Here is a 72,089-nt window from a genome sequence, read left to right on the forward strand (position 1 = left end):
ATATAGCCAAGAATATTAGAAATTTTTTAGATATTTTAGAAAGCCTTATGTATAAACTTTCTTAAATATAAAAGAATTTATTAGTATAATATCTTTTTGATATTGTTGTATTTATTTATCTTTTACTTTTAAGATTAAATAACTTATTGGAGCTTGGCCAATAAGTTAAAACTAAACTCTCTACAACTAAGTACCTAATGTATTCTTAGATATAAAATCATGCAATACAACAACGGTCTCTACTATGGCTAGACAACTTTGTTTTCGTGCAAAGCTTTTAATAATATGGCCGCACTCCTCATTCAATATATATGCTGTTATTTCTCTAAACAATTATTAACCTTGTGGCTAGATTTTTCTTAATAAGAGCATAAGCCAAGTTTCCTTTGATACTTTTTTCTTCTTCAAAAATAAATTTGAAGTAAATTATATCAATTTGCATATCTTTTGCTTTCAAATACTCATTAGAATTTGATGGTGAAGAAGTTACAAAATAATTGGTGTATATATGTAGCATAATTGAAGAACTTTTATCTTATTGTCATTGAAATAAATGGTTATTGCACTTCAAAGCTTGACTAATGGCTTCATTTAGTGTTTGAGGATCTGACATAGATAACAATAAGTCCTTAACATCATCTCTTAATTTCGAATGAAATTGGCTTATCAATGCATCTTCTCCTTAATTTATAACATATATTAATTGTCAAAAATCTGAGGCATACATTGATGTAAAATTCATTCTTGGTCAAAAGCTTTGAATTTTAGTTGTTGAAGAATGAATATATAGAAATCATTTTTTTAAATCTTTTCTTTTTCAAGTTCTTTCAAGAATTCACTCATTTTAATTTTTAGCTTGAACAATGTCTCCTCCATGAAATTATGTCTAATCTTTCTTATCTCCTCCAATCCAGACTCTATTTCAATCTTCTTGATATGATCTTCAAAGTTTGATGGCACTTGTGTTGCAACTAGCCTCACCTTCTTTGCCACAATCTTATATTTGATATTCACTATTGTCTCAATCTCTAAGCTATAAATCTTAATGAAATTTGTATCAATAGCTATCTTCAATATCTCCACATATAGTCCTCTTGAATGAATCTCCACAATCATATCAATAAATGAAATATCTTCTTCTTGTAAAGTTTCTAAAATTTATAAAATATCATTTGAAAATCTTTCTTTTTCAATAATTTTAAAAATAGACTCATCAATCAAAATCACACCAACTCTTTTTAATCTTTTTTCTATCTTTTTAATTGATTCTCTATATTTGGAATCCAAATTTTTAACCTTTTAAAAATTCACACATCCATCCTCTGTCAAACTCCAAACCTTACAACTATTTCTTTATACATTAGAGCATGCTATAGTAGATGATTTCTTTGCACCCGTGGCATCCCATGCTCCATATGTATAATTTACAAATCCAAAAAATTATCATACTCATGGTGCATAGAAGTTTCTCTAAGTTGATCTCTATACTTCTCATAATCTAGCCTTATTGTGAAAAACATGACTAACATCTTGCAATCATGGCTAAAAATCCTAGCATAGTGTAAGCCATCATTCAGTACCTTGGTCTCCATCTTTCTTGCAATGATATATAGCTACTTTAAAATTATTAAATAACTTCCTTGATTTTCTACAAAGAAGTTTTGCTCTACTTCTATGTCACCAATTTTAATGCCTATTGCTAAACATGCTCCATAAAGGCTATTTCTTTCATCATTGGTAGCTCTCAATATCCATCCATGGTTGGTGTCAATTGACTACTTATCTTTCTTATAAATCTTTCTAGATAAGATGTTTGATCTCAAAGCCATGATCCATCAATGATAGGATTGATTCTTCAAGGCCTCCAATCTTTATATGTATCTCTATATATGTCAAAGCTTCACCATTATTCCTCTATAGCTTATTAACCTCACACTCAGACACCTTGGCCTCCATTGTGGCTCCTTCTTCATGGTTCTTGTTAGTATTTGCTTCCACCTTCATATTAGTTACTCTATCATTTACAAACATTTGTAGTACTTTGTCTCTGATTTCATCACATAAATCTTCTTTTATAATTTGAACTTTTGTTATCACAACCTTATTATAAATAACTCCATACCTTTTTCTTTGATCACTATTACCTACATTATTACATTTCAAGGTAAAAACTTGTCCAATCTCTCTCTCTTCTTTCTTCATCATCAGAGTATCTAATGCACTTGCTATCACTGTTTTAGTTGTCATTTGCTTCTTTTGCTTGATAATATTAATGATGAATTTATAAAAACCTTTCTTGGCAAAAATAAATACTTTCTTCAAAGTAAAATCAATTTTGGCATTCAAAATTGTTTCTTTTAAGATACCTTTCATATCTATTGAAGATTCAATATCAGATTGAAGTTAATAGGCTGGTGTCTTATCTTTTTTCTTAGTATTGTCTTCCTTCTTCTTGTCCTTACTCCTATCCATTCTTTCCTTCCACTTCTCTTTTGAGAGTAGAACATCAGCCTTTAGATGTGAAGCAAAAGGTCTAGCCTCTTTTTTTTGCATTGTATTGCTTGCTGGTCTTTCTTTTGGAATAAAGTTTCTACCACTTGGAGCCTTTTTCTTCTTAGCTCGCTCTCTGTAGAATGGTGTAAGTGTAAATTTCACCCCTCTATCCAAATTACAAGATGGCCTCAATTAAGAGTTGCTTGTAATGGTTAGTATGAAGTAGAAGATGCAATGAATAGGAATAAAAGAAGAAACAATACAAACAAGTGAAAGGAATGTATACAAGCAAATACACACTCTAAAACTTAGTCATAATCTGTTAACGGAGTTTTCATCCAATAAAAAATATAAAATAAAAGTAAAAATTATATTTTTAGAAATTTAATTTTTTAAGCTTTCCAATAATGTAAGAAACATGTAAATCCGAATAACTATGAGTAAGTTATGAAGGTTTAAAAATAACAAGTAAATAAATAAAGTTAAGTGAAAATGTTTTATCTCAAGGGTAACTTGCTTATAGGTCAAGGGTCCGAGCCTCACCAAGGCTTACATGTAGTGTATATCGGGAGTCTAAAGAGGCCTTGAGACCTTAGTCTTATCTTCCTACCTATACTCAAGGTGCTACAACCCATATGGGACTTGTACACCTTCCTTCCTACAAGGACTAGACTAGCTGCTGGTCCTCCTATTTTCTACTAGTAAAACTCATTTTTTTGTATTTTTGACTTCACCATAGTGTTTCAAAACACCCAATTAACTTGGGAACATATTAAGGCCTTCAAATCTTACTCCCTTTCTTCATAATGGCTTCCGAAGTGGTAAAACTCATTTTTACCAAGATCTTAAATATTATTCTAAAAATTCCTAAAAAATTCTAAGTAAATTATAAATAAATTCTGAAAAATCCTATAATATTTCTATAATGCTAATATCCATGTAAGGCTACATTTTTCTATCTTGGTGATTTTTGATAATAATAAAAATCAATTTAAATCTACTCTAAATCCTATTTTTTTATACCAATAATTAAAATGACATGAGGTTCTTTCTCATGCTTCTTCTAACTACTAACTTTTATATTTTTTATAATTAGTAAATATAGATAGAATAAAAATATAAATATTGGTTTTAATAAATAATTCTTACTATTCAACAAAGAATAAAAGTACTAAATCAACGTAGATAATTGCCTCCAATACTTACTAAGATTCCATTTCTACCACTAATATTTTAATTTTCTATTTTTTTAAGGATTTCTACACTACTTACTATATATTATGATTTAAATCATTCTAAATTCATATTTTTATCCTAAAACAATAAGTGAGTCAATTTGATGACTCACAATTGGAAAAAAAAAAATCATTATTGGAACATTTGTATCAACTTTCAAGTTTGTAGCTAAGTGACATTAGTGTGGTATTTTGGATTTTTTTCATAATCTATAATTTGGATTGTATTGAAGATTTTTTTGAATATATAAAATGCTTATGGTGGCATTTGTTTACAAAATTTTTTATCAAATAGTTGGCCAAATTAAGAGTTACAACTCGCCAAAGATCATTGAGTAGGTTTAAGGCTTTAAAGAGAAATCAAAATTATCTTATTATAAATGTAATAAAGCAATTGGAATTTATATATGATTGAGATTACTGAGAAGAGTGATTTTGAGTACTTTTTATTGGCTTTAGAAACTTTTGAATTAAAATTTGAATTGCATTCTCCTTATAACAATGAAACCTATTAAGACTTCTTAGATATTTGTAAAATATAATTTCATCTTCCATAACCAGGTACCTAGCATCATGATATAATACAACTAATAGGTCAAAAGGATAAAGAAATTATTATATTATAGAAGATCTTACTTCAAATATTATAAAAAATTACCTTAGAAAATAAACAATAGTCAAAAGAAAGTAATACTAAAGATATAAATGCTATCTTTTTTAAAGTAAGCTTCTACTTACTTTGTAAGGCCATAAATAAGACAAAATAAGATAGATTAGAAAAATAAAGAATATAAGCATATGTAAGAAGAAGTTAAGAATTGATTTTAGCAAAAATTAATTCATAAAGCTAAAATTTGATACTCAAAGAGGACCAATTATCAACATGAATCGAAATTAGAACCAAGGCACAAAACCAGGCATCTATAAAGACTTTGAGATTCTTTTGCAAATTAAAAAGTAAAATTTGAGAGAAAACTTGATAAGATTTTTTAAACATTATTTTTGAGTGATTTGAGTGTATGATGACTTTGTAAGAGCTTTACAAAGTTATAATTGTTTTGGATGATTATGGAATTTATAAAATAAAAAGAATATTATGTTTTGGAGAATTTCATAAGTTTGATAGTAGATCTATGATTCAAATTTTAAAGACTTATAAGAATAGTTTTTTGAAATGTGTGTTATAATTTTGAGCTTAATCGAATGGTTGAAATGAAGGTTATTGAATTTTAAGTAGATTAAGGTCTTAGAAATTAGACTTTGAGAGGCAGTTAGAGTTTATAAGATCTTTAGTAATTCATTAGTTGGATTGGAAAGAAATTTATATATAAAAATAATAGACTTGATTTTCTACACATTTGTGAAATTTAAAAACAATTAAATAGTTTGAAAAAGAAATATTAGTGCTAGAAGTTCAACATTCAGATTGGAGTAAGATACCAACCAATACCTAAGTAGATTTTAGGATTTTTTTTCATTTGGGTAAGTGCAATTATCTTCAAATTTATTATATAGTTTTTTAATTAAGAGATTGAGAGGTATTTAAATTTTTAATCAAGATCAATGATTTAATCAATAGATATTAGGATTCTAATCTGTCTTATGATTTGATTTAAGATTTAGGATTTTTTTAGGATTTGGTTTAAGGTTTAGGATTTTTGTAGGATTTGTTTTAGGATTTAAGATTTTTTTAAGATTTGATTTAGGATTTAGGATTTGATTTAGGATTTAAGATTTTTTTAGGATTTTTTTAGGATTTGATATATGATTTAGGATTTAGGATTTGATTTAGAATTTAAGATTTTTTTAGGATTTATTTAGGATTTGATTTAAGATTTAGAATATACGTAGGATTTAAGGATTATTGATTAAAGATTATTGATGAAGGATTATTTGGATGCACATAGAGTTATAGCAATAAAAGCTGAAAGTTATGGCATTAGGATGGATGATGATGAAAAATAAGAATTTTTTAGAAATATTATACCGAATTGAATTTTATTTTCTATTATTTCTATAATACAAAAAATAAAAAATAAAAAATAAAAAAAATGACAAGGGAAGCATTGTTGAGGACTACTACTATGATTTGTGGAGCTACAAATTGGAAGGATCTTGTAGAAGCTTTGTTAGTGCATACTTATATTGTTAAAAACCAACATAAAACTTTTATAGAAGAGAGGAAGAGGGAAGATTCCAAAGATAGAATACAAGGAAGTACTTTCAAGAGACAAACTTGATGAGACAAGGTTTTTGAAATGGCTTCACAAGAATTATCAATGAAGGATTCTTTGACAACATTGAATGAAAAATCAAAAGATATAAGAAATAAAAGTAAGTTTTCAACATACAAACTGATCTATGATATTGAAGCAACAATGGATTTAAAGGAGGTGCTTGAGAAATGTGTATTTAACATTGTTGAATTCACATTGAAGGAAATTTTAAAAAATTCCAAGTAAAAATTCTATGATATTATTATTGATGACATTAAACAAAAGAGGCAACTAATGGGAGGAGTAAGATTGAATTATACTATTGATACTTACATATATAAAGATAAAGAAGATGAATTTGGTAATTGTTGTAAACAAATAGTAAGTGAAGGAAAGAATATGATTTTAGGATCAAAGTAATAAAAATAAAGAGGTTTTAAGTCATTATACTCAAAAGTATTGAGCTCAAGCAACTACAGAGGCATTGGTAAAGATTGGAAATATGGATAAGCTAGTTGTTGTTTTGATTGATCAAAATTTGGAAATAAATCTTATGTCCAAGAATCTTTACATAAATCAAAAGTGGGAAATTAATATAGAATATAAATGGATAATATAGGCAACTAATAATACATAAGGTGATTTATATGGGGCTTATTCAAATATAAAAATTTGAATTGGTGATGTTGGAATGGAATTAAAAAAAATTATTCAAGATGCAACATCTTATTTTTTTATTTTAGAACGACCATATATTATTGTGATTTAGATGGAAAAAATGGTATTTGATGATGGTTCAACTTATACGTGAATTTGAAGTGAGGATGAAAGAAAGACAATACAATTTTTGACTATGCCTCGAAATCATAAACAGAATTGAAACAAATTGAGAGAAAGTCCATTGCCAAGAGTTATTAAAAAATTCAAGTATTTTTGGAGAATACCATTGTAGAGTAAGATTAAAAAGGTATAGAAGAGAAGATACTCTCATAAAGTGTAAGAATCTTTAATGCAAGATTTATTGATATTTTTAAAAATAAAAGTATTATATATAAGAGGATTGAAGATTTAAAAAGAGAAATAAAATAAAATAAAATAATTTCTATTGAAAAAGAATTATCTGAATTAAGAATATTAAAAAATAATAAAAAGATTATTGATATTTATAAAAAAAAATAGATTGAAAGGTCTTTTGGAATAAATTGCATCTATTGCATTAAGTGATTGTGATAAAGTTATATAAATTTATTTTAGAGAAATTTATGATATGATTGAATTTTTTCAAGCACCAGAGGTTATGATTGAAATAAAATATAAGACAATGGATAAGAAGATAAAACTCATTGCTCGACCTTTGCTAAAAGATTTTAAAGAATAGATAGAAGAATTATCAAGAAAAACGAGCTTAAAGAATGTAAAGAATATTGGGCACAAGTTCACTAAAGAAACTTTTGAAACATTGAAGATTGGTTTTGATGGTTCCTTCTTACCAAAAGAAATTATATACTTCAAATAGATGTTGGTAAAATAAGATAAATCATTTGCTTTTGAATCTCATAAAATTGGATGTATAGATCTAAATATTGTAATGTATATGGTTATTTTTATTGTACCACATATACCTTGGAATTTGAAACCAATTCTAATACCAAGGATACATATACCAAGCTTAGTAGAATTATTGAAATAGAAGATGAAGATGAAGATTTTGGAGCCTTTTTTTGCATCACATTTTAGTCAATGATTTATAATGCTTAAGAAAAATAGATCATTACAATTTATTTAAGATATATAGCTAATAAATGTAGTGTCTATCAAAAATACAAGAATTGGACCAATAATAGATGAATTTGCTTAAGCATTTACATAAAAGATAATCTATTTAATAAGTGATTTGTATTCAAGCTATGACCAATTTTAACTTCCAAAAGAGAATAGAGACATGAAAACAATGAAAATACTACTTGATTGATTAGAATGTATACTTTTTCTTAAGGTGCTACTAATTCAATTACACATATGATGAATGGAATGAACAAGGTATTAAAGAATTTTATTCTTGAAAAAACTATGCCTTTTTTGGATGATGTTCCTGTTAAGGGGTACAAAAAAGAAGACAATGAGAAGACTTTAGTTAAGAGGAGGTGTTGCAAGTATGTTGTTGATTATATACAAGATTGTAGAAAATTATTGACTCAGATTGAAGAAGTTCATCTTATGTTATCGGATGTAAAACCTACATTTAAAGTAAAAGAAATTATAATTGTTGGATATTTATGTAGATTTTATGAAAAAAAAACCAGATCTAAGCAAGGTTTATGCAATTAGAAGAATAAAAGATGATTCCAATTCTTTAATAAAGATGCATAAGTTTATAGATGTATGTATCTTTTATCATATTTGGATTCTTTACTATGGTCATATAGTGGATCCATTGTATGAGCTATTATACAAAGGTTTTTAATTTAAATGGAAAAAAAAAAAAAAAAAAAAAAAACATATTAAAGTAGTACAAAGATTAAAGAAATTATTAATATCACCTCTAATGTTAAAAAAATTGATTATAAATGTAATAAACTAGTGATTCTTATAGTGGATATTAATTTGATTGCCATTTGATGGATTGTAGGTTATAATGATTCAAATAGATACAAATTTGTAGTCTAATTTAGAACTAAGGCTTTAAATACTTTCCAAAGTGCATATTCACAAGTAAAAAGAGAATTATGGAAGGTTATTTTAGCTATGAAAGCTAAAAAAGATTATTTGATAAGAGAAATGGTGGTAATTGAAACAAATTATTTGCCTTTACTTAGAATGATTACTAATTCTATAATATCAAAAATTACAACATTGAAATAAATTACTTACATTTAGTCATTAAATTTGGAATATAGGTTTGTTGTGGGAAAAGATAATCTAGTAGTAGATGTATTATCTTGAGCAAAATATAATGGAGAAGATGAGATGATTAAAGATATTGATGATGTGAGTACAAAAATTTATTCAATTTTAAAATTGAATAAGGAAGATAATCCATTTTATGAAGAAAATTATAAAGAAGAGTTATTAGATATTGGACATTATTTGAGCACATTAACCAAGCATGCTAATTGGTTAATTGAAAAATTTAAACAAATCAAGAAAAAGACATATAAATTTGTATTACAAATGAGATTTCTTTGGAAGAGGCCAAAATCAAATATTAGAATGCCACAACAAGTAGTAGGTACCAAAGAAGATTAAAAAAAAAAAAAAAAAAAAAAAAAAAAAAACTACTTAAGGAGTTTTATGATAGTCTATGGACAAAGCATAAAGAAATTTGGGCTAATTTTGCTAAATTAAAGAAAAAATATTAGAGGAAGAATCTATATATATATATATATATATATAGATATTTATCAAAATATATCTTTGTTTATAGAATCTTGTGTAACTGATCAAATATATTCAAATATATAACATTGAGATGATCTATATCCAACATATTCTTTGGCTATTCATTTTAAATGAATTCTTTATTTGGTTATTATATCAATGTAACTATAGCAAATGAGATATTTAGTATTGGCTTGTGAAGATTTATCAAACTAAGTAGAAAGTAAGGTACTAAGAACAAAGTCTACATAGAGAATTTGCAGGTTTTTTCTTGAAGATGTTTTTTGTTGCTATGGATGTGTAAGAAAGATTACTATAGATTGTGGAAAATTGGATGCACTTGAAGCTTGTGAATTCTTTAAGAGATGTCAAATTAAATTATTATTGACTATTGTTTATAATCTAGAATAAAATATAAAGAGTGAATGTAGATATTTACTAATTTTAGTAAACATAATTTTATTATTATGCTCCTATGAAGTAAATAGAAATCTTTTATATTATATAATAAATAGAAATATTTTATTCTTATATTCCTATAAAGTAAATAAAAATTCTTTCTATAAAAAAAATATTAAGACTAAATTTTTTATTACCTTTCTATCATTTATCTTTGTTTTTTTAATACATCTTTTTACTAGGTTCTTCTATAATAACATCCATATTTTTATTTTTTACCATATAATTGTATCACCATACAACAGTGTATTATGCAAAGGCTTCCTAGAATTTTACATATTTATCTCAATATAGATATAGAAATTATGGAAGATGGTGCCAATAATGATAATTATTATCCAATCAAATATTTGAATATTTTAAAATCATAAGAATTGCCACTATTTAGTTTAAAACTTAAGATTGTATGTTTTATTATATTATTGTAAAATATTACTCTGCATCAAAGACTTTACAATAGTTTATGCTATTGTGTAGTAACAAGATTAAATAGTGAAAGAAGAAAAAAAATATTACATTATAAAGAAACTTAAATGAAAATACTTTAATAAATTATTTTTAAAATATAAATAATAGATAAGGAAGTAGTAAAAATTAATAAATGCTAATACTATCTTCTTGAAGAAGAAGCTTCTATTTATTTTGTAGAAGCATAAATGAGCCAAATAAAAATAAATAAAATAAATAATTAATATAAATATTATTAGAAAAAAATTAAGAATAGATTTTAGCAAAAATTACCTTAAAATATGAAGAATTGATACTTGGAGAGAATTGGTTATAAATTAAGTTTGAAATCAGATCCAAAGATACAAAACTATGCACCAATGATGACTTTGGAGTTTTTTGGTTGATTGAAAAGTAGGGTTTGAAAGCAGACTTATAAAAAATAAAAATAAAAATAAAAATGAGAATTTCTTTCATATAATTTAAAGATATATTAAGATTTAGAAGACTCTTCAAAGTCAGAGATATATTTAGTTGATTTGAATTTTGAGAAATAAAAAGAATTTATAAATTTTTGAATTTTGTGACTATTGTAGCATTTTTATGGGTAAAATTTTGTCAGTGTATCATTATATTCATCTTGAATGTGTTTAATAAATTTTATATTAATTTAATGATTAGATTGATAGTCATGACAATTTTTGTGGATTATAGTCTTCGAGAATTGAAATTTAGAATTAGTAAGGATTTTTACAATTTTGTAACATCTACATATTTTGAGGTAATTTTTACTTCAAGAAATTTAAGATTAGTGAAGATTTTTGTAATTTTGTAACAATTTTTAATTGAAGTAAAAATTGATGAAAGTAATTAAGACTTAGAAATCTATACATTAGTTAATTTTTGAAGTAATTTATAGATTCAACAAGGAAAATTCTATTGGAAGATCAGTATTCAAGTTAGAAAAGGACAACTGCCAACATCTTAGAGATTTTGAGGAATTTTCTTTTAATTAGTAAATTTGAATTTTTTAAAATTTAATATGCTTGTTAATTATTTTTAGATTGAAATATAAATAAAATTTAAGTTAAGATCAATAATTTGACTAATATTAATTGAGATTTTAAAATAGCTTTAGAAAGTGATTAAGATTTATTCATGATTTTTTTTTAATTATTTAGGATTTGTTTTGAATTTGATTTAGGATTTAAGATTTGGTTAGGATTTTATCAAAATTTGGTTTAGGATTTAGGATTTGATTAGGATTTGGTCTATGAGATTATTATTACTTGTAAATGTCTTTTATTAAATTAGAAAAATAAGAAAAAAAAATTATTAAATAGAATAACTAAAACTATTAAAGTGACTTCAAAATAATTTAAAACTTTATTAGCAAGGTTTTTTAAAAAAATAAAAAAGATAGTAGATTTATCAGAAGAATTACCACTAATTATCTTATGAGATGTTGGTCCATTTTAAAATTCAACTCAAAGACAATAATATTGACTAATATACAAGCCAATAACTTCTTTGTATATGAAAAATATTTAATAAAAGTAAAAAATATAAAATATTTTACAATAAAATTATATTAGAACAAATAAAAAAATACAGTTGGTTAAGAAGTTTGATTTAAGTATAGGAAATTTAAGTTTTAGAAATATTCTATAGTTTACGGTATTAATAGAATTAAGAGAAAATAAATTTATATAAATTTAGAATTATTATATATTTCTTGTAAAAGAATCCAAAGAAAGTTTGTGTTATTTATATGAAAATAGAAGTAGAAACAATACAAAACCAAAATTTAAAGAATCTCATTACAATAAACAATTGGAAGGCCCTAAAAATTCAAAATAATGCAAGCTTCTTTTACATGTCTTATAGAAAACTATAAAAGTTTTGTAAGATTTTTTTTAAAAAAGAATCTTTATATAGAAAGATACTTATCTAATCTTTGAACAAATAAAAAAGTTGACAAGATTGGATGAGTATTATAAAAACGTTTTTAAAACTTAAAAAATATATCTAAGTTTGGTCTAGAATCTTTAAATTCTAAAATGTGAAAAAATAAAAACCTTCTAAAACAAAACAATAAAAGTTGTTTTGAATTATTATTTTTTTTTTGTAAAGAATTATAATATAATTTAAGATTATAAATAAAATTACGATCAGTTGATTTGTCTAAAATATAAGAAAAAATTTATGTAAACTAGACTATTGTCTAAGGACTTAAAATTATTACCTTTAGAAGAGATTTATCAAAATAATTAACAATAGTATTTCTTTTAAGTGCTTTTTTTCTAAAATACAGGAATCTTATGTAAAATTACATTGATATTTTTTTATATTTTCTAATAAAAGAATTATTAATTTATAAATATGAAAGAATAAATATTATTTCAAATAGAATATAAAGAATAATAAATATTTAAAAAAATGCATAAAAAAAATAAAGGATAATCAACACATATAAACAAAGTTATATAAATCTTTATTTTTAAGGATAATATCATGTAGTGATGATTTATTCTGTATAAAGAGGATTATGAATATATATATTCAAAAAATACTTGAAGTATACAAGAGTGAACATAAAGAAAACTAAAAAGAAAAAACCATGAGGTTTCTAGTTCCTTGATAGAAGTATCTTCTATTAAAAAGATATATTTTAGATTATTTATTTTTTAAATAAAAAATTAATCTATAAAATACTTAAAAGAAAAAGAAGAAATAAAATATTTTAAAGTAATATGATATGCTAGTAGTAAGATAGAGATGACTTAAGATGATTCTAAGAAATTTATGAAAGTTTTTTAATTGAAAAAATGTAAATTATAACATAATAATTCTAAATAAAAATATATTCAAATGTAACTTAGGAAAATTTGAGATATTTTTTTTAATCTCAAGTAATTATTTTAGATATATAATACCTGCTTTTATGATATAACATTAAATTATAGACAAAATAATGTAATTATTTAGGTAGTGGATTAATTTAGCAAGATAACTATATTTATTTTTATCAAGATTGTAACTACAACATGTAATATAATATACTTATTCTTGAACAAGTGAATGTTGCTTGTAGATTTTGGAAGAATTAAAGAAGTATTTAATTTGTATAATTTTATAAAATATTTTTACAACATATTATAAAAAATTAAGACTTAAGGTCTTTATAACTATAGCTTAGTAATTAGAAGAAAACAACCAAACTAAGATAATAAATGGAATATTCAATACATGTCTTTGTTATTATAAAGCAATGGAAAATATTAATTGGATAGAATAGTGATATATAGTAGAATTTAATTACAACACAACTTTAATAATATTGATAAGATTTTCATCATTTGAAATAGTCCATGTCTTTGGTGCACTATAATTAATTGGTTTGATCGATATAAGATTTATAGAGAGAGAGAGAGAGAGAGAGAGAGTATTTCTTGAAGATATATTAAAGTTGTATTGAAAAATATTATTATAAGATACATCAAGAAAACAAAAAATTATAGATACTTGATCTTTTGAAGTAGAAGAAAGTGTAGTAATTCATATACTAAAGTTGCCACATAGTCAAAGATCCACTCTTGAACTAAGAGCCATAACAAATTAAGACAATTCAACTCTCTTATATACACCTATACAATAAAAAAACTTAAATATAAAATAAAGACATAAAAAATCTTTTTCATTGACCAAAATCAAAAAAATTGCTAACGAGCAAAAAAACCTTGCAAAAAACTCTTTAATTTATTATCAATACATCAAATCTTTTTATAGCTTTTCAATACCTAATGACAAGGATATCTGCTAATATATATGTGTGAAAGAAGAATAATTAGTACAAGGATAAAATTCACCTTTCATCCCAAATTACAAGATAATTTTAATTAAGAGTTTCTTCTAATTGGTGGTATGATGTAAAAGAAGCAATAAACAAGAAATAAATAAGAACAATATGAAACAAGTAAAATAAGCACAATCAAACAATTGCATACTACAAAACGTAGTCATTATCTATTCATTGGATTTTTGTCTAATAAGAAATAAAATGAAAAGTTATATTTTTAGAAGGATAATTTTATTACTTTTTTAATGATATAAAAATATATAAATTTAAATTACTATGTTTAAAAGTTATGAAATAAGTTATGAAGGTTTAAAGATAAAAAATAAATATTTTCAATTTTCAATAAATAAATTTTACCTCAAAGATAATCATCTTAATTGATCAAAGGTTTGAGCCTCTTCAAGGCTCACAATTAGTATATAAGGATGTCTTAAAGAGGCCACAAGACCTTAGTCTTATCTTCCTACTGACATCCAACGTACTATAATCCATATGAGACTTCTATACATTCCTTCTTATCAGAACTAGACTTGCTATTAGTCATCATATTTTCTATTATTAAGAATAATATTTTTATATTTTTTTTACTTTATTATGGTTTTTTAAAAAAATTAATTAGCCAAAAAACTATATATATAATCTTAAAATCTTACTCCATTTCTTCATAATAGCTCCTAAGGTAGCAAAACTCATTTTTATTAAAGTCTTAAAATTTTTTCTAAAAATTCCTAAATAGTTCTAAATAAATTTTAAATAGTTCTTAAAATTCTTAAAATATTTATATAATACTAATATCAATTCAAGGCTATATTTTTTTTATCTTGATAAATTTTTATAGCAAAAAAATCAATTTAAATCAACTATAAAGCATATTTTTTATATAAATAATTGAAAAGACATGAGGGTCTTTGTCATACTTCTTTTAATTATTAATCAATATTTATGGTTTTCTTTTTATAAATAATACATGTAGATAAAAAGCCAATGTAGACATTGGTCTCAACAATTAAATATTAATACTTAATAAGCAAAAATACTAAACTAACTAAGATAATTGCCTCCAAAACTTACTAAGATTCTATTTTAACAACTTTTTTTCTAATAAGACTCTTGTATCCGATAAACATTTCTAAATTCTAATAAATACCTAAATATTCAAAATGACTCTCTAATCCTATTATTTTTGTAACTAAATAACTTAAAACTATACTTTTAACAGTTCCACAAATTAAGATCCATTGGCAAGACTCACAATTGGGTAGCAACACAAAACCCTCAATTAAAGAACTACTACACACTTCAAAAAAACCTTTTTGAAAAAAATCTCAACATCACATGTCGAAAAGCCAAGCACATGAAAGTAAAAGAGAGAAATACACATTCAAAACTACTTGGATGATCTCACTCTCTCCCAGGAAGGAACCATATAAGAAATGGGCTACACACATTCCAGCCAATGACTGGACAAAGAACCAAGCACAAGTCAAACTAGCAGCAAGGAAGTGAATAGTAGTAGTAGGGAAGGAAGGGAAGTAGGAAGGAATGATAGAGAGAGGCAGCTTGGCTGGTTGGTTAGTTGCTTGCTTGCTTGCTTAACGAAGGGAAGGGAAAGGAAGGGCAGGGTGGTGGTGGTGGTTTCAGAGAGAGAGAGAGAGAGAGAGGGAGGGAGTTGCTTTCCTTAAGACTGAGCAACGTGCAGCCCAGCGAAGAGAGTAGAATTGCTTTCCACCTTCGCCATTTTGACTCTCTCATGCGTACGTTAGAGAGTCCGTGGGTTCGCCATCGGAGCTCTTACACAGAGTGTGTGGTTAAGGATTTTGGACTCTGCTCTGCTGCGAGACTGACTCAGTGCGTGCTGCTGTTGTTGATGATGATGGTTTGGTGAGTTTGAGTTGAGGAGAGCGTGTTCTTGGAAGGTTTTTGTTCTTGTTGTTGACAGGTACGAGAGAGAGAGAGAGAAGGAAGGAAAGAGGGAGGGACAGTTGGGGTTGATTGAATAGTGCAATTGGAGATTTCTGTTTCTGTAGTTTTTTGGGGTCGAACCGGTTGTTGTTCGTTGTTATGGGTTGATCTGTGGCGTGTACTTGGTGGGTTTATGTGCGTGTGCCAGTGTTTGTTGTTGTTGTTGTTGTTATATATTTTTTGTGATTTTTTTGTTATGTTTTAGTAGTTTTGCTTATAGAACAGGTTCTGTTGTATTGTAGAATTGTTTTATTTTTGGTGTAGAAGTTTCTGAATTGGCGTTTTGGGAGCTCTTAACTGAATTGGTCGTTACACAATCTCATGTTGTGATTTTCGTGATCGAGAGCTTGTATTTTATACGTGCACTACTTCGTCTCTCCCTCTATTTCTGAACAATTGAGTTTTTTGATTCAATATACTTTTTTCAAGTTGCAGATTTCATGCGACCGCCAATTGTTGAGCGGTTTTCAGGGATCTTTCATTGCCTGCGTTCTTTGAATGTTATGTCTGGTACAACAGGTACGATTCAATCTTCTCTCTTATTCTGTTGCCTTTGTTCAGTTGTCTTTTGATTCAAGCTTTTACGTTTGGTTAGATCGGCGTGTTTTCATCCGGACATGATTTTGTTGGTCTGTCTGGCGGAAGCTGAAAGTGAGACCTCTGTCCCCGTGTTCGATTGAGGATTACACTTCCGTGTTGTACATCGAAACTTTCTGCAGCTGTTCCGGTGGCCGACTCCCACCTCCTGTTTTCGGTTTTCAAGTCTTTGATACTCCCACCGACGTCGTGTTTCTAAACATGTTCGGCACGAAGAAAAATTGTACCCAGCGAATGTAGCCCTGGTATCAAACCGTGGCTGATCTAACTGGGTTTCAAAATAGACTTATATGTTGGAAGACTTTAACTTTGAATGAAATTCAATCCAAGAGGGAAATTTTAGGTCCTCCATTCCCTTACTGGTAATTTCCTTGCGTTCTCTGCTTCAAAATTGCATGTGTAAGACACAGCTTTCTTCAATTCCTCAGATTATGTATTTATTCTTTCTGACGACTTCAAGGTTTTGTGTAGCTGCTGTTGGGTTGAAGAAATTGTATAACACGTGTTCGCTATATGACCACATCTCATAGTTTTTCCAGGTTCGCTTGCATTTTCAAGTCTTTCCACTCGATTTCATTCTAGCATCACTTCTTCTTTCAGTTGTGCTCACCAAAAATGCTCTCTTAACTTCAAACTCACAGTTCCTTTTTCTTTTTTGTCAAACAGAACCTTTGTGACAGGGATGTAAGGGGAGCCTGGTGATTACGAGTCCACGCATTGCGACGAGATCATGTATTTGCGAGTGTTGGGCACAGACGACAAGGCTGATGTCAAGAAAGATTGCAGAAATCCTCCTTTGAGAGGCATCATTGTAAGGGCACCTGGGTGAGGAAACCGGATAAGACTACGATGCAATAGGAGGTGAATATTTCGTCGTATTCGATCGACTGGAAAACCGTTGATTGATGGCAAGAAAGTTTATATTTACAGCAGGTATCAAATTTGACCAGATTCGCACACGAATAATGGCGCACGGCAAATGATAATTCATGTAAACGAATCCAATTCAGCAGTGCTAAACCTGTGAGGTTGTATACTGAATTGGACCTCGAAATTGAACATCGATGAGGGAGTGAGAAGCCATTAGATTGACCGTACATATTCCATCACAAGTAAAGACAGTTTCAAACATCTGCAATCGCTAAATTTCACCTTTTCGTCGTCTCGGGAAAGATGAAGTCGGAGGGTTTTGCCTATGCCGCCATGGCGGCAGCAGGACACAGCTGCATTGATGCCAGCCGGAAGTTAGCAGCACAAAAGTTTACGTCAACAGAGTTAGTTGGATTGGTGGGTCTTCTCGATGCGGCTTTCCTTTCATCTGTAATGTTTGGGACTGGCATGTTCGATTCGAATACCATTTCGCAGTTAGCTGATGTCAACATGTTCTTAGAGGTGCTTGTTGGGAGTTCGTGTATAAAGGTTGTGGTAGGATATATGTATCAACGGGCCTTGCACGTTTCTCCTCTTTCGGTGACTGTGCCTTACTTAGCATTCACTCCTGTTCTTTTGGTATTTACTAGTTATTTAGTTATGCGGGAGTCACCTAGCACGCAAGGTATGCTGGGAGTGGCGATTGTCACTCTGGGAGGTTATTTGCTGGCTATTGACCAGTCTGGGGATGCGGAGGGGAAGAAACCTAAGGGGGCAAAAACATTTACTCCGTCTGAGAGTTACTTAGTTTCAGTTTTACCAAATTCAGCAGTTCCGGGAATGAAGCTTGAGAAGAAAGAAGACAAAGAGAGTGATCAGGTGCTCATCACTGTGAACGATAATGATAACGCCACGAAGGATGTGCCAACTCCAGCTCGCACGAGAACCTACAAAAAGGCCATTGAATGGTACATTGCTTGGCATGCTGCTCTCATGTGTCGGATTCTTATGCACATTTTTAGCGTCTTTGAGTGGCAATAGAAAGGGATTGTTGTCCATGTCTTAAGTGAAGCGTACATGATATCAATAGAGAGCTACAACGTGACTCTGTGTACTTGCTTGGAGTTGCAGGATATCCAAAGGTAGAAGTCCCTTGTTGGATCCAATTTTGGCTTTGAAAAAAGAGGAAGGTAGTTTACTTATGCTCGGAGTTGCTGCTTTGCTTAGCCTCAGCAACAGGTACGTTCGTTTGAAATCGGCACATCTGTCTCAAACCTCGGATTTGTGGCCTTAGCTGCTTACCAGAGCACATTATCCCTACACTGGTGACACTAACACTTCTGAACACATTTAGAACAAACAATCAATGGACTTAAGAATACAGAAATCACACTCTTCTTCTAAATTGGGGCGATTCTAATCAGCTTCGTGTTGGAGAATACGCGCAGTTTTGACAAACTAGGAGCTCACATGGCACCATCTTTTGTTGTTTTTGCTGCTCTTCAGCGAATTCTAATGGCTATACCAGTTGTCCTTTACTTAGCATTCACGAGGTAAATTCCTGTAGTCTCTGATATAACTCCATGAATCTGAAACCATCCAGGGGAGTTTGCTTTCTCATGTGCAATCTCCTAGTGATCGCAAAAAAATGTGTATTTTATTTTGCTCGTGGATGAAATCTTTGTGTTACTTGATTGCACTAACTTTAGCTTTCGTTGGCTGGTTGAGTGTCAAAATAGCCCATCTTCATTCAAGCATTTGTTTCGCCACTTCCCACTCATGGCAGGAATTTCTATATTTGAGTGCGGAGCAATCTTATGCTACTTGAAAAGTTTAGAGACTTTACTGGTTGCTTATTCCATTGCTGTAAGTCTTTTTTTCTGGGAAAGGTTTTTTGTTGTGCTGATTCATGAACTGGGGCATTGAATACTGTGTGCAAACTGTTGACTGAAGTCGTTCCAAAGGATTAGCCATATGTTGTATAAGATCAATGAACTAAGACATTATTGATATTTATTGCAGGCCAAACGCAGCAATGTATTGCTCTCCGTAATCGTGGGGCACCTCATATTCAAGGTAAATTATATTTTCCTGGCTACACGTTTTGTACAGTCTTTAAGGACCTATTCATTCTAGAGCTATACGAGAACTCCAGCCACAATTTTGCTGCTAACTGACTCGCTTGTTTTAATGCTGCAGGAACGTATCTGCAGGAGATTGCCATATGTGTTTTTGATGGTGGGAGGGATGATTCTTATTCTTCTAGCTTAGATTTTAAGATTTGAAGATCCCCACCACTAAGTTAACACAATTGTATGCTCAAAGGTATCACTTATTCATTTATTTTATTCTTCACTGTTCAAGACAATCATCTTACATCCCCTGGTTACAAGAGTAAATTCCTTATCTTTGAACTTTATCCACAGTGCATTGTAGGCATTTCGGGTTTAGTAATTCCACTTGCTTTTGGGTTTGGGAAGAAACTCTCCCTTGAATGCGTGCAATCATTTTAATCTACGTCACGATGAACTCAATTCTCTTAGCAAGTTCCAGTAAGAATTAAACAACCGTGTTCCGTTTTGAGTTTTGTTAAGGGGAGATCTAAGTCTGTCTGGCATTCGCACTCTGAAAAGTTACAAGGAACATTGACGAATGAAGTAAATAGTATACAAGAAATTCTAGACGAAAAAATCAAATGAGCCAACAACTTGCCCGAAAGCCCTCCACTACCGCCAGAGGTACAAGTCTAAACTCGCGAGTACTGCAAATCTAACATGGTAATGCGGTCGGACTTCACCTTTTTGCGTCCAGCTGCAGTAAGCTTGTCTGCATCAACGGCAGAAGTACCAAAACATTTGGATGAATCAATCCACACTGTATTAACTACTACACCGACAGAGCCTCTATTTCGCTTGATCTTCGAACAAAATGGTGGGTCCAGGATTTTCCCACCGGCACTCCAGCTTGGATGAGAAGTTAAGCATTCTTAGTTAGGGTATACAGACCACTGAAGACGGTACCATCGAAGTATTCGGTTTGTTTCCTATCCTGCTTACTGGCAGGACGGTGACAGGAATGTAATGGAAATGTGGACAATGATCGGATTTCTTTGGCCTTTATCCGCCCAGGAAGGTTCATGAAAGATTCTATTGATGACCAACAAAAGACCAGCTCAAAACAGCAGCACACAACTTTTAAACAGGGAGAAAAAAATACGCAATGCGTGTGGTGCAAAAGAAACAAACTTGTACAGAAAATTCGATTTTTACGCTGTACAATAACCCTGCATTGCATGTTCAAGCCCTGTGGGACGCTGAGTACAACCCGGTTAACCCTGGTGCGTATTAATATTCACGTATAACTAAACGATGATCGCTGCTGCTAGTAATAGCGGCAGTTGATTGGGCTACTAGTCAGAGCTGTACTGCACATCGTTGGTGATAACCAACTAAACGGCCTGCCAATCCAACACCACTTGGATCTTTCCATGACCATCGACCAAAGTATATGTTTCGTTGATTCTCTTGCTCATGCCCCTCAAGTCCCGGAGAGAAATATCCGCATGACCCAAAGATTCCTTCACATGATACAACATGTAAGTCAGTGTCACTCCGAGAAACAAGCAGAACCCACAAACATAAACCATTGAGAGTGGAAGATAAAATTGAAAACATGACTCACAACATGCACCCAAGACTCTCATACTGGATTCAACATGTCCTTGAAATATGCATCAAACTAATGAGGAATCTACCTGACGATGAACCATGTTCATGCTTGAGCCTCTGCTGTGAACCTCAAGTAACAAATGCTCATTTTCAGGTGCCTCCTCCAAATTCCAAGTGAATTCAGCATCCCATCTTGGTTCCCTGTTCTTCTTCACAACCTGAGGAGCCAGACAAAGCATTAGTGATTTACAAGATGAATGGTACAGCTACTTGACAAATTGAAATCCAACAAAAGACATCTAGTTTCCCGTGGACGGCACCCAAGGCATGGAACTTACATGGGTTTTCCTCTTATCTCCTTTGAAATGCAATTCGACAAACGGATTATTATGATGTTTGCCTTCTAAACCCTCAGCCTGCACTATGGTGACTGTAAGCAAGCCTCCTCCGGTACCCTCGGGTGTCATTTGTGAACCATCCGCTGCTGCTTCCCCTTGATCATCTGAATCATCATCCTGAAAGCCAGGTGCATGCTTAGTCACGACGTTTGAACATAGGAAACTTCGATCCATTTGTACTAGCATGAATACGGTACCCATTTCGTAAGGACACTAGAAAAATAACGTACATCTTTGAAAGGCTTGAATAAAATTTCGAAGGTAATCTCGCCACGGGATTTCAGGTTCTTCTCGTCGTTAGGGTCCACGTTCTTCAACAGTTTGAGACCATTATATAATTTCGGTACATTCTCCACCAATTCGCTCAATGGCACTATTACCATACCCATCTTCTCATGCGATCCAACCTGAAGGGTACATGTTCCCAAGTGTAGTACCACAGTTTAAATCCAAGACGAACCAACTAGATTAAAGGTAATGGTAAAATTCCACTACAGCAGTTGCATCAGTATTCTCTTCTGTGACAAAACTGTGGAACTGGACGCAAAAAGGTTGTCTGACGAGGGTTGCACACGCAATTTTCAAGTTCCATTTTTTGTGTTGATTTGAACGACATAACACAAATAAACTTCACCAGCATTCATCAGGCACAGGTTACAAACACAAGTGCAAATAAACCATCAGAGTATAGAAACGGGCGCTACACGACCTTGCAGAAGGACTCTGCGCCCACCTTACTATGGGTAGAAAAGACTACCTATACTGACAACACAAAGATAAACCCAATGTCGCATTGAAAAATCACTGATGAGCTTGATAGATGTACCTTATCCCAGTCAAAAACCTGTAATTCAAGAGACTGCGTCTTGGGATCTTGGATCGTCAGCTTGACAACCTCATTCCATACGGGGTTCAATGTGCTCAGCTTATGAGTGGTCTTCTTGGAATGTATAGTGTTGACCAATTGGACTTTCACGTAAGGGTCAGATTTCCCAAAAGTGTCTTTCCTCACCAGGTTCGTAGCTTTAACAATCGTTACCTCAATTATGCCTACGGGTTTCTTTGAAGCACTGCCATTTTATTCACAACAAATGTTAAAAATGCCCAAATCCTCATACTCTACACAAGAGGACAAATGTAGAAAAGAGCTTACCAATAGAACGGAGAACAAAAAGAGAACACCGTCAGGTATGGTACCTGGGATCATCATTAACAGGAATATCCATTTTCTTGGGCCACATATACATTTTGGCAACTTGACTACTAATATTGTCCTGCAATGATAAATCAATGGTTCATTACTCAAAACATGCAGAACATGCTGTAGAACATTCATTACACATAATTGTTCAAAACAACAGACGAAACCTGAACTCTTCTTACAATTGATATATTGGAACAAGTTATCCACATACCTGAACATAACGGTACAATCCAGGAATTGCCATGATGTCTCCACCCAGCAACTTCAAACCAAAATCTACCTGAGGCTGCAACACGAAGGAATCTCTGTGTTAGAAGCTACCGTAACAAGGCACCACCCAGTTATAAGCTTGTTTCTTGGGGCGCAGTCCCTAAAAATATATGCGTGTTATAAACCAGTCAATTAAAATGTTGATTATGGTCAAAGCACCATGCTGCATGCGCAGGCATTCACAACATGGGAGTTCTAAAAGACCACATAATACATACCTTGCTCATCAAAGAAACAATTATCTTCGAGAAGCAGGGGAAAACGGGAATCAGCGGCTTCAGAGTAACTCGCGCGGTGGCAGAAACTTGAACATCTACTAGCTGCAATTAAAATACGCTCTTGGTTAAGTTCAGAGCAGTGACCAAATCCCAAGATTACTCGATATAATACATCAAGAAACAAGAACAGCTACTGACGCATTTCCTAAAACATTAGACTGTAGACACAAGAATTCAACAGCAGAACATATCTACTTGAGCATGAAACTGCTTCTGTCTTCGACGGTAAAAATAATTATCTGACCTGTACTGTTGCTTTCATACCAAAAGCCCTCACAGCGACAATTATGTTCGGATTTCCAGCAAACTTGAACGAGGGCTCAAGAATCATCTCCTTCTCCTTAGTTTCGTATACTTTCATACCTGAAATCCCAAAGTACAGCCAGCTCATCATGGGGAGTGCTCTGAAACAGAACATTCAAATACATCAAACCAGCAAGTGCAACTAGTTCAACTTGGACAAATACACTCTCAAAGAAATTGATATGTGGGGAGGATGGTGTACCAACAAAAGTAGGAGGAAGTGATCCCAAAGTGAGTGACTCAAACTCGATAGCGTCCAGCTTAAACTTTGGACCATACAGATCGATATGTGGTTGGGCCTGCTCTCGAATCATCTTGCAAATGGCCTGACACACACATTTTACCAACCTAGTTTAGGGTTGCAAGTATCTCAACAGTCCAACTTGTAAGGACTGTCTGGGGTTTCTTCACCTAGAATGTCGTGCTCACATGCTTTTTGCAACACTATGTATTACTGTGCAAACTTGCCTAGGACGGGAGTACATCATTGAAGAAAACATTACAACTCAAGACAACTTTTTTCATGTTCGCTGAGGTGGAAAGAGCAGTCATTCTGTTCTACTCTTCGCTGCCTCAGTTGCGTGGGAATACCTTGTCGAGATAAGGCCACATATCTTTCAAGAATCTGTTCAACCAATCCACCTGAAATCAAAAAAATTCAAATCAGGAATTCAGAAATAAAAACGAGAGAGAGAGAGTCGTCAGCAAACGAAATAAAATATGCAGCTTAACGGCAAGAAAGAATGGAAACCTTACCCGCTCGTAGTCTGGGTTCTTCACCCACAAAGGTATATCATCAAGAAGGTCATCTAGGGACTTTTCATCCATCTCCCCCAGCTGCGCGATAAATGGATCCTGAAACCAATACAACAAACAGTCAACCATAAAATCCCGTGTTGATAAATTCAAATCTTACCAAGAATGCCTTTCATACTACACCACTACCGACCGTACCTCGAAACCCCTTCATGATCCAACACCCAAAAACTAGCCTACGACACTCAACACAAGCATTCGCAAAATGAGGCCCCTGACATTCTGAAACTAGCATCAGCAAACCCAGTGCCCAACTCATGGTGATAAAACTGGACTACTGATCCGCTTCAGACCCATCAATCCACAAACCTAAAGGATAAACACCCCCTTTAAAAACCACGTAAATTCCTACGAAATCTACCCAGCGAAAAATCGTATTGACCGATCACCTTCACTTCGGTGGGCTGCAGGTAGATGAAGAGGAAGTATCCAGTGACGAGACCAAATCCGAGTCCCCATCCGAACCCCACCAAGCCGAGGACCGTGTTCACGACCCCCATTGCAACAATCCCCGCTCTCCCTCACACTCCCTCTCTCTCTCTCTCTCTCTCTCTCAGTCTCTCAGTCTCCGCCTCTCCCTCCAAACTGGGTCCGAAGCGAGCGAGATCTGAGACAAACCCAAGAGCAGGCAGAGTTGAAGAGGAGGACTGGATTGCTGCTGGTGCAGGCTCTCGCAATGGCGCGGACGACGACGACGACGACGACAACGAGGGGATTGGACAAGGGTAGGCCATGGCTATGGCGAGTTCGGGGATGGGGGCGCCATGGCCGATGCGAAGCCTTTGGGGTGGGGGCCATGGCCAGCTAGGCAAATTGACGTGGACCCCAGCAACGGAGGATGGGGGTGTTGGTTGAGGGTCCTTCGTTTAAATGCCAGTTACGCGGTCCCACCGTGGTCGGCTTTGCGCGGACGCGGGCATGGGTCCACTAGTCTACAACCGAACCGTGGAGAAATCCAATCGGATTCCGGAGCATTACATTGATTCCTTTGAACTCCAGCATCGAGATAAAGTGCTACTTTTTTAATATATATATATATATATATATAGATATAGAGGACCATCCAATATTATGGATATGTTTGGTGATGGTGATACGATTCCCATTACATGTATTTCCTTTTATAAAATATATCGAATGCATAGATATTTTTGCAGATAGAGGTGAAGAAACATTCAAAATTTGAATTCAAAATTAGCTTTTTTTTTTTTTTGAAAATGTCACAGTTCACTATTCATAAAATATAGTGTACCAACTATATTTGTTCTTACGTGTCTCTAATTCTTCGTCTTTTCTTTTTCTTTTTCTTTTTTGTTTTTTAAATGAACAATCAAAATGCCATATTTTTGGTTTGAGAAAATTCTAGTGAACTTAAGGGTGATTACAATCTTTACAAAAATTTCATACAACATCAAATTTAAGGAGCTATATTTTGATATGAAATTAAAATTTTAAAATAAAATAAAATCTCTTGTATTACATTACTTCATCTCTAATAAGACTATCTTCAAATTATATTTTTCTATGAATTATGATTTTTTGCTGCATTTAATCAAAAAAATTTAAAAGTAATTATCTTTCAGCTGAACTGAGTATAAGTATATAATATGGATCATGTAGTGTAATTACTATATTCCAATAAATAACTTTAAAATTTTATTTATTTATTTATTTTACATATCAATTTTGTGACAAGAAAATAAAATATTGGTATAGCTTTGTAGATTTAATAAACAAATTACATGCACAGTTTAAACATATTTAAATTAGGGACTTGTTAAAACCACACCCTAATTTTGTTAAAGCCACACCTCCTAAACCATGTGATAATTAATTTAGCCCAATATCACTCCATCCCATGCAATGTGATCATGACTATGGCTCAATGCTAATGAACTGGATCATCACTGTATGAGTGCAAAAGATAGCCTGTCCTTTGTCCACAAGACATTGTCTTTGCATTGGGAGGCAGTTTTTTTCTTCCTTGGTGATGAAGTGGATTAATGATGTGAATTTCTCACTTTTTTTCGGATCACCTTAGGGGATTAGGATTTAACGAAACTCGTATCAAAGGCAATTCCGAAAACCCTTATGTTGTTTCATGTAATTTAGTGTGCCATATGTTGCCTTGTCTTGATCTCTAGTGTGTGTTTAGGGAGACGATGCAAAAAGTTGTGGTGTTGACAGGAGCAGGGATATCAGCGGAATCAGGCACTCCAAATTTCCGTGGAGAAGGTGGTCTGTGGAGCAACTTCGATGCTACAGTAAGTGAATTTTCTTTCTCCTTCATGATGTTTATTAATTTGTTTTTAGTGCTTCAGATTCACTTGGTTACATCGCAACTTAGGCGGAATCATGTGTTAGTGGATCCTGCCTAAGTCTTCCGAAGCAGCTTCCAACTTATTGATTCGACTTTTGCATTTTGAAAGGAACTTGCTACCCCGGGTGCTTTTGCAGAAAATCCCTCCCTAGTATGGGAGTTTTATCATTATCGTAGGTATGCCTCAATATTGGCCATTCTTATCCCATCATTGCTCGCGTCTGCTTCCTATTAATATTGCTTTCGACATTTGGAAAACTCTAGTTAAAGTTCAACTAGAATTAATGCTGGTTTGCTGGTCGTTTATGAACATTCGCCTCACTGTTGCATTCCTTTTATATGACAAATGTATTCTTCTGAGAAGAATGTTCGAATTGAAATTGGTTGCTCGCAGGACTATCGTTGCTGTAGCTGCACGTAATGCAGGCCACTACGCTGTAGCTGCATTGCAGAGGAGATGCAGACGCCAAGGGAAAGACTTCATTCTCCTCACTCAGGTGCTTCGTTTTACCTCAAGATGAACTCTTTTGGTGTGTTTCATAAAGATTTGTCAACCTGCCTATTTGGTTGCCGCAATTGTGTTTTTCAGTATCAGTATGGTTTCATTTTCACATTGGCGCATTAAGACCATCGTTCTGTATCTAGCTGTTGTAATGCTGCAACCCTACAACGTATCATTTGCCTCTTGCTTTAAGCTACAACCTGTTTTTCCAATCTCATGCACAATGGATTTATATTGCTTTTACTTTGATATTCAGGACACTATGGCTCTCCCTCCTCACTACACTTCCACAGGATTCAAAGCTACGGGACACAGATTAACAACTGCTCTCGCAAACCCACAACTCTGCAACAAGTTCGGCAATCTGGAGGCACCACTGAATTGGGGTCGAGGTTCGTTAGCACAATTGTCGCAATGCACTTTCAGAAATTAGTCTCCATTTGGTCTTGGTCGTGCCGTCAGTTTGAATACAAGGGAGGAAAGAACGACATCAAAAAGTCATTGGTTGTGTTGTTATATTATGCTGATGAAGTAAACTTTGTCGTTACACTGAACTCTTCCAATAGTTTGTGTTAGCAGAAACATGTAGCAAGGAAACTGATACTCGAGGTGCTGCGGATTCGTTCAATGACAAAAGGAAGAAGTCGTAGACACTAGGAAGCAAACAGTGAGAGAGGGAGGGACCTAGAAGGTTGTTGGGAAGTCCATGGTAAGGTGAAGAAGCTTGCTTGCTGATATATGTAATTTTCTCTCACAAATTCAGAGTTCTTATGACATATGCACACGATCATATCCAGCCTGCTGCTCATGGTATGCCATCTCTCACAGTCTACTTCTGGCTGTGTCCTGAAAAGGCAAGCCAAATTGGATGGTTTTGGTAATTCTGGGTTACCGTAATTGATTATCGTTTCAACTTTTGATATCTAATTGTAACCTAGTGATCCTGAAATCCCCTCATAATCTGAATTTCTTCCAAGTAATGGTAACTCAAGTGGTGTTGTTGAGTTGTTGCCTAGGTCCAATTCTAGGATTTGAAATGGTTGATACGTTTGCAATGGACCTTGTGCCCCCTCCTCCGTTACTGGCTGGTCTTGTGGAAGTGGGAATTCATTGGCTGCTATCATCCCTACCTATGTTTCATCACTGTTATTATCTAGCATATTTGTATTATTTTGCTCTAAATCTACTGTGTATTTGTTTCATCACTGTTATTATCTAGCATCTTTGTATTATTTTGCTCTAAATCTACTGTGTATTTGTTTCATCACTGTTATTATCTAGCATCTTTGTATTATTTTGCTCTAAATCTACTGTGTATTTGTTTCATCACTGTTATTATCTAGCATATTTGTATTATTTTGCTCTAAATCTACTGTGTATTTGTAAAGTATTTTCTTTCTATTAGATTGCAATAATTCTATGAAGGAGTTGGTAATTTTTTTGTTCATGGTGTTATAGAGTCCTAATGGTCGTGTTATGATTGTGGATCCATGTGTCTGTTATATAATTAGTACTATCATGTTTGATTCAATAGGTGTAATTATTTCGTATGGTACATTGGTTCTTGCTATATAGACATCAAATAGTTAAATAATATAAATCACGAGTTGTTCGAGTTAAAGCAAGTTATTTTCAAAACACTTATAATGCATTGATTCTTCTAAAGAATGTTGAATGCATAAAGTTGCTACTATTTATGATAAATCTTCTAGCTAATCAAAATTGACATTCTATCCTAATTAGTTAGCACCCCTTTGTTGCTTGCTCTTGCTCTACCATTTTAGCTACCACTCTACCAACTGAGCTATGGTCGGATTGCTTTAAAACAAGTTGCTTGTTTCAATGGCAAGAGGTATTACATTTATAACCAAGACATGATCACTTTCTCATACAAATATTGAACACCTAGAAATACTTAGACATAATTAAAGATGATATATTCTATTAATAAGTTTTTTGTGAAATACTTTAAATCACAAATGTCAAAGTTATAGATGATGTACGGAAAGGACTTTAAATTTGGTGATAGTTATGAAAAGAAAGTATCTTATGGCTTTGGCCAACTAAGCTATAAATGCTATAAAAAAGCAAGATATCAATTTCTATGCCTCTCACATGTTAATCAAGCACTCTAATATCTAAGCTACATTTCCAAGTCCACTACCATCATCAAATGGCCTACCTTCACTTATGTCTCACAAGTGACTTCATCTCATTTTAAGTTCTAAAAATTCCATTATTACCTTAATAAGTCCTCAAATTCCTTCAAAAATATATGATAGTCTTATGTCACTGGTATACATAGATACTCTAATAAATACCTATGTAATAAGATAGAAGTAGCTAAAAGTAGATTAATTTCACAATATCTTTTAGAGAAGCTTTTTAGAAGCTCTATAGATGTTGATTTGAGTTAATATGTGTTTATACTTTATTGATAGGTTAGAAACTTGGTTAATAAGTTAACCACATGTTGATAGCTTGCGGAACAAGCTAACTTTGTGGCATACATATGAAAAACTTACCTTGCAAATTAAGATACATGGCTTGTAAAGTCAATACATTTTGGAGGTCTTAGGGGACATTGCCATGTAACTCGTAGTTAAAAGTATATATGGAGGCAAGAGTGAAGCCTTCTTCACTCTTGTCAATTCCTTTCTAGTCCTTAGTCTTCTTTCAAGAATTTTTAGTCTTGTTGTCTTTGGTAATAGCCATTCTAGTTCAAAAAAATATAATCTTTGCGTGACTTTTCAATTCTTTTTAGTATCACAAGAGTGTACTGAGGATTTTTTTTTTTTTTTTTTTTTTTGAGATTCATGTCCTTCACAATTTGACAAGAGTGCTAACTTATTGTTTCTATTTAGTTTTAGAAGTGAAAAAATAATCCTATTTCTATTATTGTATCTTTAAGGTTACCGACTATCTACCTTCAAACAAAAAATCTTATTTTCTAACACTAATCTTTTCTTTAAAGAGAGTGGATTATTCCTCTTTGTAGAAATTTTCAATTGGTATTAGAGGTTGTGGATTACCTTCCTCTTATTTAACATTTTGAATTTGTTTGAGTTGTCTATGGAAGGAAAGATTGTGGATGCTATTCTCAATGGAAGTGAGAATAGAATTGCAACTATTGTAGATCTTTGTGAGCTTGTCAACATTCTAAAAGTAGACATCTCATGTATTTTCAACCTGAATCATGGAAGTATTATGCCTACACCTTTGGAAGAAGTTCAGAGTTTGTAGCAAAAAATTGTGCAATTGAAAGAAGTAAATTGATTGATCTTATAATAAAATCAAAGGAGTTTTTTTTTTTTACAAGTATGATGGGGACAAGGATTATTATGCCTGAGAAATTTCAAGGATTTTTGCAACAATTGAAACTCTATCTAAGATTGTATCTTTTCCAATAGTCAGATGGATTTACTCAATTCGGATTTATATGTGTACTTCACTTAGAAAGTGCTCTCTCTTGTATTACACCTTTAATAGAAAAAGATTTGTAACTCCTTTATGATTTAAATTCATTCCTAAAAGTGTTTATCGCTACATTTGGAGAAAGTGATCAAAAAAGAATAGCAGAAACTAAACTCTTATCTATACAGCAAGGATCACAATCAGCCACTATATATTTTGTTCAATTCCAAAAATTTGCTTGTGATGTGGACTTGAATGATAAAGCCCTTATCAATCAATTTTGATATAGATTGAAGGATAATGTGAAAGATTTATTATTGACAATGCCAAAGGTAGAATCTTTGAAATAATTTATCATTCAAGTTATTTCATGCAACAATTAATTATTTGAAAGAAGCCTAGAATAAAGGTTTGGTTGGAGAAGAATAAATCAAATAATGATGGCAGCTTGCAAGTTTTCAGAAACATATTCATTGATGCTAGAATCAATATAAATTCATATGGTACATTTTAAACCCTTCATAGAGCAGAAAAAGACTTAACGACATCAAGAGGGCTTATGTTTATATTATGGAGAAACTAAACATATTTCTCAATATTATTCAAAGAAACAATACAACCACAAAATGAGAAGCATGGTTGCCAAAGAAGACAATCTACCAGAAAATAAGTTTCTCTAGCTATAATAGGGACCATGTAACCAAAATCTTTTGTAACTCTTAGTAAAGATCTTATTCTCTCTTCAAATATCTCACCTTATTTTATAATAAAAGTTTATTTAGGACTAATAAATCACAAAGTCTTAGCTTTGTTAGATTCAAGAGCCTTAGCTTGTTTTATAGATGAAGATTATATCAAAAAATAAGAGATAACATTAGTCAAAAAAATTAAACTTATACATGTAGAAGTCATAGATGGTCATTTGCTATCTTCTAGAGATGATACACATGAGACTATTCCTTTAGATGTAGTAATTAAAGATTATAATAGTATAGTAATATTTAACATAGTAAGATCTCCATCCAATCCAATTATTTTAGAATTATCTTGGTTAGAAAAGTATAATCTTTAGATCGATTTGATTTCTCATAATCTTAATTTTTTTGAAAGTTTAACTCAAAATCTTGTTAATCAAGTAGAAATATATAAATTTAGTACATCGAAATCCTTATTAGTAGGTGCAAAAGCTTTTATGCATGCCACAAAGGAAGGATTATCTTTTGCTTTATATGCCACGCCTATTTTTGATGGTAAGAGAATATCAAGTGATATTTCTAACTAGTATAAAGATTTCTAGGAATTTTTTGGAAAAAAAAAAAAAAAAAAAAAAAAAAACGCAAGTATTCTTCGAGAGTATTAACCTTATGATTATTCCATTGATCTTTATGAAAGAGCTCAACCACCATTTGGACCAATCTATAACTTATCACAAAATGAATTGGTTGCACTTAAGGAGTACATTGATGAGAATTTGGCTAAAAATTTCATATGTCATTTTAAATCTCTAATCGGGGCTCCTATCTTATTTGTGAAGAAAAAATATGGATCTTTGTAGATATGTGTGGACTATCAAGGACTCAACAAGATCACCATCAAGAATAGGTATCCTCTACCTTTGATTTTAGGACTTCTTAATCAACTCAATTAAGTAAAGATCTATACAAAAATAGATCTACTAGGAGTATATAATCTGGTATACATTAAATTAAAAGATAATCTATTCTAAGAATATAGAAGAATATGACATTCATGTTTATTGTATGTTATAAAAACTTAGAGATGTAAGATTATATGCAAAATTAAAAAAGTATATATTCCACACTATTCAAGTTGACTTCCTAGGATACATCATTTCTAATGTATGATTAATGATGGATTCAAAGAACGTCTAGACTATCATGGATTGGAAGATTTCAAGAACAATAAGGGACGTGCAATATTTTTTGGGCTTTACCAATTACTATAAAATCTTCATCAAGAATTTTTTTCAAGTTGCAACTCCATTTACATATTTGACTTGTATAAACAAGCTTAAATAGAGTAAAAAAGCCAAAGCATTCTTACATATTTTAAAAAAAGAGTTTACTTCTCCACCAATCTTATATCATGTTGACTTCTCTAAGACATTTTTATGAAAATTGATGCATCAAACTTTGCCTTAGTTATAATATTATCACAAATAGAAGTAGATAAAAAACTCCATCTAGTAGCTTTCTATTCCAAAAAATTTTTAGCAACCAAGATTAATTATGAAATCCATGATAAAGAACTCCTTGCAATTGAGGATTTATTTTAAGAATGACATTATTATTTAAAAGTCGTGTTGAGTCTAGTTACTATGTATACATATCACAAGAACCTCAAGCATTTCATATCAACACATATTTTATATCGTCACCAAACTTATTGAAGTATGTCCTTATTAAGATTTATTTTTAAAATGACTTATTGATCAAAAAAACAACGACATTTGTTAGATGCCATTTTTAAACATTCTTATCTTGTACCAAAAGAAGGAAATGCATCTTTTGATCAATAAAGAATGATTCTCTTAAAATTAAAATATTTTCACCTTTGAGCATCTAAATCATCATTAATTATTGAATCAATGTTTGTCAAGTAAATTCAATCAAGTATGTCTTCTAATCCTCTTGTCTATGATATTAAGAATAACTCTTATAAGTCTCATGATACTTCCATATTTGAGTTCAAAAACAAACTACTCTATTGTAAGGGATGATTATACATTCTATAAGGTAGAGTACAATTACATATTTTTCAAACTCATCACGACTTTCTAACAATTGGACATTTTAGATACAAAAAGACTTTAGAACTAATATTAAGAGATTTTTGGTGGCTTCAAATGTAGAAGGTAGTCAAAGACTTTATACAATCATGTGATATTTGTCAAGATTCAAAAGTCCTTGCCATCGATCTTATAGACTTTTTTAGCCTTTACTTATTCCGGAACAACTACGGCCTTCTATTTCTATAGATTTTATTATAAATCTTCTAGTCTTAAGATTATATGATTCTATATTTGTGATAGTAGATCATTTTATCAAAATGTTATATTTTATATCATATACAAAATCTATCATATGTGAAGAAAGGGCTAAGTTTTTTTGTTAACAAAATATATTGCTATCACAGATTGTCTAAGGATATTATATCAGATAAAAAGACTCAATTTATATTAAGATTTTGGAGAATCCTTTTCAAGATTTTAAAGGTGGATAGAAAGCTTTCTTTGGCTTTTCATCTATAAATTGATGGACAAACAGAATGGGTGAATCAAGTTTTGGAGTAGTACTTGAGATGTACTATCAACTATCATTAAGATGATTGGACAACTCTTTTACCATTGAGAGAGTTTGCATATAATAATTTGGCACATTCTTTTATTCAACAAACACCTTTCTTTGCCAACTATGGTTATCATCTATGTCTTGATACTTTTAACTTTTCAAAAGTTGATAATCTTATAATGAAAGATTTGATAAATTATTTATTAGAGCTACATGTAATAATGAAGGTACAATTAAAGAGAGTTCAAGAATAACAAAAAATTAATGTAGATGCCTATTGCAAAGAACAACCACAATTCAATGTACGTGACAAGATATGGTTACTTTGTTGTAATATCAAGACTGCTCATTTTTGTGACAAATTAGACTATTGTGAGTTTGGATCTTTTTATATTAATAAACAAGTCAATCAGATTGCTTAAGAATTATAACTACAAAAGTCTATAAAGATTCATCCCTTATTTCACGTTGTTGTGTTGTGTTTTGGCTACCATATGAAAATAATGTGTTTATATATTTAATATATAATTTACTAGATAACATGGTAAATGACATGTTAATAGATTTTTGTTGCTTATAGGATGTGGATAGATTGTTATCTCAAAAAGAAGTTGTTTAAAAGGACTTTTTATTAAAATTTATATAACTCTATTTTCTTTTGATAGTGACTTTTGAAATTGATCTTATAAGTAGTAACTTTTAAACATTTAGACTCACTCTTATTAGACATTGGTGATCCTTGAAGTTTTATTTTGGTTCTTTTATTTAGTATTTATAGCATATATTATATAAATCTTATAAGAAAAAAATTAGAGAGGGATATTGGTAGCAAAAAGAGAAGTTGGGGCATCTACATGAATGAATGGAGATAGATGATGAAAATCTCCATTCCTATTGACTAAAAATCATGCCCAATGGGCTTCAAGGAGGTTGTTTGAGGTCCTATTAGGAATTAGGGTTATTCTTTTGGAGCCATTTGAGTTTTGGAAGCTAAAATCAGAAAATTTAGGTTTTCGGCTATAGTTTTGGTGTAAATTTTGTGTGTTTTGGAGTCTATATGAAGGAGATATGGGCACTCAAAGTTAAGGTATTGATTTTGTATATATTGTCACTCTTTTGGACATAAAGCATGTGTACAAAAAGCAATAAAGGATCGGCGACTGGAATTGAAGAGAAATTTTTTTGGCTATACATTTGGCATACTGTTTGATAGATTTTAAGTTTAAAATGAAGGAGATATTGGAAGTTGAAGTTAGTGCTTCAAATCTAAGGGTAGTAAGTGACCCAATTTACTAGTTGTTGTGTTTTGAGCTATATCTTGAGCAATTTGACAAGATTTTGGCTCAAAATTTTCTAAAGTGTGTGTAAACATGTTAATTAAATTTATATACAAATTTTGTGGTATTTAGATTTTGGATTTTTGAAATGTAAAGAAAATAGTTTTTAGATGCTTGTAGATTAGAATTTAGAGTATCTGTTAGGATTTGTAAGTTTTCAAAAGAGCGATAATAGATTTATGGTTCATTTTTTTTTATAAAGCTTAAGAATAGAATCTATATTATATAGAAATTTGAAAAAAAATAAATAATTAGATCAAGGGATATGAATTTCCAAAGTTTAGGATAAAAATATGTTTTACGAAAAGAAAATGTTTTGAAGGATTTTGTTGTAATTTGAGCTTTTGTGCAAAATAAAGGAATTTTGAGAGATAAGACATCATAATTAAGTCAAAGATAAACTTTCTACAATTAGATATTTAATGTGTTCTCAAATTGCAAATCATACCAAATGACAACATATTTCTTCTTGAGTTATATAAGATAGTAAATAACTTGAGAAGAAGACAAATGCCACCTCCTCCTATAGAAGTAGATAATAATCAAGAGTTCAAGGTGGAAGAATTCTTAGATTCAAGGTGGCACCAAAATAAGTTAAAATATCTTATTCATTGGTGTGGATATGATATTAGTGAACACACATGAAAGCCAACAAAAAATCTTACAAATGTAGCAAAGAGAGTTGAAGCTTTTCATTAACAACATCTATCAAAACCAAGATGAAGAATAGAAAAACTTTGTTATAAAGGAAACAAGATTAAAAGAAGATAACAATCTCTCTTGTATTTTTCTTTCTAGCTTTTGTATATTGGAGATGCTAAGGAGATAGAAAACAACAATCAATAGATTCAATTCAAGAGCTTTCATTTGCAAACTTACCAGATGAGATATTAGAATTGTCACAACTTTTAAGATGACAAAATCAAGATGAAGATCCTCGAGAATGACATACCTTTTTTCAAATAGATGGCAAGATATAATGTGTTTGGTATCACAACCTTAGAAGAGACTCCCAATATTTGAAGCTTTTATTAGAGATAGAAACAACTCCTGATCGTGTTCCAAATATTTTATTTGAAAAAAGTTATGAAGGCCTCAACAACAACCAAATAAAAGGGTGTTCTTCTTGCCTTGATATGGAACACTATCAATGGCTGAGAGGACCTATCAACCAGCTTTGAAGGGAACAAAGATCAGAATATGAGGCAAATACAATTTGTTGCATCTTAGATTTCTTTAATATATGAAGACTGCTCCCTATGGAACTTGTGTCTAAAAAGAAAAGTAATATCATAGATTTACATAAATATTCTAATTAATACCTATACGATTAGATAGAAGTAAGTAAAAATAGGCTAATTTCATAATATCTTCTAGAGAAGCTTTGTAAAAGCTTTATAAACACTACTTTGATTTTATATGTAGTTTTTAGTTGATTGATAGATTAGAAACTTGGTCAACAAGTTAACCATGTATTGATAGCTTGCAAGACAAGCTAACTTTGTGGCGCACATATAGAAAATTTGTCTTGCAAGTTAAGATATATATGTCTTGCAAAGTCAACATGTTTTGGAAGTCCTATAGGACATTGTCACATAGCTCCTCATTAAAAGTATATATGGAGGCAAGAGTGAACTCTTCTTCACACTTGTCAATGCCTTTTTAGTCCTCAGATTTATTTTAAGACTTTTTAGTCTTTTATTTTATTTTATTTTATTTTATTTTTATAATAGCCATTTTAGTTCAATGATATTTCATTTTTGAGTGACTTTTTAGTTCTTTTTAGTGTGACAAGAGTGTATTGAGGATTTCTTTCTTCGAGATTCATGTCCTTGACATCTTATCATATGTTGCTAAAAATATTATTTATAGTATTTTTATTATTATTTTTTATTTTCATGTACTTCAATAGTAACATGCAGTTAATAACATTATAAAAAAGTTGTAGATATCATGTATATCAAAAGTACATATTAATATGTTTTTTATTTTATTTTATTTAAGTATATTAGCTAAGCTTTATTGATATTCAGTTTTCTCTAGAAATGTATCATACTGTTATGTTATGCTATTTTTTATATTATTTTATTTGTATGTATGTACCTGCCTTTGATTTTCTTAAAGTTTACTACAAGGTTTCAAAGATTTTATAATCAAATTTTATTAATGTTAGATGATTGCATTGACCAATGTATAATTTTTTTTTTCATTGATATAAATATACATCACAATATTTATAAACTTTGTTGACAGAGTCAAATAAATTCAATGACATGATTCGGCATTTGATTCAGTAGAATATACAAAAACTTTATATATTTAAGTGTTTATGTTTGAAAGAAGCTGTAAATTATTTTTTACTCTTTACATAGTAAAATACCTCTTTATAATTTATGTCAAGATTGAACTATATTTCTAAATTAAACCTTTCAAAAGTCAAATATGTTTAAAAAACATTAAATATTCAAAAGTCTGTTGTGAATAAACACACATGTTGCACACATTTTATTCTGATAAAAAAAAGTTAGTTGTTTTCATTTATTGTTTTTGTTTGTACATGAGGTAAATATGATTTATAAACTTAAAATGATTTTTGGGAAAGTTATTAAAATTAAGAAATCAAATTAAAACTTAATAAGAAATTACAAAATGAATTAACACATCAGATTTATTCAAATAATATATATTTTTACAACAAATAGAAATGACTTTGTACTGATTTCTATTTTTGGTGTATCAAATTTGAGGAAGCATACAAACTTACTTCATGGATATAAATATGTAATACTTTTAAAATCATAATTACAACTTATAATTTTTAGAATTAAATTTATGATTTTTTTATTTTTTGATTTCTTTATTCTTATCTTAGATTTGTTAACTAGCTCAAGAGCAATACCAGTCCTTTTTAAGTATGTTTATTAAAAAAGAAGTAAAAAGAAAAAAAGAAAAAGATGAGTTGTAATAACTTATCCAATCCATCAACATTGTTATCCTACTCTTTGTCTATGGGCTAAAATATCTTTTCTTTCAGTTCTTCATATTTATTTATTTATTTATTTATAGGCATAAAATGATTTTCTAATACAGGACAAATTTTCAAAAGTATACAAAAATTTACAAAAAAGTTATATACTCCTTTTTTCTAAGAATAATAACAGCTTTCTTGTGGCCCCAACGTAAGAAGCCTTGGGAACGGTGCCCGCATGGGGAACGGACCGTGAGAACTCCACATTAGCCAAGTTCCCTCGAACTTGAACATTAGGGGAACACACACTTTAGTTCCACCACGCCAATGGAACGACTCGCAACGGACTCTGCCCGGACTGAATTTTTAGTTTTTTCCACACCAACCGCTGCCCGCGGACCGACATGATTTCCAAACCAGGTTTTATCCAACTAAAGGTTCATCCACTAAGGGAGTCAGCGGATGAACATAGGGAGGATCCGAATAGCACCCGACGGATATGCCTCCGCGTGCTCAAGGCGCCGAAGCCTGTTAGGCGCGAATGTTCGAAAGTTCCAAGTAGAGCATTTAAAAAGTGGAACAGGGGCATTGGGTGCCCGTGGCATGGCCCTGTCGGCGAGCGCGGGGATCGGTATATCCTCCTCAAGGATATGCTCGATGCTTGCGCTCCATTACTACGGCATTCACCTATTCTTCAATGGTGGTTTCCGCGCTGCTTTAAATCGGGGCGACGACGCATGTGGTGAGCTTGATTGCGTGGAGTGTCGCAGATCGAGCTGGGAACGCCCTTCTCTAATCACTTCATAAGGTGCTTGCGCTGCCTATTCTGGCTTAGGAGTCCTCCAAGTTCGTTGAAGCTGTAGTTTTACAAGTGCTTGTGGCCTGGACGACGTTGTTTTTCATCAAGTGTCGGCTGCGTTGTTTTTGAGTTGTAACCGGATTTCACAGGAGTGGTCCGTGTCCGACTATTCTGTGAGTTGAATTGGAGGTTATGGAGGCGGGTACAAGGCGTAGTGAATTATAGATATGAGGCACGTTCCGGGATGAGCTGATCTGTGGAAGTTTTCGTGCACGCGGTTGTTGTATTAGTGGTCTTGACGAGGAAGGAGCAGGGAGATTGGATTGGAGCATGTGCTGCAGTGGAAAAGAGACGCTTAATTGAGGAGGTCTTGCTGCAGTTTACGGTTATCAAACGGAGTCTTTTGTGTGGAGCCGTAGCGGGGTCGAGGGAAGAGATTGTTGGGCTCTATCGAGCCGTCGTCTCACAGTGAGGAACCGTCAGAGTTTCTCTTAGAATTTCAGGCGATAGATTCCAAGTGGATGATTCAAGTGGATAATTTCAAGTGGATGATTCCCGTGTGGAGATTGTGTGAATGAGACTGGGTTTGATCTGCACACAGAGAGGACGTCAATTGCAGGAACACTCTGACGGATTTCAAGAATTTGGGCGAGAAGAGTAGCCAGTTCGCGGGATTCAAGTTTTGATAATTTCATAGATCAAGTGCATTATTCGTTTTAATTGAGGAGCCGAGTCTCGAGTTGCAATATGGCAGATACCAATGTTATTAGTTTCGAAGCTTCTTCTCACGAAGTAATTTATGTCGAGAAAACTTAACAGTCGATTTATGTCCATGCCGGAGTGCTTCAACAACTACATCAAGCTGCGAACGATAGTCACCTGTTACACGAACGTGAGGATTCTGAGGATATGTACTTGTCTTGTCAAAGCCCTGTAATCGTGTCCAGAACTGACTCATTGAGGAGCACGAGTAGTTTCCGTAGGGATTCCTCTTTTAATGCTTCCGAATGTAGCTCGAGTGGGATGAAACAGATCATTAGAAAGGCATCTCAGAGGACATCGATTGCCGGTCACGACTCAAATTCTATGGAAAGCCGGGTACTTGAAGAGGTTGAGCACGGATTCAAAAACAAATTCCAAGAGGAAGGAAGGGAGTGCGCTAGAGAATTCCATGAGGTATAATTCCTTCTTTTCGAATCTCTCGCAATCTATGAAGTGGTATACTTGCACTCCTGTGTCGGATTCGATGCTTACAAATGTATTCTGCAAATGCAGTTTCAAGACTTAGCCAATTGTTTGCACGGAGGGAGAGCTCTCAGAAAGAACAAATTGCAGAAGTTATTGTGCATAACCGGAGTGGCTAGCGCTTGTGACTTTATTGCAAACCCACGTAGGATCTTTCAGTCTAAAAATGGCTGTCCTGGTCATCCCTGTGCTCGAGAGGTGGCGGCAGTTTCGAAGAAAGGCTTGTTCAGTGGATGTTTCGCCCCTTTTGTAGATGGTGCTCTGCCTCAGTTGGGCTCACCATCACAACAGCAAACGAGACCCATCTTCCAATTTACGAAGGTCGAATCCACCGTAAGTATTTATGCTTTCCCACTATGTCACGATGTAGTGTTGCATCTCTACTTTCAGAAGTCTATGATAAGATTGCAGTTTCTGAATTGATATTCTGAGACTCAATACCGATTATGTGCAGCAACGCGACTTTCCAGCATGGACAATGGAGGAGTACATGACGAAGAATGGAAGGATCCAGGAGTGGATGTATAGGGTACGTAAACAATCTTTGCTCTTCTTACAGAGTCTGGGATTGAATTGCCGGGTGGTGTCAAGACTCAGGAGTTCGATGTGTCATTCGTCATTTGATTACATTACTTTCGTCCTTGTTGAACACTTGAGATTTGGTTGCTTACAACTACTCGCATTTGCTATTTATCTTTACAGAAGGATGACGGAGAGTTCGGAGGAATCGAGGGAAACAATTTAATGAGTCATTACTTGGACGATGATATCGTAAACTCTGACGACACAGATAGCGACTGAGAGACTGAGGGACTAGACGAAACAATTTTATCACCACCCAACTATCAATATTCACGTAGGCATCGGCTGAGGTTGAAGCTGTACATCTATAAATGCAAATCGACAGACCGGCTCTTTGATATTAACAAATGAGGACACCTACACGATCAAGCGCTAATTCTCAAACAAATCTGACCGACAGGAATTTTCATTTTAAAGATGCTTCGCTGAGGATCGAATCAGGGTCACTGCTTACACATGTAAGCAGATCTGAGAAAATGCCCTGTAAATGGCTAAATGGTGAGAATTGCAACGGGAACCTCTCACCACGTGTTGAACGCTAGCTGCCACTCCGCACCCATTGGGGAGAAAGCCCTTTTTGCGAAATATCACCGATGGAAAGTTTGCGGAACCTTAAGTATCCCGTACCTGCGCTCGTCTATACTCGTATAGTTATAGCAACGTCACCTGATTTAACCAGGCTTGAGTACTTTCATCACCTTATGGAAATCTGTCTGTCATCTCTTAGATCAAACAGATGGCCAACGTCATGGTGGCATTAAAGTTGAAGCAGGACTAGGACCGAAGAATTTTATCCATTACAATCAAATACTCGGTCCTGTAACATAGGCGCTTAGATCACAACGGAACAGTCCTCAGCACAATGTGTGATCTATCAGTTCTGTACAATACTATGATCTCCGCGTCTGTGTGGGGAAACATACAGTAGTCTTCACCGGGGTTCTACAATATGGACTCGAGGAGTTGGCATCGATACCCCTGTTCAGCCTGTCTTGGAGATGACTGTCTTATTTCCGGAGCTGATGAAGCTCCACGAGCTCCCCTGCTGTTGAGATTGCGATCAGCGTGGGAAGAGAGTTGATTAGCTCATCCATTCGGGAGGAGCGAATAACTTGCCGAAGCTTTGTGAGACAGGAATTGACTGAGTGTAATTGTTTTAAAATTTGAAACAGATAAAATAGACGGACAGAAGTTTCTGCCAATAATGAAGTATCACTTCCACTTCGAAGAGTTGATGCCAATTTTGATCCACATGATTTATCTGTAGAATACACTTGTGGATTAATGAGTGATCATGTCGCGCTGAATTACGTAATTTCTTTTATAGACTTTAAATACACCTAACTGTGAATTTTCATGAGTATAAACTGTACACGCAAACCCTATAAATGTATTTATAGACACACAAATAAGTAACTTGATTTCTAAAAATATGAATCTCGGAAAATCTGTCGGATCCAACCAGAACGCATCAGATCATATTTATACAGACAATTGATACTGCAGGAACAAGACGAGTAGTTCTTGTATTTTGCACATAATCCTTTTTCTAAGACAACTATTATAGTACCATTTCATCACCTGTGTTACAGATTCATGCAAATGCACTGGTTACAATCACTGATTCCTCGAGATTTACATTAAATATTTCTGAATTTTTGTACATGTCACCCAAAAAACATATTAATATTTATTTCTGTTATTGATTTGTTTTGTGAGTTCCCCATGAATAATATTGATAAATCAATAGCATAGTAGGGTATTTCAATTTGTTGGATACAAATTTGATATACCCAGAATCTTAATTGAAGCTGGCAGGTCATGTACAGAGGATTTCAAGCGCTTTCTATGGGTGGTCTCCAGGTAAACTAACAAGTGGTATCAACTAAGGAAGGAAGTGCTAAACTTGAGCTTCAGGAAACAGTGTATTTCATCCATGCGGAGTATTTCATGTTATGCTCACTTTATTCCTTGAGGTGATGATGAACCATTGTAACTGCAAGTTTGCCAAAGCTATTTAAGATGTTCTTTATATACTTTTGTTCTCATCATCCATCTTTTGTACTGTAATTCAATCTTTCATTCTTCCTAGAGCTGGCTGATTCCTTTGTCACATACGTCTTGCAGTTTCAGTCTTAAAGCAGCTAAATTGGGAAAAAATACAACATTCTGGAGCTTGAGTTTACTGAGGACAAACAAACTATTCTTAAATTCATATTGTACTGTCAAAGTGAAGATCAAAGTATTTGGCCAGGACAGTACTAAACCTGTGTATGTCTCTCATCTGAGATGCTGGGTGAAATTTTGACAGCAGAAGATGGCTCTTATAATATCAGGAGCCAACTTCTAACCTAGATGCCGGATGAAATGCACAATCAACAACCAGCCAAGTTCTGGCCACGAGTTTAGGGTTTGATATTCATTAATAAACACAGATTGCTGAATCTGTTGTACGTCATGTGCTGGTACTATTTTTGGTTTTACCTTTAGAGCAAAAATATTGGTGGACCCTTTCACTACTTTGTGAGGGGTGACTCTTGATTGGCCAAAATATACTATTTACTTCATTTGTATTCACATGCATGGCTGCAAAAGTAGCTAACCCCCACTCATTGTCGAAAGTGGTTCTTGCGAAGGGTGGCGAACGCAATGAAGCTGCGGAGGCCGAGGCTCGCTGGAGCTGTTCGATCTCCTGTAGGGGACTGAATGTCACTTGAGTTGCGTACGAAATAGGTTCAATTTGTTGCCACGGGTGCTTGCAAAGTGCACACTTTATCACTGAACTTCCGAAATTGGGGTTGTGATCCAGCAAAGGGTGGAACAATAAAATTGGTTATTTTTAGGTTTAGGGTTAGGGTTACTAATATTTGATTTTCACTCTGACTTTGAACCATGGCGGGTTCTCACTCGTACGCAGAGTTTGTGCGAGCAAAGCTTGCTCATGCCTCAGTCCTCTCAACCCTGTCCAACCCTGTCGGAGGACAACCAAGAGTTCCTGCATACTGCTCGCAATACGGATTTTGTCGAACCCGAGTTGGTCGTGGCTGTAACCAGCATAGGTAAATTCGACAAAATCCATCCTACGATCCCGACCGCAGGAGAATCTCCATCGTCGAGCTACACGTGCAGTAGTAGTGGGTTTCTTCTCCACACCGAAGTTCTTCCTGTCAAGGTGGATCAAGAAATCGTCAAACGGGAGAGCGCCCATCTCCAAAAACATGCTGTGGTTTCATACTTTGTAGGAGGTAAGCAGAACTCCTATGTGCTGAATAAGTGGCTTGAAGCAGTCAAAGAGCAAGTTGGAAATTCAATTGTGTTAGGTCGGGGTTTAGGTAGGGGGGTTTTTTCAGCTACTCAGCATGTAGGCAGTCACAACGCAACAACTGCTTATACACATGTTGATAACCTCGATACCGAAGGAGGAATGAAGAGTCCCCGGTAGTACTCGACACCCAAGAAGAGGTCGCTCATTCAAAAGCCTATTACGTAGCACTTACTCCCAACAGACTGGAGGAACACCGTTCTCTTGTGGCATCAATAACTCCCCTTCACCCTGTTACTGGTCCACAAGGTCCCAACCGTGAAATCTCCTTTACAGGGACACCATTCCGCGAAACGATAGGGACTCAGCGGGATCCAGACAGTACAGGCAGTTCAAAAGATACAGCTGACCCAATGTGGGGTGCCCAAGCTACTAGACAAGTGGCCTTGTCGAATATAACACCCGCAATAAGCGAACACAACCAGGAGGGCAACGAACCCAGTGCCATCCCGCCTAGTGGAATCGACAGCCTGAGCGAGGTCGAGGCACACCCCGACAATCACATCCCGCAATCGTGCGAAGACGCGGTGCCTCTTCCTCCCCTCCAAGCTACGATCCGCCCGACTCATGAATTCGGTGTCCATAACTTGATCCAACGCCCATGCTTCGACTTGAGTGGTGTAGCTACATAGTCTCACTCCGTCCCGAGGGCCAGTATAGGAGATCCATCTACTGGATTCCCCCCTAAGCTCCACATTAACACTGATATTCGATTCATATCCCATTCTGGTGCATCCACCCCCAAGGACACCGACCGGGGCAACAGAAGAACTACCGGAATTCTTGCACCACCAATTCTATCAATGGTTAAGCGGGATGAATATACTAGAATCCAATCGGGGCTTCCTCATCCCATAACCAAGGCAACTTACTGACCAATAAATCCTTCGCCGATAGGATATTTCTGCTATGTCGCAACGCCAGAGAGACTTGCTCCTCCAAGGCCCCAGAACCCCGCGGGGGAGTATCACCGCTAGCCCGCGGAGCACACAATTGTTCTCCCCCTGCAGAAAGCACAGCAGTACCGCCGCAAAGAGACATTCTGGCGAAGGAGTATGACACACTCGATGGAGGCTCTCTAGTTGGATCCTCTAGATATTGCTCTGCAAGGCCGATTCAAGACAACAACGGATAGGTTACAGCATTTCGAGATGAAGAAGGTGGAAGGCTTCAGGGTTTGCAGCGGGGTGAAGTGGAAGGTAGTAGGGGATGTTAGCTCGAAGGAGTTCTTCCGAGCTAACAAGGAATAGGTTGGGGCTTCATCTATTATTGAGTACGCCAAGCTGCCCATTAGCACCTTATCTTTTCCTCATTGTTGCTGAAGTTCTTAATAACATGGTCAAAAAAGGGATGAAAGGGGGTCTAGTCAAAGGAGTATCTCTCCCTATTGAAGATAGGCAGCAAATCATTGCTCAGTTTGCACATGACACTTCCTTCACTCTACATGGAAAAGAAGAACATGTTAAGAATCTTCTGCAGATTTCGAAGTTGTTTTGTTGCAGCTCCAGGCTTGTGGTTAATTGGCTTAAGTCTTGTGGATATTGGCAAGCAGAATACCCTTGGCCTCCTTGAACAAACACTCTAAGGATAACATGGCTTGATAATGGAGGAATGAGCAATCTTCTTGATATGTCATTTGGTATGTACCTATTCTCCTTAGTAGTTGATGATTTCCTAACATCCCGGATTGATAGTAAGCTGAAATATTAGAGCACAATTAAGGTGAATTCTATGGAAAGAGTTGTGATAGTTAATAGAGTCCTTCTATCTTCCACCTTTTTTTCTGATGCCATTTGGGGCGGCACAAAGGCATGTATGTCTAAAGCGCGCTTCCAAGTTTAAAGTTATATGTAATTTAGGACTTTCTAAAGATCTTCTACTAAGGTATATTGGCTTTAATGTTGTCAACCTAGAAAAGAAGGAGGAATTGGAATGGTTAATGCCACGGATGCTTTAGCTTCACTCTTTATGAAGTTCATACTTAAAGCATGTGAGTTGGGTACATCTAATCTCTATGCTCTTTTTAGGTATAGGCTTAGCCATTTTCAACCATATAAGCAAGGTAAATGGTCTCTTAGCATGGAATTCTTTATACTTCTCCATCTCTAAGCTAAATAGGGCTTTAATGCTTGGACTATAGCAAGTTCATCTTGGAGATTCTTGATTAATAATTTGTAGGTGGTCCTTCTCAATGTGGCTGAAGAAATACTCAGTAAATCCTTCTTATGGTAACAATCCTTTCTTCTCATTGGGATTGGATTCTCAAAGTTGAGAGCTTCTTGATTGTACAAAACATGATTGAAATGTATATGGGATGTGTAAACACATTCAATATTTCTTATGCCATACGAAGCCATATTGTGGTTTGCTATGGAAGAAAAAAAGAGTCGTGCGTAGAGTGCTATCGTTATCTAATTAGCAAGCTATTAGGGTTCACAATTTACAAACTAGTTTTCTTTAGCAATAAATGAGGAATAGATGAATGTATTTTGATTTGAAAAAGATATAATTCCGTTGGTTGTTTAACAAACTGTGAAAGAACATCAAACCATGTAAGACAGAGTTTTGGTGAAGAGATCAACAATGTTATTTGCATATTCAATTTTCTTGATCTTAAGTACTTGATCAATAATTAACTCATGGATATAACTAAAATACTTTGGATCAATATGCTTTATCTTATTACCTTTAATGAAACCAACTTGCATTTGTGCAACATAAGCACTATTATCTTTATACAAGATAGTTGGAGAATCATCATATAAAAGTCCACAAGTTGTCTGAATAAGTTTATCAATTGATTGCAATTAAGTATATTTTTGAGATACTTCATATAAGGCAAATTTTTTTGCATGGTTGGATGAAGTTGTAGTTATAGTTTGTTTCATTAATTTCTATGATATTGTAGCCCCATGTCTTAAGAATACATAGCTTATTTGAGATTTAATTGTTGCAATATTAGATTTATATCCTATATCACAATATCAAACCAATTTTGAATCTTAGATTGTATATAGTGCAATCTCAAATCTTTAGTGCTTTTTAAATAATGTAATAAATATTTGATGCCATTCCAATGTTGTAGTATTGGACGTGCAATATATCTTGTAAGAACATTAAATGCAAATGCAATATTTGATCTTCTAGATATGGCCAAATATAAAAGTGCTCAAATAGTATAGATCATAATCATCATGACCATGTCCAGCTATTGGCATTGATAATAAATAAGCATCAATTATATTGAATCTTGGCAAGATTTGTCTAATATATGTTAGTTGATAGAAAAAAATGCTACTATTTGTGAGATGCATAATCTAAAGATTAATGTAGATTTTTTTTTTTTTTTTTTTTTTTTTTTAGCATTTTCATCTCAAACTAACAGATTAGTAGATTAGTAGCTGCAATACATGCACATTTAGTACCCACTAGTTTAAGATTATCAACATATATACTAATGATCAAAAAACCAATTTCATCTCATTTGATAAATAAACAAGGAATTAATGGATCATTTATAAACTTATTTATAATTAAATAATATTAGAGATGTTTATACTATATGCATCCATATTATTTTAGATCATATAAGGCCTTAAATAATTTAATACCACAATATCAACTTGAAGCACGTGCATTTGGAATTCATGTTTTTAAACCAGGTAGAACTTTCATATAAATATCTACATAAAGAGAACCATATAAATATGCAGTTACTACATTCATAAGATGCATCTCAAAGGTGGAATGAATTGCCATTCCAATAATATATCAAAATGTAATTGAATCCATGATTGAAGAATATATACATTCATAATCAATGCCAAACTGTTAGATAAATCCTTAGGCAACAAGACAAGCTTTATAGTAGATTATTTGACCTTTAGAATCTTGCTTGCATACTAATACCATCTTATATTCTACAGGGCAAGAAGTAAAAGTGTTTATAATTGGATCTAAGACTTTCTTCTTATATAAAGAAGTATATTCTTCATCAATAATAGTTTTTATTTTAATCAATCATAGGAACGCATTACTTCTTGGATGGTTTAAGGTTTAGGATCAACTTTCTCATAAGAAAGAACTTTTGCAATCATAAATGTAAATGATTTATCTATTATAATAGATAGTCTATTCCAAATATCATTTATAGAAAAATATAGAATAAATAATTTTGTATTCAATTTGATTTTATCTTTCTTAATTTCAAGATTTTTTATTGCATGAGATGAAGATATAATTTGCATGGATATATCATCATTAATTGATGGTCCCGTAAGATTAGTAGAAACTTCTATAGAAATAATACTAGAATCATCACATATTATAGCCTTCTCCTTTTGTGGTTGCTTATCTCGCCTACAAGTCTTTTTAGTTTTTGATGTTTTAATTTGAGGTATATTAGTTAGAGGTATTGCAATTTGAGTAGGTTCATTGTAAGCCTCATTAATTAGAACTCTTGTAATCCGAGGTTCATCATTGAAGCCATTAGGTGTTTTATCTATAATCCATTTTAGATACAAAATCTTGGCAACTTCAATTTTATCCATAAGATCAGGATTCATTATAAACATTTTTGGTGCTCTAAATATAAGTACTATATTTCTTTGTTGATTAAATACTCTTCTTTGAAGATATGGGAATACATTCTCTTCAAAATAGCTATTTTGAATTAATTACCAATTGATAGATTAATAATATCATTGATATAATTCTATAGAATCTTGCATTATATACATGTACAATATAATTCTATAGAATCTGCATCTATAAGTCTTAAATTGTGCTTGGTTATATATACAATTATTTTTCAAAATAATATATATTTTGGATATTTCAATTATCCATACCAAAAAGAAACATGACTCTCTGAGATAAATGATGCAAAATTAAATGTAATAGGAGGCCAGATTGCAATTTGATATAAACCATTTATTGTAGCAAAGGCTTTTTTTTACATCTTTATGATTTTGTGCAAGAACCAAAATCTCTTGCCTATTTAGAATTATAATTGAGAGGTGATAACCATTGGTATTCACATCTTTGTAGCTAATCAGACTCTGAGGTGCTAAGGATGTAAACATTGTATGTTTATATTTATGATGGAGCTTGCAAGCAATATTACCATTGTTATTTCCTTTTGGAAATAAAATGCATTTATTCCAACCATTGTTATCAAATTTTTAGTTTGCCAAGTTGAAGATTTTTTAGTAAAAAACCATCTATCATGTAGGTTACTATATATTGTTGTAGAATCAATGAGTGCATGATTTGATTCATTATTGAGGTTTTGTCATTCATATAAGCCTCTAAATCATCAATACCAATTTCAATATTCATCGATGGTATGAAATTCATGAGCCTCAACTTGAAGTTTCTAATTTTTTTGGAAAATTTTAATAAAGTATTGTGAAATATGGCACGCATGTGCCAAATGTCCAATCATTCCATATTTATGACAAGAACGTATTTTTATTTTTTTTTCTATTTTAATTAGTTATACAATATTTATTTTTTTATATGGACAAAAATGGTTATAACCATAACTAATCTAGTGCTTATGAACACTTTTTTCATATTTTTTTAATTTTTTCTTAGAATTTGAAATATTAAGTGCATGAGATTTTAGAACCGTGGTTTCAATACGACGAGCTTCCGCATTACCCAAGAGTAGCTTGTTTTATCTCTTTGTAAGAAGTGAATAAGACATGAGATTATGATGATGCTCAAATTTTATGTTCTTATATTGTTGTACAAATACAATAGTTGTGGGAAGGAATGTAGAAGGAGTTTTTTCATTCATTTATTCTTCAAAGATGCTAGATTTAAGATTTTCTTTAAGCTTGGCTGGATTTTTCATTTCTACATAATTTTGTTGTAATGCGGATGTCATGGATATACATAGGTATTCTAATAAATACTTATATGATTAGGAAGAAGTAGATAAAAGTAAATAAAGATAAGTTAATTTTATAATACCTTCTAAAGAAGCTTCCTAGAAGAGTGTATTGAGGATTTTTTTTTTTTTATGAGATTCATGTCTTTCACAATTTGACAAGAGTGCTAGCTTATTATTTCTGTCTTGTTTTAAAAATGAGTGAATTATCATACTTCTAGTATTGTATTTTGAAGGTTGCAAACTATCTACCTTCAAACAAAAAATCTTATTTTCTAACACTAATCTTTTCCTTGAAGAGGATGGATTATCTGTCAAGGACAAGAACTCGATGAAAAAATAATTCAGAGAAGTGAGCCTTCACTCAAAGAGAGGTAACAAAATATATATAAACAAGTATATATATTGAAAGAGAAACTGGAATGGCTATTGCCAAAAGACAAGAAAACTAGAGACCCTTGAAACTAGACTAGAAGCAAGAAAAGAGTTGACAAGAGTGAAGAAGCCTTCACTCTTGTCTCTATATATACTATTCAACTAGGGACTACGTGGCGACATTCTATAGGACCTCCAATATGTGTTGACTTTGAAGGACACATGCCTTGACTTACAAGGCAAGTTTTTCTACGTGTGGACCACATAGTTAGCTTGATCTTCAAGCTAACAACATGTGTGGCATATGGCCAACTTATTGACCACGTTTCTAATCCAAAAAGTCAATTAAAGACACCTATGAAGTCAAAGCAGCATCTATGAAGCTTCTAAAAAGCTACCATATTAAATACTATAGAATTAACTTATTTTTACCTATTTTTACTTATTTCTACTTATTTGTATATATAATTACTAGCTTACATGATTATGTCTGTGACATTACCCCCTCTTCTAGGGACGAGTTCCACGAGGAGCGGTCATCATATATTGAGAAAATCTATGATGCGACGAATTGTATTTGCCATATACTCTGATCTTTGTTCTCTTCGAAGATGATTGATAGGGCTTCTCAACCATCGGTAGTATCCCATACCAGGGCGAGAAGACCTTCCAGTTATTTGATCATTGTTGAGGCCTTCATAACTTCCTTCGAATAGAATATTTGGAATACCATCAGGAGTTGTTTCTACCTCTAGCAAAAACACCAAACATTGGGAGTCCCTTCCCAAATCGTGATATCAAACGCATTGTATCTTGAAGATCTTCATCTCGATTGCGTCGTCTTGAAGGTTGTGACAATCGTAATGTCTCGTCCGGCAGGTCAGCAAATGAAGGCTCTTGAATTGAATCCACTCGTTGTTGGTTCTCCATCTCTTGAGCGTCACTACTACAAAGAAGCCACGAACAAGAATTGAAAGTAGAATATTATCTTGCCTACATGTTGTTTCTTTTATAAAGAAGATTTTCATCTTGATTTTGATAGATGTCGTCGATGAAAAGCCTCCACCGCCTTTGCTGTATTTACAAGATTCTTTATTGGCTCCCATGTACATTCACTAATACCATATTCGCGCCAATGGACAAGATATTCTAATTTATTTCAGCGCCGCCTTGAATCTAAGACTTCTTTTACTTCAAACTCTTCATTATTGTCCACTTCTATAGGAGGAGGTGGAGCTTGTCATCTTCTTGTTATGTCCACTATCTTGTATGGTTCAAGAAGAGATACGTGGAATACTGGATGGATTTTCATTGACTTTGGTAGATGTAAACGATATGCAATTGGATTGATTTGTGCAGAAATAGAAAATGGTCCCAGCCTTCGATAGTCCAACTTGTCACAAAGACGAGTGGTCTTGATATTGCGATGAAGTAGCCATACCTTATCACCCAAGGTGAATGATGGTTGTTCCTTTTGATAGACTTCTGGAATGTGTAATGGCTGAAGAAGTCCAAAAGGTCGATGACGAGGAGTTTTCGATCTTGAACAAACATCACATGATTATACAAAATCTTTAACTGCCTTCCACATTTGAGGCCACCAAAAATCCCTAGATATCAGCTCCAAAGTCTTATTATATCTAAAATGTCCTGCTGTTGGGAAGTCGTGACGAGCTTGAAGAATATCTAAACGTGCTTCTCTTTCTGGAACATATAGGCATCCTTCGAAATAGAGTAGGTTGTTCTTGAATTCAAATTTAGAGGGATCATGAGATTTAGAAGAATTATTCTTGATATCATGAATAAGAGGGTCTGAAGACATACTTAACTGGACTTGGTTAAGAAAAGTTAAATCAACAGTCAATGTTGATTTTGTTGCTCGAAGATGAAATTACTCTAGCTTCAAGAGAACCATTCTTTGTTGCTCAAAAGCTACATCTCTTTCTTTTGGTGCAAGATAAGAACGTCTAGACAAGGCATCGGACAAATCTTGTTATTTTCCTGGCCGATAAGTGATGATGAACTCGAATCTTGATAAAGACATGCTCTAACGTGCTTAATACGCATGCTGACATAAAATATTCGAGGTTCTTGTGATCTGTATATACGATAACTGGACTGGAAGCGCCTTCTAGATAATGATGCCATTCTTGAAAAGAATCTACAATTGTAAGAAGTTCTTTGTCGTGGATCTCATAATTGATTTCTGCTGCTGAGAATTTTCTTGAATGAAAGGTTACTAGATGAAGTTTGTCGTCTGTTCCCATTTCTGATAAAACCGCACCTAGAGCAAAGTTCGATGCATCTGTTTCCATAAAGAATGCTTTGGAAAAATCAACACGATACAAGATTGGTACTGAAACAAACGCTGTCTTCAAAGATTTAAAAGTAACTTCTACATCTTGATTCCATTGGAGTTTGTCTTTACAAGTCAAACGTGTAGGTGGAGCTGCAACTCGAGAGAAGTCTTTGATGAAGATCAGATAGTAGTTAGCAAATCCCAAAAAAAATTGGACATCTCTTACCTTTTTTGAGATCTTCTAATCTATAATAGTTTGAACTTTCTTAGGATCCATCATAAATCCATCATTTGAAATGATGTAACTTAAGAAATCGACTTGAGAGGTGTAGAATATACACTTTTCTATCTTGGCATAGAGTCATGCATCTCTTAATTTTTGTAACACATGACAAACATGAAGTTCATGTTCTTTTGGATTCTTAGAAAAGATCAAGATGTCGTCTAGATAATAGACTACAAAATCATCCAAAAACTCTCGAAAAACATCATTCATTAGATGTTGAAAAGCTGCTGGTGCATTTGTAAGTCCAAAAGGCATGATGTTGTATTCAAAATGTCCATACCTAGTTTGAAACGCAGTCTTCCATTCATCTTGTTCTTTGATGCATACTAGATTGTATGCTCCCCAAAGATCTATTTTTGTATAGATCTTAGCTTGATTCAACTGATCAAGAAGTCCAGATATTAAAGGTAGTGGATACCTATTCTTGATGGTAATCTTGTTGAGTCCTCGATAATCAACACACATCCGCAATGATCCATCTTTTTTCTTCACAAATAGAATTGGAGCTCGTGCCGGTGTTGTAATGTGTGAAGTCTTGCTTGAGAATGCTCTGGGCACCTGGTTGTAGAAGGAAGAATAGAAATTGCGATAATAAAATCCTAAATAGAATACTAACAATGCTCTAATTAGACTATAATAACGGTAAACAAACATAATCAAATTCAAAACAACTCAAAGAAATTTCAAACAAACAATAAAATTCTTAAAGAAATATTAGAATGATCACAAATTATACTCAAATATATGTCAATTCAACCTTAATTTAATTCTAGTTAAAACCCTATTGAATTTCACTCAACTTTAGACCAAACCTAATTAAATCTTAAATCCTAATAATTCCTGAATCATAAGTCAAATCCTAAACAACTTTTAAATCAAACCCTAATCCAACCCTAAACCCTAAACCAAACCCTAAACCAAACCCTAAATCAAACCCTAAATCAAAACCTAATCCAACCCTAAACCCTAAACCAAATCTTAAATCAAATCCTAAGCAAATCTTAATCCAAACCCTAAATTAAATCCCAACCAAATCCTAAACCCTAATCTAAATCCTAATCCAAATCCTAATCCAACCCTAAACTCTAATCCAAATTCTAAATCAAACCCTAATCCAAATCCTAATCTAAATCCTAAACCGAATCCTAACCAAATCCTAAACCCTAATCCAAACCTTAATCCAAAGCCTAATCCAAATCCTAAACCGAACCCTAGCCAAATCCTAATCCAAATCCTAGTAATTCCTATGACAGATTTAAACCTCAATATCTAATGAATAAACCGTTGATCTCAATTCAAAATTTGCACACTTCTTAAAAATCAAGTTCAAAACAAGCAAAATTTTTTTTGAAAAGGATCGGAGTTACCTAATTGACGAAAACCTCAAAAATGTGTTCGGATATTAGCCGGCCTCCTTCTCCAATCTTGTTGCCAACATTCTAGTGCCAATTTCTCTTCTTTGCGCCATTCGATTGATTTCAAATTTCTCATGGACATAGAAAAATAAGTCTAATACCCTCTCACATAAGTTTTACTCCAATCCAACTAGTAGATTGCATGAAATCTTAAAAACTCTCACTAGACGTAAAATTCTACTTTTTAAGACCTTGACTCACTTAAACCTCAATATCTCTTAGTTCAACCGTTAGATCCAGCTTAAATTCACAACATGTATTCAACACAACTACAACCATGAAAACAAAAAAATTCACATGTAGATCTGCAACAAAACTCTCGAAATCACTCAAAACATAAACCCTATTTTATTTCATAAAACCCAAGTCAGCCGAAAAAAAACTCAACTTTGCAAATCTCTTAAAAATTCATATCAATTTCAAATCACCCAAAATCAATGCCTATAGAAACCTTATTCAACCTTCTCTTTAACCCCACTCTTCGATCTGCCAAAGAGTCCCGGAGTTGTCAGTGAGACTCGGTTTTGTGCCTTAGGATTTGATTTCGACCCTGGTTCATAACCGGCCCTCTCCGGATATCAATATCTAGTTTTTCTAAGTAACTTTTTTCTAGAATTTACTCTTAACTTTCTTCTAGAGATTCCTATATCATTTATTTTTCCAATCTACTCTGATTTGCCTTACTTATGGTACTACAAAGTAAGTAGAAGTCACCTTTCTAAAAGGCAGCATTGATACCTTTTAATTTTTCTACCCCTTTGGCTATTAATTATATTTCTAAGATAATTTGTTCTAATACTTTGAACTAAGATCTCTTAAATTATAATAATCTCTACACTCTTTCACTTATTAATCGTGTTACATCATGACACCGGAGATTTAGAATGGCGTATGAAATTCTTGGCTAGATTTTCTTCAATATATTCCTTGAATTCAGCCAGCTCATTTTGTGATAAACTGTAGATTGGTCCAAATGGCGGTTGTGCTCTTTTTTGAAGGTCAATTCAGCAATCATAAGGACGATATTTCGGGAGTGTATCTACATTCTTTTTTTCGAATACATCTTGAAATTCTTGATATTGGCTTGGAATGCCACTTGAAGTCTTTTCACCAGTAGAAATGGGTGTGGTATAAATAATATATGGTGATTCTTTCATAGCACCATACAAGAAAGCTTTTCCACCTATAAATATGGGTTTAATTGAACTGGACTTATGACTCTCTACTTGATTAACTACATTGTTAGTTATACTTTTAGAGAAAGTAAGAGTTCGGAAAATCCAATCTATTTGAGGGTTGTATTTTTCTAACCACGATAAATCTAAAATGACTGGATTAGAGGGAGATCTAATGATATTAAATACTACAAAACTATTATGACCATTGATTATTACTTTTATAGGAAGGGTTTCGTGAGTAATATCTCCAGAAGACAATAGACGACCATCTATGACTTCTACATGAACAGATTTAGTTTTCTTTACTAAAGATATGCTATGTCTTTTAGTAAATTCTTCATCTAAAAAACATGCTAAGGCTCCTGAATCTAACAAGGCAGAGACTTTGTAATATTTAGGTCCTAAAATAATATTTAATGTAAAATAAGGAGAGGGCTTTGAGGAGAAAATAGGACCTTTACTAGATGTTGTGCAAGGTTCCAGCTGCACGGTTCCTATTGTAGCTAGACAAACTCGTTTTCCAACATATTGTCTTCTTTCATAGCCATACTTTTTATTTTGTGATTGTGTCGTTTCTTTAGACAATGTTGAGCAGTGTGCTTTAGTTCCCCACAATATAAACATAATCCTTCTTCACGACAATAAGTCTTTTCTTGCTTAGTAAGAAGTTTGAAACGTACTACATCAATTTGCATATCCTCTACTTCCGAATGTGTGTGTTGAAGAAGTGCTGGTATTGCGATTGAATTATAGTAATATTGAGGTCCACTTGTACAGTTCTCATATCGAAATTCAAAAAGGCGATTGTCGCACTTCACAACAAAGTCAATTGCTTGACTCAATGTTTGAGGATCAGGTAAGTTGAGCATTAATTTTTTTTACCTCATATTATAATCCATAGAAAAATTGGCTAATAAGTATAGCATCATCTCACTTGATATCAGTTGCAAGTTGTTGAAATTGTAAAGCATATAACGTTACTGATCGATTGCCTTGTCGTAAAGTACGGATCTTATTGGTAGTAACACGAATTGCATCATGTTCTCCATACATGGATTGAAACTCCACCAAAAAAGCCTCTAGATTATCCAATATTAGATCTTATTGTTCAAGAAAAGATGAAAACTACGATAGTGCTGAACCTGAAAGAAGCATACTAATGAATCTAACTTGTCATCCTATAGTTGGATAGCTTTGGAGTTGAAGTTCAATCACATGTTGCATTTGATTAATAAATCCTTGAAACTTGGATCTGATGCCATCAAACTTCTCGGGTAGGACAATTCTTGGTTCTCTAACATTTGAAGGGCGTTCCACCATAGGAGAAAGGTCATGGTTTGGTGCAGATGTTGAAGCAGCTCCAACCATTTCTATATCTTCACTTCCTGCCAAACTTGTTGTTCCTTGTGGTGGTAAATTGAGTTGATGTATCGCAAGCATTAACTCCCTTAATTGCTCTTGCATTTGTGCCATTGCACTCTTCATTTTGACAAGTTCTGCCATGATAACACTTAGAAGAGAGAAGATGTCTAATATCGCTCAAGACAAATAGAAGAGAGGACTTGAGAACAAAGAAAATACTAAGGACAATATCAGTTTAGAAGAGGGTAATCCGCAACTTCTAATATGCTTATATCTTATCAAAAAAAAGAGGTAATCCACTCTTAATCAAGATTAGACAAAGCTCTGATATTGTAGGTGTACTCTTGTCAATCTGTCAAGGATAAGAACTCGATGAAAAAACAATTCAGGCAAGTGAGCCTTTACTTAAAGAGAGGTAACAAAATATATATAAACAAGTATATATATTGAAAGAGAAACTGGAATGGCTATTGCCAAAAGACAAGAAAACTAGAGACCCTTGAAACTAGACTAGAAGCAAGAAAAGAGTTGACAAGAGTGAAGAAGCCTTCACTCTTGTCTCTATATATACTATTCAACTAGGGGCTATGTGGCGACATTCTATAGGACCTCTAATATGTGTTGACTTTGTAGGATACATGCCTTGATTTACAAGGCAAGTTTTTCTACGTGTGGGCCATATAGTTAGCTTGATCTTCAAGCTAACAACATGTGTGGCACATGGCCAACTTGTTGACCATGTTTCTAATCCAAAAAATCAATTAAAGACACCTATGAAGTCAAAGCAGCGTCTATGAAGCTTCTAGAAAGCTTCTATATTAAATACTATAGAATTAACTTACTTTTATCTACTTTTACTTACTTCTACCTATTTGTATATATAATTACTAGCTTACATGATTATGTCCGTGACATTATCCCTCTTTGTAGAAATTTTCAATTGGTATTAGAGGTTGCAGTTTTTTCTTCTCTAATTTAACTTTTTAAATTTGTTTGAGTTGTTTATGGAAGGAAAGATTATCAATGCTATTCTTAGTAGAAGTGAGAATAGATTTATAACTATTACAGATCTTTGTGAGCTTATCAACATTCTAAAAGTAGAAATCTCATGTATTTTCAATCTGAATCATGGAAATACTATGCCTATACCTTTGGAAGAAGTTCAGAGTCTATAGCCTAAAGTTTTGTAATTATAAGAAGCAAGTAGATTGACCTTGCAATAAAATCAAAGGAGTTTTACTATTACAAGTATGATGGGAATAAAGATTAGTGTGCTTGAGAAATTTCAAGGATTTTTGCAACAACTGAAGCTCTAACTAAAATTGCATCTTTTCCAATACTCGGATGGATTTACTCAAGTCGGATTTATAGGTGCACTTCATTTAGAAAGTGCTCTCTTTTATTTTGCACCTTTAATAGAAAAATATTTGTAACTCCTTTATGATTTGAATTCATTTTTGGATGTATTTATAAAAATATTTGAAAAAAGTGATAAAAAAAGAGTAGCAGAGACTAAGCTCTTATCTTTACACCAAAGATTACAATGAGCTACCATATATGCTATTGAATTCCAAAACCTTTGGAATGACAAAGCCCCTTATCAATCAATTTTGATATGGATTGAAAGATAATATCAAAGATTTGTTATTGACAATATCAAAGGTAGAATCTTTAAAATAATTTATTGCTCAAGCCATTCCATACAACAATTAATTATTTGAAAGAGGTCAAGAACAAAGATTTAGCTAGAAAAGAACAAATCAAATAATAATGGTAATTTACAAGTTTTTAGAAACATATTTATTCACGTTAAAATCAATACAAATTAATATGGTATATTTTATACCCTTCACAGAGCAAATAAAGATTTGACAACGTCAAGAAGGCTTATGCTTCTATTGTGGAGAATTAAGTACACTGCTCAATATTATTCAAAGAAACAATACTATCGTAATACGTGAAGTCTTGCATGAGAATGCTCCGGATACCTGGCTGTAGAAAGAAGAATGAAAATTGCAACAACAAAATCCTGATTCTAATAGAATACTAATTAAACTCTAATTAGATCATAATAATGATAAGCAAGCTTTAATCAAATTCAAAAAAATCTCAAGAAATTTCATACAAACAATAAGAATTCTTAAAGAAATATTAAAAGGATCACAAATATCACTCAAATACATCTCAATTCAATCTTAATTTAATTCTAATTAAAATCCTATTAAACTTCATTCAAACTTTAGGCCAAACCTAATTAAATCTTAAATCCTAATAAAATCCTAAATCCTAAATCAAATCCTAAACAAACCTTAAACCAAACCCCAACCAAATCCTAAACCAAATCCTAACCAAATCCTAATCAAATCCTAAACCCTAAATCAAACCCTAACCAAATCCTAATCTAAATCCTAAACCCTAAACCAAATCCTAATCCAAATCCTAAATAAAACTCTAACCAAACCCTAAACCAAATCCTAAATCAAATCCTAAACAAACCTTAAATTAAATCCCAACGAAATCCTAAACCAAATCCTAAATCAAATCCTAAATCAAATCCTAATCAAACCTTAATCAAACCCTAAACCAAATCCTAAATCCTAAATCAAATTCTAACCAAATCCTAATCTAAATTCTAAATCCTAAACCAAACCCTAATCCAAATCCTAAATAAAATCCTAACCAAACTCTAAACCAAATCCTAAATCAAATCCTAAGTGGACCTTAAACCAAACCCCAACTAAATCCCAAACCAAATCCTAATAAAAACCTAAATCAAATCCTAAATCCTAAATCAAACCCTAATCAAATTCTAATTCAAATCCTAAACCCTAAACCAAATCCTAATAGAAATCTTAAACCCTAAATCAAATTCTAACCAAATCTTAAATCCTAAATTAAATCCTAACCAAATCCTAAATCCTAAATCAAACCGTAATTCAAATCCTAAATCTTAAATCAAATCCTAATCCTGCTCTAAATCCTAAATCAAATCCTAATCTAAATCCTAAATCGTAAATTAAACTCTAATCAAACCCTAAACCAAATCCTAGTAATTCATATAACAGATTTAAATCTCAATAACTAATGAATAAATTGTTGATCTTAATTCAAAATTTGCACACTTCTTAAAAATTAACTTAAAAACAAAAAAAAAATAATTAAAAAAGGATCGGAGTTACCAAATTGATGTTAACTTCAAAAATGTGCTTGAGTATTGATCGACCTCCTTCTCCAATCTTGATGCCAATCTTCTAGAGTCGATATCTCTTCTTTGCACCATTCGACTGATTTCAAAATTCTCATGCACATAGGAAAATAATTCTAATATCCTCTCACATAAGTTTTACTCCAATCCAACTAGTAGATTATAAGAAAACTTAAAAATCCTCACTAGACCTAAAATTCTACTTTTTGAGACCTTGACCCACTTAAACCTCAATATCCTTCAATTCAATTGTTAGATCGAGCTCAAATTTACATCACATATTGAATACAACTATAACCATAAACTGACAAAATTTCACTTATAGATCTACTACAAAACTCTCAAAATCACCCAAAACGTAAATCCTATTTTATTTCATAAAATCCAAGTCATCCGAAATAAACCTTGACTTTGCAAAGCTCTTAAAAAGTCATAACAACTCCAAATCATCCAAAATTATTGTTTATAGAAACCCTATCAAATCTGCTATCAAATCCCACTCTTCGATCTGCCAAAGAATTCCCGAGTCATTGTCGAGACTCGGTTTTGTGCCTCACGGTTTGATTTCGACATTGGTTCATAACCGGCCTTCTCCGGGTATCAACATCTAGTTTTTTTTTTAGTAATTTTTATTGGAATTTACTCTAAAATTCTTCTTAAAGATGTCTATATTATTTATTTTTCTAATCTACCTTGTTTTGCCTTATTTATGGCCCTACAAAGTAAGTAAAAGTCACCTTTCTAAAAAGGCACCATTTCTATTAAAAGTTTTATTACTTTCCTATCTTTTATCCATATTTTTCTACTTTTTCTTTTAACTTGGCTCTTCTATAATAAGATCCATGTTATCATCTTTCAATATTTAGTCATGTTACAATACGACAACGCAATCACAAAATAAGAAGTATGGTTGCAAAAAAAGACAATTTACTGGAAAATGAGTTTTTTCAACTACAATAAAGACCGTGTAGCTAAAATCTCATGTAATTCCTAGTAAAGATTTTATTCTCTCTTCAAATCCCTCATTTTTATTTACAATAGAAATTTATTTAGCACTAAAAAATCACAAAGTCTTAACTTTATTAGATTCGAGTGCCTCAATCTTTTTTATAGATGAATATTTTATCAAAAAATAAGAAATATTATTAGTCAAGAAAAATAAATCTATATATATATATAGAAGTCATAGATGAATTTTTGCTATCTTTTAAAGATTATACATATGAGATTATTTTTTTAGATGTAATAATTAAAGATCATAATAGCATAGTAATATTTAACATAATAAGATCTCCAACTAATTTGATTATTTTAGAATTATCTTGGTTAGAAAAGTATTAGTGTTAGATAAATTGGATTTCTTATAACCTTAATTTTTTTGATAGTTTAATCCAAAATTCCGTTAGACAAGTAGAAATATATAATTCTAATACATCCAAATCCTTATTTGTAGGTACGAGAGCTTTTATGCATGCCATAAAAAAAGGATTATCATTTGCTTTATATGCCATGCCTATTTTTGATGGCAAGAAGACATCAAGTGATATTCCTAGTCAATATCAAGATTTCCAAGATGTTTTTGAAAAGAAAAATACAAATATTCTTTAAGAACATTGATCTTGTGATTATTCCATCAATCTTCATGAAGGAGATCAATCACTATTTGGACCAATCTATAGCCTAATACAAAATATGTTGGTTACACTCAATGAGGGTATTGATGAGAATTTGGCTAAGAATTTCATACGTTATTCTAAATCTCCAATTGAAGCTCTTATCTTTTTTGTAAAGAAAAAAGAAGAATCTTTGTGGACGTATTTGAACTATGAAGGATTCAACAAGGTCACCATGAAGAATAGGTATTGTGTATCTTTGATTTCAAGACTCTTTTATCAACTCAATCAAGCAAAGATCTATACAAAAATAGATCTTTGACGAGCATATAATTTGGTACACATTAAATTAAGAGATGAATGAAAAATTGTGTTTTGAACTAAGTATGGATATTTTGAATTTAATATCAGGCCTTTTAGGCTCACAAATGCACCAATTTCTTTTCAATATCTAATAAATGATGTCTTTTAAGATTTTCTCGATGGTTTTATTATTTGTTACTTGGACGATATTTTAATATAATATAAGAACATAAAAGGGTATGAAGTTTATGTTTGTTGTTGTCATATTATGTAAAGTTTTGTTTGAGAATGAATTGAGCATCTAGCTCTAGAAGGTAGAATGGAAATTATAACAACAAAATCTTAATTCTAATAGAATACTAAATAAAATCTAATTAAAACTTAAAAATACTAAATAAGATTTAATCGAATTAAAAAAAAACCTTAAAGAAATTATAAAAGAAACAATAAGAAATTTCAAAGAAATTGAAAGAAAATCCACAATAAATCTTAAAAGAATGCTTAAGAAATCCTAAAAAATATTAGAATAATGATAAATGTATCTTCAATAAATCTTAATTAAGTTCTAATTTTATCCTAATTGTAATCCTAATGAACTTCAATAAAATCCTAGACAAACCTTTAATTCTAAATCAAATTCTATATCAAATCTTAGACAAATTTTAAACCCTAAATCAAATTCTAAATCATAAACTAAACCCTAAATCAAACTCTAGATAAATCTTAAATCTTAAATCAAACCCTAGAAAATTCATAAATCCTAAACCAAATCCTAATCAAAATCCTAAATCATAAACTCAATCTAATCCTAATATACTTTAGAATCTTAATATCTATCAACTAAACTATTGATTTTGCCTAAAAGATTACAAACCTTTCAACAACTAAGTTGGCAATAAGTATACAAAATTTGAAGATAATTGCACTTACCAAATAGAATAGAAATCCTAAAATCTGCTTGTGTATTGGCTGGCCTTCTACTCCAATCTGAATGTTGAACTTTCAGTATTAATATCTCTTTATTGAACAATTTAATTTTTTTAAAATTTCATATATGTGTAGAAAATCAAGTCTTTTATCTTTAAATATAATTTTTTTATTCCAATCCAACTAATAGATTGGTGAAGATCTTAGATATCTTAAGTGCCACTTAAAGTCTAATTACCAAAACCTCAACCTACTTGAAATTCAATAGCCTTCAATTCAACCCTTCGATCAAGCTCAAATTTATAACATACTACAAAATGGGTAGGATTTTTTTGTTTTGCAATACATAGTATGTAGGGTTAAGAGAAGCTTGTAAACTGATGAATGTATAGTTTAGAAGACAAATTAGATGAATTAGTCAGAAAAAGTAGTTATCATCATATTATGTAGTGGTTGGAATTTAGAGGTGAGCATAAGTAGGTTGAGGAAGAAGTAGGAGGGGCCAGACTGTGATAGTTATGAGTCAGAGTAAGCTTAGTGCTACCTCTTTGTTTCTTTGTAGTTGAAGAGTAATAGATAGTTTTTGAATAATGTGAAGTAAAATTTTGGAATAAAAAAAATATTTAATGTTGTATATGAAATATGAATTTATTCTAGATAAATACAATAGAGAATTATAAGTATACAATTGAAAGTATTAGTGAAGAATGGATATGAATGGGAGAATTATAATACTGAGGTTTGAGAAGGAGTCTTTGGAGTGTAGATTTGTGTAAAGAAGTATAGAAAGAATGACAATTAAATGCGAAGGATTGCAAGAATTGGATTATAGAGTGATTTTATGCTTTCTTTTAAGATAGTATAGTATTACATATCATTGCCATAAATTAAGAGAAGAAAAGAGATAGTGAATGTAAAGATAGAATTATTAATTTTAATAATTGATAGAATGCAGAGGACAATGTATCATTCTTGGGTGTTTTTAGTTGATCAAGAGATAGTTAATTGTGAGACCCTAATGTATAAACTCATGCGGATAGTCTTTCGTTGTGTTCGAATTCTCCTATATAAGTTTATTCCAATTAAATTAGTCTGAAGTAAGTAAAACAAAAATTACATTTTAATACTACTGTTGGAGATTGATAATAGTATTAAGTATTAGGAATTAACTACTAAATGTGTGGTTGCGGATATCATACAAAGATGTTACAAAATTAGTGTTGGTTTGAAAGTGAAGCCAAATGTGTAGTTAAAGTGGAGATAGAAAGCAATTTCAATAGTATATGATGAAAGATTATAATTAATAAGAATGAGAATATTGCATTGAAAAAAATATGCCAATTGAAAAGAAGATAAAGAAGAGTGTAAGCAAAAAATTTATTACAGGACAAGCAAGAATGGAATCTAAAAAAGAAGCATCAATAGAATTGGATTAAACCATGGTTGCATGCTTTTCGGCATATTCAAGCATACCAAGAATTTGATAGACTGTTAATATTGCAGTCATATATACTATTAAGAAAACTGCCAAGAGCACTTGCAAAAAATTTTGTCAACAGTCCAACATATCTTTTGAGCCTGTTAACTAAAAATAAAGGAAGCATAAAAGAATTGGATACTCCATTGGGTTCTTTTTTAATAGTAGATACAACCAATTCTAATAATATTCAAAATGGCACAAATTGCTTGTCAATAAGGGCCAATTCAGAGTGTTTCAAAATCCATCCTTTTCACTTCCGAATTCAACAAATAAAATTATTTGTAGATAATAATAATAAATTGAGGAGGTCTAAAAGTTCAAAAAAGACAATTGAAAAAGGTAGTGATTATTTTAAAAGATAATTAAGTAGAACATTGACATCTTCAATGGTGGCAAGAGGCCGAGCAATTCCAATTGTAGTTCAAATGGATGCAGTGGACAATCACACAACTAGCATAACTCTATTATCTACTTTTAGAGGTTTGTTAGGTACAGATTTAGATCAATATTTGTGTCAATTCCTGTCTGTATGTGAAGCCAATAATGGTAGAATTGAAGATATTTGGTTGAGATGGCTGCCATCAACCTTAAAAGGTACAATATTTGAATGGTATAATTACCAATATATGGACCAATTTCTTAATTGGGAGGCATTAAAAAATATATTTTTAATCCATTTTTGACCAATTGGATTTGAAGAATGTCTCAAGGAAAGATTAATGAATAGTAGAATAGTATTAAGAAAAGCGGTGCAATAATATTATAGATGAGTAGCAAATTTTCTTTGAAAATAGCCAAATAATCAAATACCAAAATTATTTGTTTTATCTACATAAATATTAATAGACTACACCTACCAAAATTAAAGATGTTTATGAAGGAGGTTCAATCAACCACTATTGCTTCCTAAGTTAATTGAGCAAAGGTATGGAAAGAATGTCATTATGATCAGTTTCTAACTACATGAGCCACAATGATTCTATCTCAAAGAGGTTATCAAATGCCAGCTTGGAATGAAGCAAAAAGCAATTATTCAAGAATGATTGATTATAATATGAATATTAGTACAAATCCATAGGAAATAGTTAATGTTGTCCCATTGCAGGTTGTACCACCAACAACAGCAATTTCATATTCCTTATACTACCCATATCAAAAACCAGTATCTACAAAAAAATTATCTAATGAAATAATATTGAAAGATTAAAATGAAGCTTTGTTGTTAACTTTGACAAAGAAGATGGATGAAGTGGCTGTTAATATGGTAAAGGATATGGTAAAGGATATGGAAAAGAAGCATAAATCAATCAATATGCCTCCCAATATTTGGTGCATTAATTATAAAGGACAAGGCTATTTGATAATGGTGTTATACTGTAATTGCTTATAGTATGTAAAAATTAGTTAGAATATATAATATGTTCATAAGTTTTGGTGTATTTTAGAATGGTTAATAGATTAATTTAAAGAGAGTGGATTTAAGAAATTTTATTTTGATTTTTTTTTAATTATAGCATTTCAAAAAAATTATAAGACCTAAATATTTAATATGAAGCCTTGAGAGGAGATTAGATCCTAAAGAAGAAAATCTTAACTAATAGAAGGCTTATTGGAGAGAATGAAAGTAATGCACGATTAGATGAAGGCAAGGAATGGGGATCTTCATTCCTATTGGTCAAAGGCCATGCTAAATGGACTTCAAGGAGGCTACCCGAGGCCTTATTAGGAATTAGGATTTTTTTTGAAGTCATTTGAGATTTGGAGACTAGGATCATCAATTTTAGGTAGAAATTGGATGCAAATTTTGTGTGATTTGAAGTTTTTATGAAGGAGTTATTGACACTCAAAATTAAGGTGTCAATTTCGTACCTACTGTCATTCTTTGGAACATAACAAACGTTTACAGAAAGCCCAAAAAGATTGGCAACTAAGGTTGGAGACAAGACTTTTTCAACCACAATTTTCATGTATTTTTTAATGAATTTGAAATTCAGATGAAGAATTTATAGAGGGTTGAAGTCAGCACATTCAAATCAAAGGTAGTAAGTAAGTGATTTTATTCATAGTAATGGTTGGAGCCATATCTTGAGTATTTGGAAGAATTTTTGGCTCAAATCTTTTAGAAAAAGTAAATAATTGTGTTAAAAAGTTATACATATAAACTGTGTGGCATTTAGGTATTTATTTTGTGAGATATGAAGAAATTTGTACATGCATGTATAAAAACTAGGGTTTGAAGCTACTGTTAGGATTTTGGTGATATCTTAAGATCTGCAATGGATTTGCAATTAAAAGTTGTTGTGGAAGTTGATAAGAATACATAAATACTTTATGTAAAATTTTAGTAAGTTTGGATAGTCAGATTAGGAGATATGAGGTATTGAAGTTTGGATAAAATTCCACATAAGGATATACAAGGTTTTAGAGGATTTTATCATGTTTTGGATGTTGTTGGTTACTTGAGGCTTATGTATTTGGTATAATTTCTCCAAAAAGAAAAATATTATATATAAACTTAGAACTTCTCTTATTTTGAAGCTTGATTGAATAATTAGTGATAACTAAGAGTCCAACATTTTTTTGAGGAAAATTCTCTCTATCTTGATAACAAAATATTCTTCACTACCCCATATAATTATACAATGTATATTTTGTGGGAGTATGCATGCCACCACCAATTGTTGGAATTTATGAAAGCAACAACAGTTCAATAATTAGACCATGATTCAACTGACTTCGTGGAATGTTAATGAAGTCCAAAGAAGAAATAGGTTTAGTTGGAGTAGGAATTGTTTAAATGAATAAAATAGGAATTTTTTTAATTTTTAAAATTTTGAGTGTAACCAAAAATTTGGATCTAATACTTAAGATTTTGTACAAAGTCAGCAAAAATAATTTCAATATCCACCTATTCAAAAACTAACTTTAGATTCTATAGTACTAAGTAGTCAACTAAGATCATTTAACCATCCAATCTAGAACAAGCCCAGTCGGTATAAACCAGTAGAAACACCTAATATTCCTGATAGAGTCGAAAGAAGACCACTTTGATGTTATTGTTGTAGGCAGATAAGACATTATGCTAGTGAATGTCCCAATCAAAGAACCAGTCATGAATATGCTCCAATATGTGGAAATTGTAAGCAGACTTGAGATACTTATCAGCAATGCAATGTTCCATTTAATTTCAATAATCAAGATCAACAGATGCAGTCGAGCTAGTAGTCAAATGATAAAGGTCTTCTTCAACAAGAATCTCGAGTACATTGAGTTGAGGTGATTAATGCAATACTTATATAGGGTCAACAAAAAGAACAAGATCCAATTCAAGAATTGGGTGAATCAGTTGTGGGAGAGCAATTCCATCTGCTAATGGATAATTTAAAACCAATATTAGTAGCAAGAAATATTTCAATATTGAGACCTAGTTTGTCTTAGCAACTTAATTTGATTTTGATTATTAATTTATTAGTCCTACCAAACCTAATTTCGAATAAAATAACTTATCCATTAAAAGATTTTTTGATGGAAGGAAACTCAAAGAATGTACAAACAACAATTTCAATTGCAAGAAAGGATTTAGTATCTCAAGGAATAAAAGTGAAACCAATGAAACAAAAGAAGGCATTAGAAATTACTTTCAATATGGAACCATATGATATTTTGAAAGATTTGGATGTACTTCAGCCATCTATCACAATGAAGCAACTATTGGCGATAGCACCAGAATGTTGTTCTAAATTGAATGCCTCATTAATAAGACATAGGTCTTATAATAGAAAAATTCATGAAATTAATTTGAATCTCAATCCAAGGGCATCAACTATCGATGTATCAATTGATGGTATTTTAATTTTTGGAGTTCAAGTAGATGGTGACTCTAATGTCAATTTGATGAATGCCAATATAATGGAGGATTTGGATTTAAAATATTTACTATCCACAACATCGGTATTGAAAATGGCAGATCATAGTAAAATAAAACCAATGGGTATTATTTACAATATTAACATTGTAATTGCCAAAATTATGTATAAAATTGATTATATTATTTTTCATTTATAAAATTTTACATTATCATATCCAATTTTATTAGGTTGACTATGATTATATCAAGTCAAAGCTAAGAATGATTGGGATTGTGGCACATTGATGATTAGAAAAGATAGTGACAAGATTGTGTTACAAATGTATCCAGTATAATATCATGAAAAATCTCAATTCCTAGGATTAGAGGTTATATCAGAAGTTGAGAGTCAATCCATTGAGGAGGACGACAAAGCTATAGAGACAATGCACTTTGATAAAGTTCAAAATACCTCAAAGCACAATGGGATAATTTACCAATGTGGAGGTTCAAGCAAATATTTAGTATATCAAGAGCATACAATAAACTCTAATCATGTTATTTTTAATTTTAAAGAATAATTTTGATATTAATCATGTGAGTACAATAGGAATGGAGTTGTATAGTTTTCAATTGTCAGATCATATGAAAGATTATGAGCCAAGTAGAAAAATCAAATATGAAGTTGAGGAACCTGCGTACCAATCTATTAACTTAGGCACTATTGAAACATCATAGGTTATTAAGGTATATACCAATATTATGAGTATCGAGCTGAAAAATTAGAAAGAATTCTTTCTTAGCCATAAATTTCTTTTTGCTTGGTCATATGCAGATTTAAAAGGTATTCCTGTCGAGATTTGTGAGCATCGAATTACTTTGGAGGAAGATACTACAATGGTTCATCAAAGATAATACCGTCTTAATTCAAAATATTTCCTTATGGTAAAAGAAGAATTGGACAAACTTTTAAATGTAGGTTTTATTTATTTAATTGTGTATAGTGAATGGATTTCACCAATTGTGATGGTGCCAAAGAAGAATGAAAAAAATCAAAATTTGTCAAGATTTTTGTAAATTGAATGCAGCTACCAAGAAGGATTATTTTTCTTTACCTTTTATCGATAGTATCTTAGATACAAAGAAAGATATGAATGTTATTCCTTTTTGGATGGATTTTTGGGTTACAATGAAGTTAAAATTACAGAAGAGGAGAAGTTAAAGACTACTTTTATTATGAATTGGGGCACATTTGCTTATAAAGTGATGCCATTTGGGTTATGTAATGCCTCCACCACATTTCAAAGAGTGATGATGTAAGCATTTTATGATTATTTATAATTATTAATAGAGATATTTTTAGATAATTTTTTTACATTTAGTACGAAGACAAAATATTTGGAATGTCTTCATAAGTTTTTGGATCACTGTGTCATTATAGGATCTCTTTGAAATCAAAGAAATGCCAATTTGGAGTACCGTCTAGTAAGTTATTGAGATACATTGTCTTACTGACTTATATTGCTACTGACTTGGATAAAGTTACTAGTATATTGGCTTTACCAAAGCTAGAGACAATGTTGGGTGTTTATAATTTTATCGACCATGTTAATTATTATTAACAATTTATTCATTCATTTGGGGGTATATGTCAACCTTTAACTAATTTCTTAAAAAAACCACTCTTAGATGGATCTAGTCCAATTTAGACTGAAGATTGTATAATTACATATGAAGAATTGAAACAAAAATTGGTGTCTATACTAGTAGTGGTTACACCTTGTTGGACGAAATTATTTCATATTTATATTGATGTATCCAATGTTGCTATTAGATCAGTATTGAATCAAAAAGATGAAAATGATTTTGATCATCTAATATATTTTACTAGTCATCAATTGGTTGTAGCCAAATAAAATTACACTACTATAGAACGAGAAGCCTTGGACATGATCTACTTTGTCCAAAATTTTTGGCATTATTTGCTTGGTTATCTATTTGTGTTTTATGTCAATCATAATGCTCTAAAGTATATGGTTAATAAATCTTAATTGAGTGGATGCATTGCTCAATGAGTGTTAATACTTTAAGAATTTAATTTTACTATTAATGTTCAACCAGACAAAAAACATGCCAATGCAGATCACTTATCTCGATTGTCCAATATATTAGAAAATAAATCTATCCATGATATATTTTTTGATGTATAGTTACTAACCGTCAATGTGATTATATCCAAATATAGTAAATAGATTCAATATCTAATATTTTAGATATTTCCAACTCCATATAGTGAGAAATTAAAGAAATGGCTGATTTTAAAAAGTACACCATATACAATGATTGGTGATGCCTTGTATAAGTAAGGACAAGATGGAATTTTATACCGATGTATCTTTCAAAGTGAAGTGCATACCATATTGGAAGGATGCCATTTGGATAGTTGTGGATGGTATTTTGCCAGTGATAGTACTACTCATAAAGCTCTAATGGCTGGATATTAGTGGCCAACCATGTTTTCGGATGCACACCAATATGTCCGATGTTGTGATCTTTGTCAACAAATTGGTCGACCTATAAAAACTTTTGTCATGTTGTTGGTATCGATTTTGACACAAGAACCATTTGAAAAATGGAAGATTGATTTTGTAAGACCAATCACACCAGCCTCTTGAAATGGACAGAAAAGATATATTTTGGTAGCGATTGATTATGTCATCAAATGGACTGAGGTTGTAGTAACGAAAGCTAATAATGTCAATATAGTAGCTATATTTTTATATGAGAACATTACCACCTGTTTTGGATGTCCTAAAGAATTGATTAGCAATCAAAAAAATGATTTTATTAATTCTACGATTGTAGTTTTGACAAATAAATATGAGATCAAACATCAAAAAATAATCCTATATCACCTTTGACCCAATGAGCAAACTGAAAAGATCAATGGTATTCTATGTAAAAATTTTAACTAAGATAGTATTTGATACAAGAATGGATTGAGATAGTAAATTGTTTGTAGCATTGTAGGTGTATTGTATTGCATATAAAGTAACTACCAATTCCATACCATTTTAATTAGTGTAAAGGCAAGAAGCAATCTTACTAATTGAATTAGAGGAACAGAGTTTGAAAATTGCATTGGATGAATGTCTTGGCAACAAAGAGTCCCTCCAATATCGATTAGCAAAACTAAAATAATTAGATGAAGTTAGAACTATGGTTCTACTAAGTATGGAAATTACACAACATTGATGTAAAAGTTATTATGATAGTAAATTATGTCCCAAGTTGTTTCTGTCCAATGATCTAGTACTTCTTTATGATAGCAGATTTAATAATTTTCTAAAAAAATTTCAAGTTTGTTGGCATGGACCATATCATATAGTAGAAGGTTTTTCTAATGGATTTGTTCAATTGTAAGATTTTATAGATACCCAATTTACTACATATATCAACAAAAACAGATTACAACTTTTTTATACGTAAACCCGGTGTCGAAGTAGAGAGAATTTGCCTCAAGAGAGTACTGGCCTCTTGGCTGCCACTAATTGCTTAATGAAGTCTTGAGATAAGACTAAGTTTTTTTATATATATATATATATATATATATATATATATATATATATAAAATACTTTGAAGTGTTATT

The 72,089-nt window shown here is 32.2% G+C and overlaps 4 protein-coding genes across 9 annotated transcripts; 3 read left to right on the forward strand and 1 right to left on the reverse strand.

Moving 5' to 3' along the window:
- Nucleotides 1-15,672: 15,672 nt before the first annotated feature.
- LOC112276688 (uncharacterized) lies at nucleotides 15,673-19,884 on the forward strand. Of its 5 annotated transcripts, XM_090247202.1 has the most exons (11): nucleotides 15,828-15,968; nucleotides 16,485-16,568; nucleotides 16,769-17,008; nucleotides 17,118-17,185; nucleotides 17,313-17,933; nucleotides 18,167-18,484; nucleotides 18,648-18,755; nucleotides 18,965-19,069; nucleotides 19,256-19,382; nucleotides 19,539-19,592; nucleotides 19,716-19,884. In XM_090247202.1, exons 6-11 carry the CDS (start codon nucleotides 18,177-18,179, stop codon nucleotides 19,785-19,787), a joined length of 774 nt encoding a protein of 257 aa, XP_090103328.1. In that variant the 5' UTR covers nucleotides 15,828-15,968; nucleotides 16,485-16,568; nucleotides 16,769-17,008; nucleotides 17,118-17,185; nucleotides 17,313-17,933; nucleotides 18,167-18,176; the 3' UTR covers nucleotides 19,788-19,884. The 5 variants fall into 5 exon arrangements, 4 of the variants coding, with proteins under 4 accessions (XP_090103327.1, XP_090103328.1, XP_024364012.1 ...); XM_090247201.1 differs by having other exon boundaries at nucleotides 15,673-15,968; nucleotides 17,313-18,484; XM_024508244.3 differs by having other exon boundaries at nucleotides 16,769-17,185.
- An 858-nt stretch (nucleotides 19,885-20,742) lies between these two features.
- Nucleotides 20,743-25,122, reverse strand: LOC112276687 (synaptotagmin-2). The gene is made up of 13 exons (XM_024508233.3): nucleotides 24,843-25,122; nucleotides 24,394-24,492; nucleotides 24,229-24,279; nucleotides 23,840-23,963; nucleotides 23,579-23,697; nucleotides 23,275-23,376; nucleotides 22,998-23,072; nucleotides 22,780-22,856; nucleotides 22,409-22,652; nucleotides 21,813-21,989; nucleotides 21,523-21,699; nucleotides 21,271-21,402; nucleotides 20,743-21,093 (listed from the first exon to the last, which is right to left on the reverse strand). The coding sequence occupies exons 1-13, from the start codon at nucleotides 24,951-24,953 to the stop codon at nucleotides 20,965-20,967; spliced, it is 1,617 nt and encodes a 538-aa protein (XP_024364001.1). The 5' UTR covers nucleotides 24,954-25,122; the 3' UTR covers nucleotides 20,743-20,964.
- Nucleotides 25,123-26,854: 1,732 nt separating this feature from the next.
- Nucleotides 26,855-28,620, forward strand: LOC112276955 (uncharacterized). Of its 2 annotated transcripts, none has more exons than XM_090247203.1 (3): nucleotides 26,855-26,950; nucleotides 27,168-27,270; nucleotides 27,532-28,620. In XM_090247203.1, the coding sequence occupies exons 2-3, from the start codon at nucleotides 27,231-27,233 to the stop codon at nucleotides 27,849-27,851; spliced, it is 360 nt and encodes a 119-aa protein (XP_090103329.1). In that variant the 5' UTR covers nucleotides 26,855-26,950; nucleotides 27,168-27,230; the 3' UTR covers nucleotides 27,852-28,620. The 2 variants fall into 2 exon arrangements, with proteins under 2 accessions (XP_090103329.1, XP_073387095.2); XM_073530994.2 differs by lacking the exon at nucleotides 26,855-26,950 and having other exon boundaries at nucleotides 27,055-27,270; nucleotides 27,532-27,667; nucleotides 27,855-28,620.
- A 10,396-nt stretch (nucleotides 28,621-39,016) lies between these two features.
- On the forward strand, nucleotides 39,017-42,182 carry LOC112276498 (uncharacterized). Its single transcript, XM_073530931.2, has 4 exons — nucleotides 39,017-40,280; nucleotides 40,380-40,682; nucleotides 40,804-40,878; nucleotides 41,052-42,182. The coding sequence occupies exons 1-4, from the start codon at nucleotides 40,014-40,016 to the stop codon at nucleotides 41,148-41,150; spliced, it is 744 nt and encodes a 247-aa protein (XP_073387032.1). The 5' UTR covers nucleotides 39,017-40,013; the 3' UTR covers nucleotides 41,151-42,182.
- The last annotated feature ends 29,907 nt before the right edge of the window (nucleotides 42,183-72,089 follow it).

This window comes from Physcomitrium patens, chromosome 24, assembly GCF_059467195.1.
Source record: "Physcomitrium patens ecotype Gransden chromosome 24, ASM5946719v1, whole genome shotgun sequence".
NCBI classification, from domain to species: Eukaryota; Viridiplantae; Streptophyta; class Bryopsida; order Funariales; family Funariaceae; genus Physcomitrium; species Physcomitrium patens.

Coding starts and splice junctions, on each gene's coding strand:
- LOC112276688 (XM_090247201.1), top strand. CDS start 17,820: ATGAAGTCGGAGGGTTTTGCCTATGCCGCCATGGCGGCAGCAGGACAC. Junction 18,485..18,647: donor TACAAAAAGGCCATTGAATG/GTACATTGCTTG, acceptor TTGGAGTTGCAG/GATATCCAAAGGTAGAAGTC. Junction 19,070..19,255: donor CTTTACTTAGCATTCACGAG/GTAAATTCCTGT, acceptor GTGTCAAAATAG/CCCATCTTCATTCAAGCATT.
- LOC112276687 (XM_024508233.3), bottom strand. CDS start 24,953: ATGGGGGTCGTGAACACGGTCCTCGGCTTGGTGGGGTTCGGATGGGGA. Junction 23,964..24,228: donor TGTGGCCTTATCTCGACAAG/GTATTCCCACGC, acceptor TGTGTGTGTCAG/GCCATTTGCAAGATGATTCG. Junction 23,698..23,839: donor ACTTCCTCCTACTTTTGTTG/GTACACCATCCT, acceptor TTGGGATTTCAG/GTATGAAAGTATACGAAACT.
- LOC112276955 (XM_073530994.2), top strand. CDS start 27,058: ATGCTGGTTTGCTGGTCGTTTATGAACATTCGCCTCACTGTTGCATTC. Junction 27,271..27,531: donor ACTTCATTCTCCTCACTCAG/GTGCTTCGTTTT, acceptor TTTGATATTCAG/GACACTATGGCTCTCCCTCC. Junction 27,668..27,854: donor ACCACTGAATTGGGGTCGAG/GTTCGTTAGCAC, acceptor TTGTGTTAGCAG/AAACATGTAGCAAGGAAACT.
- LOC112276498 (XM_073530931.2), top strand. CDS start 40,014: ATGTACTTGTCTTGTCAAAGCCCTGTAATCGTGTCCAGAACTGACTCA. Junction 40,281..40,379: donor GCGCTAGAGAATTCCATGAG/GTATAATTCCTT, acceptor CTGCAAATGCAG/TTTCAAGACTTAGCCAATTG. Junction 40,879..41,051: donor TCCAGGAGTGGATGTATAGG/GTACGTAAACAA, acceptor TTATCTTTACAG/AAGGATGACGGAGAGTTCGG.